The sequence below is a fragment of the Rattus norvegicus genome, chromosome 11 (genome assembly GCF_036323735.1).
Source record: "Rattus norvegicus strain BN/NHsdMcwi chromosome 11, GRCr8, whole genome shotgun sequence".
Taxonomy (NCBI): domain Eukaryota; kingdom Metazoa; phylum Chordata; class Mammalia; order Rodentia; family Muridae; genus Rattus; species Rattus norvegicus.
The window spans coordinates 1,968,049-2,040,137 of record NC_086029.1 but is presented as its reverse complement, the minus strand read 5'-3'; the positions used below and the strand labels follow the sequence as shown (position 1 = coordinate 2,040,137).

Genomic DNA, 72,089 nt, shown 5'->3' with positions numbered 1-72,089 from the left:
AGGCCTGTTTATCAAGGACCACTGGTCCGTGTAATTCATCAGCTAAGGAAAATGCTCAAATGGCTTTCTTTCAGACTAGCAGGATTTTAAAAGGCAGTTACTTAATTACTGGCTACTCGTGAGAGGGACAGATAAGCCTAATAGAGCATTTTATTTAGTGGGGTAATGACACCTGAGCACAGCAGACACGTGTGTGTGTGTGTGTGTGTGTGTGTGCGTGTGTGTCTGTGTGTGTGTGCATGTGTGTGTGTGTCTGTGTGTGTGTGTGTGTGTGTGTGTGTGTGTGTGTGTGTGTGTGTGTGTGTGTGGTGACAGCAGTAACACTGTCAATTTCTCCCTGTCTACTCTTCAGGTTTGATCCTAACTTGGAACTTTTAATGTGACTTCAACCTCTCCCCTACACCTTTGCCTCCTTCTCTTTCCCACATCCTTCTCTCCTTTTCTCCATCCTCCAGGGAGGGACACCAGCTTTCAGTTCACAGGGTAAGAAAGGCCAAGTCTTGAAGATGCAGGCAGTCTTCTCTGTCCCTCACGGGCTGCAATCAGAACATGTCCACCTCTGAATTAGTTCTCCTGATAAAAGAGACACTCTGTTCTGGGTGTAAGCACAGAGTCATGTGGGGTTGGAACCGTTTCTGTGAGAGAATATCCCTTTGGACACTGAGACACACACACAGCAGAAGGCAGGGCATGAAGGTTGCGATAGACCATATCCTGATGGGGACTGGGAAGAACGCTCAGTGGGCAGGGGCCTTTGCTGTGAAAGCCCAAAGAGTTCAAATTCTCTCTACACCTTTGTAAAACTCCAGGCATGGCTAATCGTGTCTGCAACATGGTAGAGTGGAGGCAGGTGGATTGCCAAGTGTATCCTGGCCAGCCACACTAGTCAAAACGGTGGGCTGTGGTTCACTGAGAGACAGAGAGTAGTGTGGAAGAGAATGCACATTCTACTCATCTCTCCACGTATGTACACACGTATGTATGTGCCCTCGCACTTGGGAACAGGCACTTAACTCATACACACACATGAATCCCCCAACCACACCCCTGTTGATCCCTGAATTCAGCCGCTCTCTAACCTATGTGACTGAGTATTCTAGCAACACGAAATTTTATATTCTCCTTGTCTTGTAAACCCCATTTTCTGTTCAGTTTACAAACACAAGAAGCTAAACTTACGATTTCCCAGGCTCGGGATGGTGTGTCATAGCTTTTGGTCTTTCTGGAACAGCATTTGTCTGTCAACAGAGGGACTTCAACAGATGGGCTTTGCAACTTACCCTCAGTGACATGGAGGGTAAACCCATTTGAGGGTTTTTACCGGGTGACTGCCGTGCTCATTTTTCCTTTTGAGAAGTAGATTGGACAGAATGTTCAACATCACTCGGTTACGGGATGAACAACACATCAGAGCCTGGGAACGGTGAACTGATTGTCACTGAGGTTTTGTGTATGTGTAGTATGTTAAGACAGTGGATGAGAGAGAGAGAGAGAGAGAGAGAGAGAGAGAGAGAGAATGAGCTTGATCTTAAAATATCTGTTCAATGTATAATGTGATCAGAATACTCCACCTCATACTTCAAATGTATACAGTCTCCATTTGTCATGCATACTCGATAAATCTCAATAAGAAAGGGAAAGGGGAGTTGGGACAGAAAGTTCTGGAAGGGACTAGGGAGAGAGTCTAACAGTTATGCACTCGCTCACCGGAAACTTACATAAATGTCCCGTGGATGTGGAGACCATCCTATAATTCCACATTGGAAAGCAGAGGCAGGATGCCCAGAGCAAGCTGTGTGGAAAGGTGACCCACACCAAAAGGAGCTTTGCCTGTGAGTGAGAGTTGCTGCCACAGTGAACAAGACAGACAAGACATTAAGGATATTTCCTGAATGTACCTTGGTCTTCCACATGTGTGAGCATGCACATGTGTTAACTGGGTGACTAATTATTTCTCTCTCTCTCTCTCTCTCTCTCTCTCTCTCTCTCTGTGTGTGTGTGTGTGTGTGTGTGTCACACACACAGAGTCTCTCTTACACACACACACACACAAACACACACACACACACACACACACACACACGCACACACTGAACAAAAAAGTTAAGTTCTGGAAGAGGGATGCCTAGACTGGATGGATAAAATCAGAAATAACAAATTGTGTTTGAACCCGCTGTGAAGGAAGAGGGACACCAGAGGGAGAGATGTGAGTGTGGCTGTCTGCTTGTGCCAAAGTGTAAGGCCATATAAACCCAGTGCCACCTCCTCCAGGATCTCAAAGCCACAGCTCTAGCTGAGGTATAGATAGTCAGTGATGTCCGCTCTGTGTGTGTGTGTGTGTGTGTGTGTGTGTGTGTGTGTGTGGTCACTTTTGGGGGTGAATATGACCACAAACCCCTGCTCACCAGTTCGCGATCCCAAAAGTGCTTTGGGCCCCATCTTAGGTCATCACAATTCTCAGTGCCTGAGGTTAACTGACTTCCAGAAAGCATCGTAGTAGGGCTGACTAATGTTTCATTACATCACAAAGACATTTTCTATTGTAGATAAAATAAACACATATATTTTAGAATAGACAGAGACTTGAAAAATGGAAGTAGAAAAAATATCACTACCGACTTTGCTTTAAAAAACACATTTATTTTAGAATTCTCCAGGATAGTTGCAATTTCCCATATAACCTACACATGATTTCCATATATTAGCATCTTACATAATCATATGAAAATAATTAGGAGAAATTAACCTTTGGGAAAAAAAAGTACTTTTTTCCTTCCCAGCTCCCGCTCCCACAATGACAACTCTGAAACTAAGTATTTATTAACAAATTCCTAAGCCACAAACTTTGGCTCATTCCAGGACTAACTTATTTAACCATTTCAAACTATTCTGTGTCTTCTACATGGTTATTTACTGCGCTTCCATCCCCTTTCTTAGCATCTTCCTCAACATATCCTTTAGCATCTGCCGCAGCGTCCCTCCCTGGGTCTGCTTTTATACACTATTTCCCAGAATCCTCTCTTCCTGCCAGTGTCCCACCTTCTATTTCCTGCCTCAGCTCATAGGTCATAGACTTTTTTTTTTATTGACAGGTGACGCTTAGAAGAGATTCTCTCTACAAACCTCGATGCATTAACCTCAATTAAATGACTCATTTTAAGTTCTCGTTTTTACTTTTGTTTGTGGGTCTTTTTTGTGTGATGTCATGTGGCTGCAGAACCTGCAAAGGCCAGAAGAGGGAGACAGATCTCAAGAGCCGGAGTCAGTTGTGAGGATGCTAAGGGTTCTGAGTAGCTGAGCCATCTCTCCAGCCCCTAAAGGACACAATTTTGTCACAGCAAGGAGAAAACTGGACACTACTACTCCTATGCCTTTTCACACTGTAGATTCCAATCCACACTGTATTTAGAAGCTAAGTGTCCTGTAAATGTATTAAAGTTTTTTTTATTCCCACTTTTGGGGGTACCTATCCCTGTGTTTCCCCTAGACTTTGAAGGTTGTCCAGGTATGAATGGCCCGTTTTCCAGGCTCTTTTCTTATGATCCACCTGTCTGGTCTACTGAGCATCCCTACCCGATCCTGTAGGTCCTCGATCTCTGATGATCCCCTCACCCTTGTGGAATCATGCTTTTGAACACTTTTTTACAATTTTTCTTGAAGAGCCATAGGGAGGTTTGGCACCAACTGGTTTCGTTCAGCCCGTGCTATTTCACAGATAAAGGTCCGCTGAACTTTAAAATATTCATTTGAATAATTTAATTTTATATAGATAGTATTATGATCTGGTGTGGAATTCAAATATTTCACCACCAAGGAACTGAATTTAGGACGTTGTGTAACCTTTTAAAAACCATTCTCTCGTTTTAAAATTTGGTATATGTGTGTGTGCGTTTGTGTGTATGTGTGTGTGTTCATGTTTTTCACAGTCTCCAGGATCACATCTACAAAATCTGCAAAGATAAATCCCAGAATAGACGGGTGGAGACTCTGGAAGCTCCCCTCACCCAACTGAGGAACTACTGGCAACTGATGACTGCAGGGCAGAGGGCCCGTTTTCTTCATGGATTTGGCCCTGACGGCTGTCCATGCTCCCCTGGATGTTTGTACTCACTCCACACATCTAGTCAGAATGAAATGGACTCAGCAGTTTCTATTAAAATGCAGATGGAATTAGAAGGGAGGGAAGGGGAGAGATTTGAAGGGAGGAGATGGGGATGGATTTGCTCAAACACATTATGTGTATGTACCAAGTTCTTAAGGAAAAAAATTAAAACAAAGTAAATAAATAAGTAAATAAATCTGCTCACGTGTGCACATGTGCATGGGTTTATGAGTGTGTGTGTGGGGGGTGTTGCAGCACCCTGCTACAAGAGGATACCATGTAGTATCTTTCTCTATGTCTCTCTGCCATTTTCTTTTGATGCACTGTGGTGATTTGAACATGCTTGGCCCATGGGAAGTGCCACTAGTAGGAGGTGTGGCCTTGTTGGAGAAAGTGTGTCACTGTGTAGGCCGGCTCTGAGGGCTCCTAGAGTTCAAGCTCTGCCCAATGAGGAAGATGGATGCTCTTCCTGGCTGCCTGTGGCTGCAAGTCTCTTTCTGGGCTGCCTTCGGATTTAGATATACAACACTCTCCAGTACCATGTCTACCTGGACACTGCCATGCTTCCCACCATGATAATAACGGACTAAACCTCTGAAACTGTAAGCCAGCCCCAATTAAATGTTTCCTTTATTAAGAGTGGCCTTGGTCCTGGTGTCTCCTCACAGCAATGGAGCACTAACTAAGACAGGTGGTGACTTTGCCTGATCCCAAACTCTCATATTTTCATCCGGGCTAGAAGCCAGCAGACCTTAGTGATTCTGTTCCCACTTCTTGTCTCCGGGGTTACAGGGTTCCCCTGCCTTTTCATAATGACTTGGATCTGAGTTCAGGTCTGCTTAGGCAGCAAGCGGTTTCACCCACCGATCCTCCTAAGACCCACCGTGTGGTTTTTAAGGCTTACCAGACGATTATGGTCAACATGCAAACACAAATTAGAGATGGCAAGTGCATCTTGACTTTTCCTTGTTTCGGTATATTTGAGTTGTTTCAGTGTCTTGATTTCACCTTGTTTTGGTATATTTGAGTTGTTTCAGTGTCTTGATTTCACCTTGTTTCAGTATATATATACCTTCATGACCAGGATTGGTGAACTGAAGATCAGCCACGTGGGTGTCAGCCTGCAAAGTGCACTTTGTATGGAGACTGACGTGGGCTCCCCAGGCTGCCTTGGTGCCCACTCACGTCTAGGATTCCTAGGAGAGTAGGAAATGTTTCACCAGGTTCAGTGGTATTATACAACCTGCAGTCATGGGTCACTTTCTATGTTGTTAACTGTCTGTGTAGTTTGGCTCCAAAATTCTTCAATAGCCTTGAAAGGGTTTCTGTTTACCTCATTCTAGGCTGATCTGTCTTTGTTTTCCATAAAGGTTCCGTGAGATAGACAGCGATCTGCTCCCAGGAGTGAACCAATGTCTTGACCTTCTGAATCTTCCGAATGGAGTCCTTGGCTGAGGTTTGTTAGAACGTCAACCTCCTCCCAACATATCTGTGCCTGGAAATGTATCCTTTATGTAGGTCTATTTTTCTGGTGTGTGTGTGTGTGTGTGTGTGTGTGTGTGTGTACATGCTGTTTTCGCAGAGAAGCCTGTCGAATCTGCCATTTATTTTTTTACTGTGTGTGGGCTTTCCTATTTAAAATTGTTCTTAAGTTTCATAAGAGTTTCTGTACAAGCTTCATTTTTAGGAAGAGGATCTTCCAAATGCGTCTTCCTCTGGTCTCAAGAGATGAGAATGAGTCATTAGCATGGAGGGCTGAATGAGGGCTGCTGGTTGGGTCCCAGGGATGCTGTGGGCCCTAACTTTGTAAGCTTGGGTCTGTGCGCCAGTCAGAGCCTCTGTGTTCTTTGAGCCCCTCCTTTGGAGGTGAAGTATGCATTGTTTGTACCGTTTGCCTAGCACTGAGACTCTTTTGAAATTGTTTTCCCTGCCGCCCTAGACACAGTGCAGTGTGAGGTCCTTCCACACGGAAAACCGCTGGCCACATTGAACGGGGAGAAGGGAGATCCACAGTAAAATACAAATGAAGAAAGCAGGAGTGACAGCCATGTATGCGATACCCCTACAGCTAAGGGGGTGCGGAAACATGCAGGTGGCTGCAGAACTTGTAAAGTTTGGTTGGCACTCATTCCTCCACAAAGCTCACCTAATTTAGCACCAAATATTCGGGTCCTTTGATGGGTGTCTTTCTGTAAGTCCTCAATTGGGCTGTGTGTGTCTTCGTGTATATCTCTGCATGTGTGTGTCTCTGTGTATGTCTCTGTGTCTGACTCTCTTTCTGTATCTGTCTCTGTCTCCCTCTCTCCCCCTTCCCCTCCCCTTACCCCTCCGCTTCTCTCTCTCTCTCTCTCTCTCTCTCTCTCTCTCTGTGTGTGTGTGTGTGTGTGAGTGTGTGAATGTGTGTGTGTGTGTGTACATTCAGAGATTGTCCTCAGGGAAAAGTGGCACATTTGCTCCCAGTCTTTGGCAATTTTGCTGTGATAAACTCTGAAAACGAGGACGGTCCTCCGAGCCATTCCCTGTTGCTGGCCTTTCCCGTACAAGTCTTCTGAATTATCCTTTCTTGGGTTTACAGATTCCCTCTAGTTCGTTTTACCACACCCCACCTCCATGCTTTTCCTAGTTTGCTGTCCTATAGTGGGAACCTCCGAAGTTTCAAACTCACTTCTTGTGCCGCGTTGTTCCGCCTGAGAAACCACATAATCTGGAAGCTTGTTCTAAAACTGGACACTTAAAAGTTACTAGTTATTAGAAATTGTGTTTAAATTTAAAAACCATTTCCTCATTTGTGTGGGCTCACCCGACACGTGTAGGCAGTGCTTACTGATCGATCATGGCGCCGTACACTTCTGACCACACAGACCCTGACGAGGATTACTTCCGGTGCTGTGTGACTTATTTTTTCTCTTTCCAATGAAGGTGCAGACTTGAGCCATTTCCGGTGTCAGCACTGAAATGACGTAGTTCCGGTTTCTCACGGGCTTCCGGCATCTAGGTTGAGTCCTTGACATGGGACATCCGGGACACCGCACAGCGTTCTGTTTGGTTGAGCAAGATTGATCACTGCTTTGGATTGTTTTCTCTGCCCAAAGCACATGGATTAAATTCGCAGACCCCATGAGTCTATAGTGGCTTGTGTGAACTCTGTGTGGTTATTCTCATTTCAAATCCTCTTAGTTCTTGGCCGAGTTGCTGACAGCTGCCTCGCTCTGTGAACTGGCTGCCGTCGTTCTATTACAGCGATTTGATCGATGTGTCGCCTTCATTTGTTAGCTCTCCCAGCTCCATTTAATGAGAAAGTCTACGTCCCTCTGTGCGCATGGCCTCAGGTGTTGGACGCTACCTCTTAGGAGGTCTCGGGCCCTTCCTCTGAGGCTCTGCATCCCTGCAGACAAGGAGCTAAAGTCTTTGAAACAAAATCCAGTAACTCCACGGCGGCTTTTTCATGCCTTTTGAGAAATCCGAGGACAAGTCTTTCCACTGGCAGCTATTTACACACGTTACACTTTTTTTTTTTTGGTTCTTTTTTTCGGAGCTGGGGACCGAACCCAGGGCCTTGCGCTTCCTAGACAAGCGCTCTAACCACTGAGCTAAATCCCCAGCCCCCCACGTTACACTCTTAAGTCGAGAAATCCAACCTGCGTTTTAATCCAAATATCAACAAACACATGAGTTACCGGTAGATTTATTGAAAGAATCAATTTTGAGTTTGGATACTCCTTTGTCTCTCTCTCTCTGGAACACAAGTTTTCCCTTTGAAAGCTAAAATTTCTAATTTTATTCAAGTCCATTAAAAATCCACATTGTTCTTAATTTTTTGATGGGAATGACTTTAGTTATCTACAGACTGACCTGCTCCACCCCCCTCTTTCCATGACTGAAAGGAAGGTTATTTAAAAACAGTTCTGACTAATGAAATCCTAGTTTTTTTTTTTCTTTTGTCAAATATTATTTCTTGACTTCTGGATTTTTTTTAATACCAATAAGGCACCAACTGTTCTCTAGATATCTCCCCGCCCACATATTACTTTATTCTTTGGTAAACATGTGGTGAGCCCCCTCTATGCTCATTATCAAATGCTTCTGATTTGATTGGTTGACAAAAGCAACCTACAATTTGTCTTTTTCTAGTGGTGTTCCTTTTCAGTGAAAGAGAAATACCAAAGCCTGCCTGAGAATTAGGATTTTGCAAAAGTCTCATCCCAGTGTGGATTCCAATTTCCAAAGTTGACATTCATTAAGGGGAACGGATATGAACTTCCCATCACGGTTTGGAAGTGTATTTTTATTTCTTGTTATATTTATTTTCCCTTTGTGACTTGAGGTGTAAGCTACCCACAGACAAAAAGAGGTACCTAACCAAGTTCCCATCTTCCCCTCTCTGTAAGCTGAGATTTCTAAGGCTGAAGAGGAGAATAAAGCAAAATGAAGCGAGTCTGCAGATGTTGTCCACGTACTTCCTAGAACAAGAAACAGATAGAGAGAGACATGATCCATGAACACGTGTATCAGATGGACCAATGAAACTGCAGGGGCCCTGGCTAGATCTAAAATCCCTTTAAATGGTGTGTGTGTGTGTGTGTGTGTGTGTGTGTGTGTGTGTAAACCTAGGTGTATATGTATATGTATATATGTATGTATGTCTTAGGGTTTTACTGCTATGAAAAGAAACCATGACCAATGCAAGTCTTACAAGGACATTTAGTTGGGGCTGGCTTATAGGTTCATAGGTTCAGTTATTATCATCAAGGCAGGATCATGGCAGCATCTAGGCAGGCATGTGCAGGAGGAGCTGAGCGTTCTACATCTTCCTCTGCTCTTGTAGCAGGTTTACTCAACATTGACAAAATTATAGAATATATGTAAATCTTCTGTTTATGAAGTTTGATTACATAATGCATTATTCTGTCATTTGTTTTTCATTTAACAATATATCTTGCATACATGTGCACGGGGAATTTCTTCATGGAACATCATTCATTTAATAAATGGTAGTATTCTCATTTGTTTAAATAATAACCTAATTGTGCCTTTCAGATTATTTTAATTTTCATTAGCTAAAGTTCGCTACAGAAAATCAACATGGACACTGACTCAGGCACAGTACTCAATGGTGATTATTTACATTATATTTTGTATAAATTACAAAACACGTTGTTGGAATGATTTCAAGGCTGTTAAGTAATGTAATACTTGTATAAATACTGACAAATTTCCATCTCAGAGACTATAATAAATATATATTGCCATCAATCTATAGGAGAACCCATATTATACAATTCAAAATTAAATGGTACACATATTTTAAAAAGGTATCAGTCTCTGACTTCTGTCAGTTCTTTAATTAGGGGAAGGATTGAAGAAGTTGAAGGGGACGGCACTCTCTATAGGAAGACCAGCAGTCGCAATTAATCCAGATCGCTGAGATCTCCCAGACACTGAGCCACCAACCAGGCAGGACACACAAGCTGGTGTGAGGCCCTGACACATGGATAGCAGAGGACGGCCTGTTCTGGACTAATCCTTGAGAGACTTGAGGTTCCAGGAGTTATGGTGACTGGCAGGGTCTGTGGAACATCCTCCTCGCATCAGGGGAGGAAGAGGTGGAATGAGATGAGGAACTGTGGAGGGGACATGGCACAATGGCAGGAATGAAAATAAATAAAATAAATTTTAAATAGATTCACTCATAAATTCAAATGCTAGATTCTTTTTAACATCTACATTGCAATTCAATCGTGAAGTTTAGCGTTTTATGCTTACTGAACTGTGTAAGCATTAATCCTTAATTTACTCTTCATACTATTTGCGAATTTTCCCCTTTCTTATTACATTGCATCAATTGTGTTTGCATACGTAGAAGGCTTGCTTTTTATAATTTGTGCAGAAAATACATTCATGAATCTTTTTATTTTAATGATCTGTTATGTGTGAACGTCTATGTATAGATTTGTGCACATGAACACAGGCACCTGGGGAGACCAGGAGATGTCAGATCCCCTGGAGCTGCTTTTACAGCTGGTTGCAAGTGGCTTCATGGATGTTGGAACATGAACGTGTTTGCTCTAAAGAGCAGTAAGTGCACTTACCACTAAGCTAATACTACAATACTTACTCCATAATAAAATCAACCTATGTATAATTTTCTGATGTATTTCAGGGTATCTTTGAACTTGAGACATCTTGCCACATTTTAAGTGCAGAGACTACATTCAGGCATTTTTTTTCCAGTTTTCTTTCCTTTATCATCGTAAGATGTGTTGGATTAAATATGTTAATGTTATGCACTAAATCCTCCAAATGTTTACTTATATAACCTTGGGTTAGTGTCTGTTTCTTTACTCTGCAATGACTATATTAATTTTACAGTTTGCAGTTCTCTCTTTACACAATCCATCTCATGTGTTTTTGCTTTCATATAGAATGAAGTAAAAGCCTTTTAGTTTTTCTTTGAACAGTTAATCAACTAAGAAATGTTGAATTTCCTATTTTAAGGCCAATACAATACATTATTTCTTTAAAATGTTCCTAGAGTTTTGTTTTTACTTTTTCTTATTATTATTGTTCTCATTAATCTCATTATTAATATTCTGTGTAAGCTTTTATGTGTTCTGGTCATGTAGTGAATATGGAAGTCTTCCAAACATATATGTGTAGGTATCAAATTTAGGTTCTTGGTTTTTCATGGCATGAAATTTTATCTGCTAAACCACCTCACTGGAACACACTATAACACTTTAAGGTGATATATAGCTGCATTTATATATACAATGTTTTCATCATTTGGCTTTTAATAAATATTTAATATATTTTATTTTCCATGTCCACTTGGTAACTCTACTATGCTTATTTTAATATTTAGTTAATAATTTAATCATGATTATTATGCATTTGACACCTAGCTAATATGAAATTATCCTAGATACAATTGAATACATGCAGTTAGTTACCTAAAGCATGAAGCTTGGTACATAATTTTGTTCATTATTCCTATGCATTTGCATAAAACAGAGAATATTTCATCGTCACAATCCTGATGCCTATTTTAGACAGTATGACAGCTACCAACTACATGTGACTTTTAATCACATAAAAGGAGTTAGGTTTATATTGTTAAATGATATTTCTCCACCATCAAGTAAATAGATTTTTTTGCTTCAATTAATTAAACATGCTATAGCAGGAAAATTTTAATTTTCTCTTTTTGGTTAAGACTAAATTTAACTTTTAAATCCTCCTGCCTATCAGAAAGTCAATATTCTTATACAGGAAGATGTACCAGGTACAGGTCGTATTTCTAGTATAACATGTGATTATAATCATCAGTCTTGTCAGTTTCAAGTGATTGTTCACCTCATGCCTGTGAAACACAATTATCAACATGGCAGGATAACCATAAGGGCAGTGCAGTGGCATAAATAGCTTGGTGATAGCCAACAGCTCTGTAATTTTGCTTAAGTCCTGTTCAATGAACATGGATGGTCCTGGTAATTTACCCACGTATATAAGGCTATTGAAGCTGTGGTTATGGGGGAGAATGTACAGCCCCTTACTTACTTCAGCCAGTATCATACCTAATAACAATCAAAGCCATGTGTCCTTATATACAGAATTAATTACAGTCTCTGCTACAAACATCACAGTGAAAATCCCAGCCATTCAAAATGCAGGATAGAAACATCAAGTCCAGTCTCGATGGCTCTATCTACAAAATGTCACTTGATTCAAGGCTGAGGAACATTACAGAAGAGGGGCAAGAAGATTGTAAGAGACTAAAGTTTACCATGAGATGGTGTCTCAAAGTAACACCAGAAATTACACTTATAAGTCTCACTTACACGACTGCCTCAACAACAGCTGAGGACGACAGGGAATGGGGAGAATGAAAGTTTAGTTTTCTCTCTGTTTCAATTCCCTCTTCTTCTTCTTCTTCTTCTTCTTCTTCTTCTTCTTCTTCTTCTTCTTCTTCTTCTTCTTCTTCTTCTTCTGCTTCTGCTTCTGCTTCTGCTTCTGCTTCTGCTTCTGCTTCTGCTTCTGCTTCTGCTTCTGCTTCTGCTTCTGCTTCTGCTTCTGCTTCTTCTTCTGCTTCTTCTTCTTCTTCTTCTTCTTCTTCTTCTTCTTCTTCTTCTTCTTCTTCTTCTTCTTCTTCTTCTTCTTCTTCTTCTTCCCTCTCTCTCTCTCTCTCTCTCTCTCTCTCTCTCTCTCTCTCTCTCTCTCCTTGTTAGCTATTTCCTATTTACATTTCAAATGTTATTCCCTTCCCAGGTTTCCAGTCCATAAGCCCCTTAACCCTTCCCCCTCCCCTTCTATGAGGGAGTTCAAATCCCCACACGGCCTCCCCACCCCTCCCCACATTCCCCTACACTGGGGGACAAACCATGTCAGAAAAAATTGTTTCTCATTGTATTGTTTCCAGCAAGGCCATCCTTTGCTCCATGCAGTAGGAACCATGAGTCAGTCCATGTACAGTCTTTCTGTTGTGGTTTGGTCCCTGCACGCTCTGGGTGGTTGACATTGTTATTATTATGGGGTTGAAAATCCCTTCAACTCCTTCAATCCTTTCTCTAATTCCTCCAACTGGGGTCTGGTTCTTGGTTCAGTGGTTTGCTGATGGCGTTTGCCTCTGTATTTGACATACTCTGGCTGTGTCTCTCAGGAGTGATCAATATCCAGTCATTGTCAGCCTGCACGTCTTAGCTTCATCCATCTTATCTAGTTTTGGTGTCTGTATATGTCTGGGCTACATGTGGTCCAGGCTCTGGATGGCAGGTCCTTCAGTCTCTGCTATAAAGTTTGCCTCCTTATCCCCTCCTGTGGGTATTTTGTTCCCCTTTAAAGAAGGGGTGAAGCATCTGCATTTTGGTCATCCTTCCTGAGTTTCATGTGGTCTGTGCATTGCATGATGGGTAACTCAAGTTTTTTTGGATAATATCTATTTATCAATGAATGCATATCAAGTGTGTTTTTCTGTGATTGAGTAACCTCACTCAGGATGATATTTTCTAGTTCATTCCATTTGCCTACGAATTTCATGAAGTCATTGTTTTTACAGCTGAGTAATATTCCATTGTGCAGATGTACCACATTTCTGTATCCATTCCTCTGTTGAAGGGCATCTGGGTTCTTTCCAGCTTCTGGCTATTACAAATAAGGCTGATATGAGCACAGTCGAATATATTTCTCTGCTGTATGTTGGACCATATTTTGGGTATATGCTCGGGTCATGGAATGTCCAATTTTCTGAGGAACCTCCAGGCTGATTTCCAGAATGGTTGTACAGTCTGCAATCCCACCAACAATGGAGGAGTGTTCCTCTTTCTCCACATCCTCGCCAGCATCTGCCATCACCTGAGATTTATATCTTAGCCATTATCACTGGTGTGATGCACAATTTCAGATTTATTTTGATTTTAATTTCCCTGATGACTAAGGATGTTGAACATTTATTTAGGTGTTTTTTGGCCATTTGATAACCTTCAGCTGAGAATGTTTTGTAATTCACTGTACCCAATTTTATTAGTATATTGTTTGCTTTCTAGAGTGTAACTTCTTAAGTTCTTTGTATATTTTGGATATTATCCTCTATCAGATATAAGACTGGTAAAAATGTTTTCCCAATCTGTTGGTTGTAGTTTTGCCCTAATGACAGTGTCTTTTGCCTTACAGAACCTTGGTGTTTTATGAGGTCCTATTTGTCAATTCTTGATCTTAGAGCATAAGTCATTGGTGTTTTGTTCAGGAAATTTTCTCCAGTGCCCATGTGTTCAAGACTCTTCCCCACCTTTTCTTCTATTCGTTTGAGTTCATGAGGTTTGATGTGTAGGTCTTTGATTCATTTGTACTTAAGCTTTGTACATGGTCACAAAAATGGTATAATTTGCATTCATCTACATGCTGACTTCCTGTTGAACCAGGACTATTTTTGGAAAATGCTGTTTCTTCGTTTGGATGGTATTATTTCCCTTGCAAAATATCAAATGATAGGTGTGTGGGTTCATTTCGGGGTCTTCAATTCTATTCCACTGGTATATCCATCTGTCTCTGTATGAATACCATGCAGTTTTTATCACTATTGCTCTGTAATTCTGCTTGAGTTCAGGGGTGATGATTCCCCCAGAAGTTCTTTTATTGTTGAGGATAGTTTTAGCTATCCTGGCTTTTTCTTATTCCAAATGAATTTGCAAATTGCTCTTTCTATCTCTATTAAAGAAGTGAGTAGGAATTTTGATGGATATTGCATTGAATGTGTACATTGCTTTTGGCAAAATGGTCATCTTTAGTATATTAATCCTGTCAATCCATGAACATGGAAGCTCTTTCTATCTTCTGAGATCGTCCTCAATTTCTTTCTTCAGATACTTGATCTTCTTGTCATACAGATCATTCACCTGCTTGGTTAATCTCACACCAAGATATTTTATATTTTTTGGGACTATTGTGAAGTGTGCGGTTTCATTATTTTCTTTCTCAGCCTGTTTATCCATTGAGGAGAGGAAGGCTACTGGTATGTTTGAGTTAATTTCATACCCTGACACTTTGCTGAAGTTGTTTATCAGGTTAAGAAGTTCTCTGGTGCAACTTTTGGGGTCACTTAAGTATATACTATCATATCATCTGCAAATGGTGATATTTTGATATCTTCCCTTCCAATTTGTATCCCTTTAACCCCCTTTTGCTCTCTGGTTTCTCTGGCTATCACATGGAGTCCTGTTTTGAATAAGTAGGGAGAGAGTTGGGCAGCCTTGTCTAGTGCCTGATTTTAGTGGGATTGCTTCAAGTTACTCTCCATTTAGTTTGATGTTAGCTACATGTTTGCTGCATATTTCTTACACTATATTTTGATATGAGCCTTCAATTCCTGATTTTTCCAGGACTTTTATCCACAAGGGTTGTTGAATTTTGTCAAATGCTTTCTCACCATCTAATGAAATGACCTTGTGTTCCTTATCTTTGAGATTGTTTACAGGATGGATTACATTTATGAATTTTCCTATATTAAACCATCCTTCCATCCCTGGGTTCAAGTCTACTTGATCATGATGGATGATTTTTTTGATGTCTTCTTAGATTCCGTTTGCAAGAATTTTATTGAGTATTTTTCACCAATATTCATAAGGGAAATTGGTCTGAAGTTCTCTTTCTGTGCTGAGTCTTTGTGTGGGTTAGGTATAAGAGTAATTGTGGATTCATATAAGGAATGCGCTAGTGCTCCATCTGTCCAATTGTGTGGAAGAGTTATGACAATATTAGGATGAGGTCTTCTGAGACGGTCTGATAGAATTCTGCACTGAACCTATCTCAACCTGGACTCTGTTTGGTTGGGAGACTTAATATCTGCTTCTATTTCCTTAGGAGTTATGGGGTTGTTTAAATAGTTTATTTGTTCCTGATTTAACTTTGCTACCTGTTATCTGTCTACGAAATTGTCCATTTCCTCCAGATTTTGGAGTTTTGTTGAATATAGGCTTTTATAGTACAAGCTGATGTTTTTTTTTAATTTCTTCAGATTCTGTTGTTATGTCTCCCTTTTCATTTATGATTTTGTTAATTTGGATACAGTCTCTTTGAACTCTGGTTAGTTTGGCTAAGGGTTTATCTATCTTATTGTTTTTCTCGAAGAAACAGCTCCTGGTTTTGTTGATTCTTTGTATCGTCCTTTTCATTTCTTCTTTGTTGATTTCAGCTTTGAGTTTGATAATTTCCTGCGTTCTACCCCCCTTGGGTTTACTTAGTTCATTTTGTTCTAGAGCTTTTACTTGTGCTATCAAGCTCCTGACATATGCTCTCTCCTGTTTCTTTTCCCAAGCACTCAGAGCTATAAGTTTTCCTCTTCGCTCTGTTTCCTTGTGTCACATATGTTTGGGAATGTTTATCTTCATTTTCATTACGTTCTAAGAAGTCGTTAATTTCTTTCTTTATTTCTTCCTTCACCAAGTTGTCATGGATTAAAGCATTTTTCAACTTCCATGTATATGAGGGCTTTCTGTCATTATTGTTTTTGTTGAAGACCAGACTTAGTGTGTGGTGATCTGAGAGAATGCATGGGATTATTTCTATCTTCCTGTATTTGTTAAGGTCTGTTGAGGGATCGATTATGTGGTCAATTTCGAAGAAGGTTCCCGAGATCATGAGAAGAATGTATATCCTTATTTTTTAGGATGGAATGTTCTATAAATATCCGCTAAATCCATTTGGTTCATAACTTCTATTGCTTTCTCTACATCTCTGTTTAATTTCTATTTCCACGATCTCTCCAGTGATGAGGGTGGGTTTTTGAAATCTCCTACTATTATCATGTCTGGTGCAATGTGTGCTTTAACTTTAGTAAGGTTTCTTTTATAAAACCTCAGGATTTCTCGTGAATCATTTTTATTGCACAATTCAAATGTAAGTATAACATTCTGGTTCTTGAGTTGATTTTCTGGAAATTTAACTGGGAGAGGCAAGGCCTCACTCTCTAACTAGAGAGCTACATATACAAATACAGAAACTACTAATGAAAACAAAGTTGCTTTAAAAATATTTCAAATTTAGAAAAGTATTCATTTTCTGTTTTGTCTGTGTGAAGTTTGTTTACTTGGTTTTTGTTTGTTTGTTTTAATATGGAGAAATATTTACAGTACATCAAAATAAGTGTGAAATGAATCACAATAGAATCCTCTTCATTCCAGCAATTTTTCTACAAGAGCAAAGTCTACTGAGTGGTCAAGTATGTACCTACTGCTTCATAATTGTCAGAGCTTTAAGACTGTCCTATGTTCTCTACACTTAGATTTTTATAACTTTTTCCTGAATGGGTGCAGATCTAATCTAATAGATATAATAAGCTAGTATACCTGACTATGTCGTCTGCTCCCATGAGAAAATTTTGTATTATTTTGCTATTTGTTGTTATTGTTTGGGGAGCTGTGTTTTTCATTATCCCCAATAGAAAATTAATCTAGTGATCAATTAGTGAATAGAAACAAAAATTATGTGTTGTGATGAGAAATTCCCCAAAATAGAGTTTACACAAAGGTAAATCTAAAATGTTTGTGTGCAGACATGCACTCATGCTCATGACCCATGTAGCTGACAAGCATTCAACACCAGATCAACTTAAGTGATTTGGGAAATTAACTTAATTCACACAGAAGCAAACTCATAGGGAATACATTTTTTCTTTGCTGCATTTAAAAGTGACCAAATGGTGAAAAAGGTTGTAAAGGAATAGTGTTACCCTGCATTGTTGTTTACACTAACATTTTAATTCATGTACAATCTCCATGTACTCTTTCTCTATTGTGTTTCTCTGTGTCTGTGTTTCTGCATGAAAACATAGGTACACATGTGTATGTGGCATACATGTGAGAGTGTGTGAAAGTGTGTGTTATGTGTGTGTGTGTGTGTCTTATATGGTATTTTTAAACATAGGTAACATGTTTATTTATAATTTGGAAATACTGAAACTCACATTTGATATGTGGATCAATCTACTCACATACGTCTGACATTTCATTATATCAGGCGAATAGAGAGAGAGACTAAGAGGCTGGTGATATCTCCTTCTCTACTCTTGTCAGGAAAAAGTGGTGTATCTTTTGGCAAGAAAACCCAAACTTCAGCAAAGACATATACACTGCACAAAACAGGAGACGACATCTCATTTGAAGGGAAAAGTCATCAGACTGGGAGAAAAATGAGTTTGCCTCATTCCAGTATTTGAGGGACATGAGACTGAACTTCAGAAGATATAATGGGAAGGGACAGGCAGAATCCCCAAGGAGCCAAAGTAAGCTAAAACCTGGAGCTTCTCATTACACGAGAGCTCAGAGATTGGTGAGGATGGTGAACATAATGATAAGAACTTTGCAGTCCATACTCAGTCTTCATATAAGGCTACAATGTGAACAAGATGAGGAGTCACCACCATAGAGCTAACAGCTACTTTAGCAGTCACAGTGTGAAAAACAGAGTGTAACTGTAGACAGAAGAGAAGGACGATATCTGAAAACAGACAAGGCTGTGCTGGAACTGAACAGTTTTCCATGTAAGTAACCAAGCAAGCACACAGCAGGTGCCATATGCAAAAGTGAGCAAAGAGGGATGAACTGTGTAGATACTATGTGTACATAAATACAGGTTGTTTGGTGGAATTCTAAGATGTTGAGATGAAAGAATAGGAAGGACTTTCTATCAAGCCAGGCACCAAGTCTTGCTCTTAGAAAACTCACATTCAAGAGACTGAGGGAGAGAAATTAGGAATTTCAGGTTAGCCTGGACTACATATCCAGACAATACATCTTTTACTCTTGTTTTCTTTATTTAAATCAATAGTCTGATTGATAGAATATCATGAACAATATGAAGAAAACAGACATTTAATGCCTACACAGTAATACTCATGCTAAGAAAACATATTCTATAAAGAGACAGTAATTATTAAGTTACAAATGCCAGCTGTCATATTGATGGTTGTGGAATGAAGGGGTCTGGTGTTTTTGGTTGATCCTTCTTCACTTTCATGGTTCACTTTACACATCTTAAAAATCTTCTCTGACGACCTCGTTACTGTGCAGACATGGAGATGTGCCTTGCCTTTAAGTCTATGTATTAAAACAAGTAATCATTTATTTATCAAACGATTATTTGATTTTACTTTATCTTCAAAAATGATGAGTCTTGAGGAAATGATACGTTTATTGTGTGGGTTTGAATATTCATAATAACAATCAGAGGATAGTCGGGGCCCAACACACACACAGGGTGGTTGGAGAGACTATACCTGTGTCATCAGGAAAGCATAAAGATGAGTGGATTGATCAGTTTTTCTGTATAACATTGATAACTAGTTAATGATAAGAATGGGTAAAAATCGAGATACACTCAAGGTTTTCTTTTCCTTCGTTTGAATGATTGCTTAAACAGCATGTGAAACTGAACCTAAACCCAAGGTAAACCTTCTGCCTGAGCTTCATTAGTGCCAGGATTACATGTTTCCACCTTCTATTGTAAGTATTTGTACACTTGGCTCAATGCTTAGCACACTGTGAAAAATCCCCCGGTGTTAAGAGAGAAAGTATTAGCTATGAAATTATGTGAGAAAAAAATCTTTTCTAAGCTTTGATTTTTGTGACTGCAGACAAAGACTTTGACTCTGATGTAACTGAGCCTCTAAAATACTAAAAAAATTAATATCTCTCATCTGCAAGAATCCTACTAATTGCTTCCTGCTCTGTGTTTCTGGAGATGAGTGTCAATTGTGTCAATTGCTCTTTGTGGCAGGAAAAGGGCTTGTCTGTCAAATGCTTTGCAATTGCCAAGAACTGTGAGGTCCCTGGAGAATGCTCCCTCTGTTCACCCTCATCCTGCTCTCATAGCCTTTGCTATCTGCACCCGTCCATCTCTACACACCCCCATGTACTTCTTTCTGGGGAACTTATGTATCCTGGAAATTGGTCACACAGGCTCTGTCATACCCAAGATATGGAGAGCCGTGTAAGTGAGATCTGAGGAGTCTCTCAGGAGGGATGTGCCCCACAGATGTTGTTCTTCACACTTTTTGGTATAACTGAGTGTTTCCTATTGGCAGTCATGGCCTTTGGCCACCGTATGGCCCTGCTTCACTATGCAACCCAAATGAGTCGTGAGGTATGTGCCCATTTGGCAATTGTTTCATGGGGAATAGGTTGACTTGTAGGGATGGGACAAAACTACTTGAGGCCCAAATCTAACCACCCACAACGAGTTGATAAATTCTTGGTCATCATACCACAGTGACATCCATGCTGAACCCCATCATCTATAGCTTAAGGAACCAAGAATTCAGGGCAGCACTGAGAATGACTCTGGGTCAGAAGAAAGTTCTGATAATAAATAGGTAATTAAGGATCCCAAAGTGCTCTTTCAAAAAGGTGCAAAGTCTGTGAAAGTAAGAAAACAAAACCACTGTGCTCTTTCTTGATGTCTTGAAACAAACTTTAAGAAACATAACTTTGTTTTAGAGTGTTCTCTTTATTGTCCACCATGCTTAATTGCAAACAATTGTAAAGTTTGCTTGATACTAATTTCCTTTAGTAGATCAGTCCAGTACTTAAGCGGTTTCCTCTGGACAGAGTTTAAACCACATGCAAATGACTCAGGGTCTTGATAATTATCTGTGTCCATTCTTAGCTATTTGGAAATCTTCCAGAAATTCTTTGTAAATGATCTCAGCTCGTTATGCTATAATTCCATATTCCTCAGTACATGTACATTCATTGCATTGGATTGGAACTGCCAAGTAGTTCTCAGGACAGTGAATTGTTAACCTCTGCTTTGTGTACCATTTGATCAGTCCATACGTCAGTTCTGGGCACCCAGGGCCAATGATTTTGGAACAGGAGTAGTCTTTCCTCCACTGTTTGATTTCTATAGGGTGGAGGAAAAGAATTTCAGCCAGGTGATTCTCAACCTCAATATCATAGTTTCAGATGAACACACACACACACACACACACACACACACACACACACACACACACACGTACAAACACACGTACAAACACACACACACACAAACACACACACCTGCTTCTTACCTTCAAGTAGACTTAGTAATATTCATAGTTATTTGTTTATTTATGCACTTTCCATGCTGCACACTGCCCCCCTCCAGTTCACCCCTCTCACAATCCTTCCCCCAGCCCTTTCTCCTCTGAGCAGGAGGGGACCCCACGGGTATCTCCTCACATTGCATATCCAGTCTCTGTGATCACATCCTCTGATACTGAGGCCAGACACAGCAGCCTGGATGGATGGGGTGGGGAGGTAGAGGTCACATCCTGAAAGAGGCAGAGAGCGGGGGTAAGAGATGCCCATGAATCATGGGTGTTTCCTTAGCTGAGACTCACAGCCTCAGTGTTATGGACCTGAAGAAGCCGTCTCCTGTAGCCAGAGAGCAACCCAAATGGAGTGATAGAGAAACCAACTTTAGACCCAAAATTTATTCTGACCACAGGACATGCAGGGGCCGTGCATAGAGCAGAGAGTGAGGAATGATTAACCAAAGGTTAGTGCAGATTGAGGCCCACCCCATGGATGAGCACCGATCCCTGACACTATTAATGACGCTCTGTTATGCTTGCAGACAGGAGTCCATCATGGCTTCCCTCTGAGAGACTCCACTAAGCTGCTCACTCAGACAGAAGCAGAAACCCACTATCCAAACCACGGGTGGAGCTTGGAACTCTGATGGAAGAACAGAATGAAAAGGATTATGGCCTCTAAGGGCATAGGCACTCCACAGGTTTTGTCTTCATGTGGGTACCGAACAACTAGAATTGGGCTTTCCCAAAACATGTTGTCTATAGATGAGGCATCTGTGTCTTTAAAATTCATTTATTTTTTTACTCACTTTTCTTCCCAATATCGGTCTCCATCTTCAAGGTACGCCAACACCCTTTGTCGTAAACCCGTAAAAAAGACAAAATGTACACATTTCCTACCTATGTCCTGGGGGCTCAGGTTCAGTCCACGTTCACTCTCTGGTTGGTGGTTCAGTCTTTGACAAACCCCGAGAGTCCCAGTGAGTTGACACTATTGGTCTTCCTGTGGAGTCCCTCATATCATCTGGGCCTCAGTACTTCACCTGTTTTTTTTTAAAGACACCGCAAGCTCCAGCTAATGTTTGGTGGTGAATCTTTACACTCATTTCTCTCAGATGTTGGGTGGAATCACTCAGAGGACAGTTATGCTACGATTCTGTGTGCAAGCACGATAGAGAATCTTTAATGTGTCAGGGATCACTGCTTGCCCTCGGGGTAGGTCTCAATCTGCGCTAACCATTGGTTGAACGATCCTTCCATGTCTGCTCTGTCTATCTCTGTCTCTGAAGGTCTTGTAGTCTGTGTTTACTTTGGATTGAAGGTTTTGTGGGTGGGTTTTGTCCTTGTCACATCACTGGGAGTCATGAGTGGCTACAGAAGTGGCCAATTAGGGATCTGTATCCCCACTGCAAGAGTCACCCCAATAGACACCCTGGGGATTCGCCTTTCCCAGGTCTCTGGCACTTCCTAGAGATGCGCACCCCACACTTGTGATTTCCATTCCCTTTTCCCTGCATTCACTGTACCTAATTCCTCCAAACCCACTCTACCTAATTCCTCCTACCCACTCCCTTCTCTACCTTCCCTCCCATTCCGTTTCCTCCCTCCCTCCATCCTCCTCAATATCTATTCTGCTAAATGCATTTTAAAGTCAATATTTAGGAAAAAACACTGAGTAAGTATAGGAAGTGTCCCATAAGTAATTGTGGTGGAGGGTTAGGCAAGATATGAACATATTAAATTTTATAGAGGCCAAAAGTACTACATATATTGTTAGAAGAGACACTGTCTTCATTACATTCAACATGAAGAAAAACCATTTATATATTCTTTAAGTTATACAAAAGAATCTGTTAAATGAGTTACACACATCACACAAATGCATTACTTTGAAAGCTCTCTTTATTGCAAATATTTACACAATGAAAAGTACAAAGGTTTAAACTCATGTGAGTGTACTTTGTTGTAAAGTTAAAGTTTAGATATACAGGTTGATGAGAACAGTCACCTCAGACTCACAGGGATAAATACATCAGGGAGTCATCTATTACCTTATCTGTCTTCTTTCCTTTATTCCTGATGAAGACTCATCTCATTTGCAGCCCTTACTGTGAGGGATGGATCAGAAAATGCCTGAGTGTCTACAACCCAGAATCCATCGACAGAAAAGATAAAAGACAACATCTCCAAATAGTACACGCAGTCAAAACGTTCTTGTATATCCTAACACTTGAAACAACATGCAAAGAGAAAACCCATTTCCTAGGATTTTACAATATACATGAAATGGTAGCTGTAGGAAGCATTCTCAGGGGATTTTAAAATTCTGCACCTAAGAACGAAACTTCCTCCATGAAGGTGAAGTTTTATTTCTTTGGCAAGAAAGTCAGACTGCCTCTTGACAGTCATGTCGTCTGTCCATCACTAGAGCGATGGCCTTGCTTTATGAATGTGAACACATAAACACATACCGGTTTTCACTTCTTCAAAGAATTTCAAGAAGAACCTGAAAGAGAATATATAATGTTTTAGAGATGAAATACAGGAATTTAAATTAGCCAGCATACACATGTTGTTAAATATTCTGCCTACTATTATTTAATAATTTTGACTTTTCCTGCTGTGAATGAAAAGATGGTTATGTAATGTCTATCAATCCCCAAAGCCTGAAACATTGTGAAAAACTGTCTTATTTCTCCCTAACTTGGGTCTTTGTTCACCAACCTTTTCATTGCTCGTGTAAATTCTGATTCTCAAATAGATCAGAGGACTACGTGAGGGTGTCCCTCTCATGTAGAAGACCAAGGAACTTTCTGTACTTGCATGTGTTTGCTCTTGAGAACATGTAAATAAAAATTTCCGTTTCAAGAACCATAACATGGCCGTCCAATGGGACCCATGTGAAACAAAATCTTCCTGCCATCAGTGAACATTAGCACACTGGTAACAGCACAAACAATAATATAATGGAATAATCCTGGAATAATAATAATAATATATAATGATGATGATGATGATAGTAATAATAATAATAATAATAATAATAATAATAATAATAATGGAATAATCCCCTCAAGGGATCACAGACTAAGGAAAGTAAATATTGAGATGTGTTTTTCAAGGTTTATTGTATCCATGAAAGCAATTTTCACAAGGACAGACTCCTCACACATGAAAATCACTCAACCTGTCATGACTTCACAGAGAGAGTTGAGAACCAGGGTGGTCTTTTCTTAGGACAAGAGAAAGATTTGCCAACCTTCCAAAAGAAAAGCAATCCAGACACTCTGTGTGTGAGGATGGTTAGCTTGTGCATGATTAACACACACACACACACACACACACACACATGCACGCACACATGCACACACCCCCACACACACACATGCACACAAACACATACAAAAAGACAGACACAGAGAGACACAGACAGACAAACAGACACACACGCAGAGAAACACACACAGAGACACACACATACACACATACACACACACATACACGGAGAGAGACACACACAGACACACACACATACAAACATTCACACACTTAAAAATACACACACAGAGACACACACAGACACAAACACACACACACATACACACAGAGAGACACACAAAAACACACACACAAAAACACTCACACACATAATAATACACACACACTCACACACACACAAACACACACACACACACACACACACATACACACACACACATCTGTGATGTCTGCTTCCTAGAGTGTCCAAGTGCAAAAGGAGGAAGTGGCCTCAGGAACTAGTCCGTCAACAGAATCTTGTTCTGCCTGCAAGTGTGTTGGGGTTTGCTCCACGGATTTCCGTGTCACAGCTCTGTTAGGTGTTCCGGGACGCGCAGTGTGCATATATTTTACTCAGGGTAAACGAGGGCTACACAAACCTTGGAGAGCGGGAAGGGGTTTTCGGGTGCATTTACATCGATGGAGGCTTAAGGTACCAGGAAGGCCTCATTTGCTATATCTTTATAATCTCTGTCCCAGCCTCGGTCTGCTCTTCAGGGATCTCCATGTGACCTCCTCAGAATCCGACTCCACTGAATGTGCCCCATCCCCACCCTGAGGTCCCACTTGCTAGATTTCAAAGGATTGCAGGTTCGGACTCTGCGTTCTCTGTCAGATTAAATCCTCCGGAGTTTGCCCTCTAGACACCATGAATTAACCAGCGCATCCATCGAGTTTCTGCATTAACCCGTGTGTCCCCTAATTCTGGCCAGTTCTCTCTGCACCACGCTCTCCCTCCATCGTCCCCACCGACCCTCCGCTCCTGTCCTCAGTCGTCCTCACTCACCCACAGAATCTGTTCCAGTTTTCCTTTCATAGAGGTCGATGCTTTCCCCCTCGCGGGCCTTCTCCTTTCCTGTGTTCTCTCTGCATGTGTGGATCGTAGATAGAATAAGATTTATCTCACAGCCGATACCATCCATAGGTAAACGCCGCCATGTTTGCGTGTCTAGGTCTCAGCTCCCTCTCGGGCTGATTTTTTTTTTCTAGTTCTAACTATTTTCCATGAAGCTTCATGATACCATGCCCTCATCCCTATGATATCATTCCTCAACCCCATGATGTCATGCCACACCTCCATGATGTCATGCCCCACTCCCATGATGTCATGCCCCACCACCACGATGCCATGCCCTACACCAATGATGTCATGCCCCACACCCACGATGTCATGCCCCACCCGCACAATGTCATGCCCCACACCCATGATGTCACGCCACAGTCCCCGTGATGTCATTCCTGCGCCCCTTGCTAGAATGGTTGTATCTATTCATCAGGTAACACTCTGAATGCGGCCCTGTCACCACACCCCTCCAGGCCCCCACCATTTACAGGCCCTCCTCCTATCCTCCCCCCTTCTTCTCTGAGAGAGTGGAGGACCCCTCTGTGTGCACCCTCTCCCCTGGCACATCAAGTCTCTGCAGGACGAGATTCATCATCTCCCACCATGTCCTGAAAACGCAGCCGGGTAGGAGAACAGGATCCACAGACAGGCGACGGGTTAATGACCCCACGTGAAGACCATTGTGCTCCTCTGCCTCTCTCAGTCCTTCCCTCAGCTCCTCAGTGAGACTCACTGAGCTCCATCCAATATTTGTCCGTGTATCTGTGCTTCTGTGTCAGTCGGCTCTTGGTGGGGCCTGCAGAGGACAATAATGCTACCCTCCCGTCTGCAAACACAAGAAGGACCATCAACAATGTCAGGGTTTGCCGTCTGCCCATAGGATAAGTCTCACATAGGAATGTCGACATTCCCTCATTTCCTCTTCCATCTCTGTCCTTGTGTCTCTTATAGAGAAGGCAATATCTGGGTCAAAATTTGGGGGGTGGGTTTGGGTCCTTATCCTTCCACCTGGGGTCCTCCGTGGATATAGAAAGTGACCATTTCAGTCTCCGTATCCTCACTGCACCGAGTCTCAGCTAAAGTCACCGTCATGGACGCCGGGGAAGCCTCACCCATCGCAGACTGCAGGATAATCATAGAGATAGCGCCCGCCCTGGACAGTCACTGATTCAGTCTATTCTCTTGGCCTTCTGTCCCTCTTGCCCGTCTCTCCCAAGAAATGATTCTCACACCCCATTTCCCGTCCCATCCCCTCAGCCACCCAATCCTTTCCTTCCATCTGCCTCCTCTCATTAATTTATTCCTCCTTCTGAGTGAAATTCAAGCATTTTTTTGGCCCTTCCTATTTATTTATCCTCTTTGGTTCCGTAAATCTTAGTGTGTGAATTCTGTACTTTATGGCTAATACCCTCTTTTAAGTGAGTATGTACATGTTATTTTGGGTCTCAGTTACCTCATTCAGGACAATACTTTCTCATTCAATCTACTTGACGGCATCTTCACAATGTCCTTATTTTTCATAGCTGCGTAGTATTCCATAGTGTAAATGAACCACATTTTCTGTAGCCATTCTTTGGTTGAGGGTTTTCTGGATTATTTCTATTTTCGGCTCATTATGAAGAAACAGCTAGGAACCCTATGGAGCACATGTCCTTGCGGTATGGCAGAGGTCTTTTCAGATATAAGGTCAGGAGTAGTATATCTGGGTCTTTAGGAAGAATATTCCCCATTTTCTCAGTATCCTCTGGATAGATATGCAAAGTCATTATTCGGATTTGATCTTCCCCCAGCAAATGTTATTTGTATCCTGATATTTATCTGCTTCCTCAAAGGAGGTTGCCCCCGACTAGCCCTCTATCATGGATTAAGGAAATCGCATATGAACCTTATGTCCATTTTAACTGTTCAGTAAATGCTAGAGCCTATGACAGGGAGCCAGAGGGGAAAGTTGCTACTGGAGGGTTGAGGGTGGGGTTAGGTAGAGAAGCAGAAGAGGGTAAGAGATTTATAGTATTATTACTATATAATAATTTGATATACTAACATAATATATTAATTTTAATTATATTATATCATGATATTAATATATAATAATTTGATATATTAATACACTATATCTGTATTTATTATAATAATATAATGTAATATATTAATAGCATATATTAATATTCATTATATATTATCATAATATTAATATATAACAATTTAATATGTTAATATAGTATACTAATATTAATTATATTAACACAATGTTAGTATATAACAATTTAATAAACTAATTTATTATAACATTTTTATATGTATATATATATATGTCATGATATATGCATGACATGCAATTTCCAGAAAGTTAAATCCAAGTGTAGTTCGCACGTTAATGGGGAATACTGAGGGCAGATTTTTTTTTTCACTTCAGTTTGCTTATATGGTGGATCACTTTGATGGGTTTTCATAGACTGATCCACTCCTGCAGCCTCAGGAGGAAGCCTACACGATAGCACTGAATGGCGGTTTTGATGCCCTTGGATATTATTTTCGAGCATTTTACCTAGTATTTTTTCCACCAATGTTCGTAAGGGAAATTTGTTTGAAATTCTTTCTTTGTTGAGTCGTTTGTGATTTAGGTGTCAGGGCGACAGTGGTGTCCTGGAATCAGTTTGGCAATTTTCCTCCTGTTTCTGTTTTTTGGAGAAGGTTGAGAATTCTTTGAAAATCTGGTAGGAGTCTGTGCTCAAACAATCTGGCCTTGAAACTCTATCCGTGGGTTTGTGTCTCTTTAGGTGTTGTAGAGCTATTTACATAGTTTATCTTCCCTGAATTTACCTGTGGTCAGTGAAATCTGTCTACACAATCATCCACTTTGTTCAGAGCTTCTAATTTTGGAGACAGCAGGTTTTTGAAGTGAGACCTAACGATTCTGTGACTTTCATCAGTGTCCATTGATATGGCTCCCTGTTCATTTCTGATTTTGTTATTTGGATGCTGTCTCTCCTCCTATTACATTATCTGTCTGAGGGTTTGTCTCTCGGGTTGAAGTTCCCAAGGAACCAGCTCTTTTTTTTTTTGGATATTTGTATTCTCTTTGTTTCTGATGGATCACTCTCACCCCAAGTCTGATCATTTCTTGCTGTCTCCTCCTTTAATATGTATTGGCTTCTTTTTATTTTAGAGATCTAGGGTGGGCTAGGAAGTTGCTAGTGTGGGATCCCTCCGGTTTCTTTATGAAAGTGCTCTGTGCTGCATATGCATGTTCCTCTAATTACTGCTTTCCTTAAGTCCCTTAAGTTTGGAGAAGCTGTGCCTTCATTTTCATTAAATTCTAGGAACCCTTTTTGTTTTTCATGTCTTGTCTGAACTGGTGGTTCTTCATTTGCGAGCTATTGAGTGTCAATGAGTTTATACACTTTTTTCTTATTGTAGCAGAATGCTTGCCTGTCTCAAATGGACTCCTGAGTTCAGTCCCCAGTACTGAAAACCAGGAGAAGTCAATCCTTAAGAGTTTAAGTAAGTCAGGGAAGAAGTAAGTCAGGGAAAGATTTCTTTCTTTTCATGTGAATTAAAGGGAAAGGGGGTTTTGTTTTTTATTTTTTAACATAGTTGACAAGCTGAGTTTTTAGTAAACATAGACTGTATTACTCTGAGATTACTATTAATGCATGCAATTTATACATCTAATATTGTACATTACACTCTAACCTGAGAACCATTTTTTGTTTGTTTTTGTGTGTATTGGAGGGGGGGATAAACAGATAAGGCCAGCTGTCTGTCTTTATTTATCTCCCCTCAGGTACTGAGAAGATAGCTGTGTTGAGAGTCAGAGGGAAACGCAGCAGCTGTAATGCACGTACAAGCACGATTTTTTTCTTTGACCATTAACATTAAATATTATGTGAAAAATTGCTATTGTCTCTCAAGGGGACATGACCTACTGTTCAATAATTTGCCATAAAAAATCTCATATCACAGAATTTTAATTGCACAAAATATTTTTTTTCTGTACAGATTTTTGGTTTTCAGTTTTTCTTCTATTAACCTTTGCTCAATTTGAAATAATCAAATTATGTCAGATTTCACTAACAACATAACATTTACAGTAGACATAAGGGTAGAAAATAAGCACTTGTAAATTAATGGTAGGACTATTGATTGTTGAAATCCTTTTTGAGAATAAATGGTAGTATATCTAAACTGTTACAATCACTTTAATTAATTTATTTTTTATAAATGTACAACCTAAGAGACTAAAATACAAAGAAATAATTTTGTGCCAATGAGCCTACAACAGTAGCAGCTTAGAAGCCTCTCACATAGCCATATATTGTGAAGTGTGTACAGGAGTTGTGTTTCCCTGTATATTGGCACATCTCGGCAGTAATGCTGGAAGTGAAAGGTAGGCATAGCACTTCAGAGTGCTGCTAGGCACTATTTACCAAAACGGAGGTAACCTATGTTTGTGGGCAATAACCTATGATCCGTCTCTAGGAACAGAGATGAGCGCATAGACATACGAATAAGCACTCGAGAACATTAGTAACTGTACTATGTTAATGTCACCAAAGTGGAACAATCCAAAGTTCTATCAACAACATGATACATGTTTTTTCCCCATGGGATGATGTGGGGAAGAGAGAGGAATGAAGTGTAGCCACATACAGGGACACAGATGAAAGTTTATAAGTGAGGTTTATAGAACATGAAATTAACCATTTAAAAATAAACAAAAGAAGCCAAACATCAAAAAATACACATTATTTGATTTAGCTTGCAAAAAGATTGACAATTCGTGTTAGAAGACAGGGCTTACTTACCATGGCCGGAAAGGGTTGTAAAGCGCAGGCACCGTTTTGTTATGAGGTTCAATAGTGATTCAGGACCCAGAACAACAAAAGAAAACATTTTCAGCAACTGGACTCAATGCAGCAAAGACTATCATGAAAAGATTTTGAATAGACTTCTGTTTGGGGCATTCCTTTTTGTTTTGAGTTAACAGACATGTTGTGATTTGTATATAATTTACATACAAGTCCAGAAGGCTCTGGAACCAGATTACTGAAATTAAATTTTTCTGTTTTAGATGGAGCACTTGATTTATCTCTGTTTCATCATTTATCTCTTGTAAAATAATGTATGTTTTTACTGTGAAAATTAATAAAATTATACACAGCAAGCAACACATAACATCCCTTAGCCCAGGAGATGATAATGAAACTTAGTATCTTCTCATTAAGAATTTAAACGACGTGAGAGTTTAGAAAGGAACAGTATGCAGCTTTTATTATATGGATCCATTATTCACAGACGTGGCATTCTTATTCTTAAATAGAAACTCTATGAAATCAGCTTATTCCATAATTACTTGAGTTTTTTGGGGCCCTCTCACATCAGCCATCAGTCAAGACCGTCTCCCTGAGACGAAGTCACAAGCACATTCTCAATAGGGGTACCTCTTCCCAGGTCACTCTAGGTTATGTCAAGATGGCTAGAGAGAATTAGAAATTTTCGAAAGGTAGAGCAAATCCGTGAGTGGTAAACAGTTAAAACAATTAAACTTAAGATGGACTTGCAATGTCAACTTCAATATTTTATTGCTTTCCCCCTCTGTAATTATTTCTTTTAGTGAAATGAAGTGTATAAAAGATGAACACTCTTTCTCTCTCTCTCTCCTTCTCTCTCTCTCTCTCTCTCTCTCTCTCTCTCTCTATCTCTATCTCTATCTCTCTTTGTGTGTGTGTGTTTGTGTGTGTGTGTGTGTGTGTGTGTGTGTGTGTGTGTGAGTCAGATTCCTGTATACAGGTATACCCAGCATGTGTACATGAAAAAGGCCAAAAGAGGATAACAGGTGTCTTTCTTATCCCTGCTTTATTCCCTTAGGCCAGGTTGCTCACTGAACGTGAGACTGGTCATTTTGCTCGGCTGCTGGTTAGTGAACTTTCCAGGCCTGCCTGGCTTCATGATACAGCACTAAGTTACAGGTATCTATGACAAAGCCTGCTTTTATATGGTGCAAAGTCACTTTGTCATGCTTGCTTAAGCTGTTTCTTTGACCTCAGAATTAACTATTGTACAATAAGAAGTCAGTATTGTTGTACAATCTACCTAATCCTTTTATCATATTAGAAGGAAGCCAAGTCACACATTTCTATTGCTCCAGCTGGCAAGAACTACTGTCCTTTTCTGTCTTTATGGATATACCTCCTGTAGATAGTCCATGTGACTGAAATCTTGTGGCCTTTTCCCTTAGTGTGTACAAAACATGTATTAACATTGTGGCATCATTCTGTACTACATTCCACATATCACAGTTTGTTTATCCATTAGTCCATTCATAGACTCTTTGGGTCTTCTAAACTTAATATTTTTCTTTGTTTGTATTATTATATTAGGAGCTATGGGCATGTGCTTGATATGGCTCACATGTAGATATCAGAAAACACTGTACAGGTGACATAATAAGCGGGTTGTTTCCCTCCTATTGGGGCGAAAAATGGAACCCAGGTAGGTGTGCAGGCTTTGGGCATGTTTAACTTTATAGGAGAGCATCTTATTTTCTTCTATAGAGGTTATACCACTTTCCATTACTACCAGTAATGTATGAAGGTGCTGTTATGTCCATCCAAGTGGATGTGAGGTATTGTCTTAGTTTTTAATTTGCATTTCCCTAATAACTAATCATTTTAAGCATTTTTCTTTTGGACCAGTATCTGAACAGATGATATTTCCATTGACCAAGAGGAAAGTGAGAACTAGAAATTCAAAATTAAATAATTTGTCCTACTATGATTTGATATCTGATTTATATATTTGATTTCAAAGCAACGCTTTTTATTACCTGTTATTTTTAAGTTACTAAATATTTTTATAAACAAAAAATGATTATTTAAATTAAGTAAGTATAATTTGGTTGAGATAAAATGAAAGAGCACAGTAGGTGCTGGGGAAAAACTCACTTTTTAAAAGGTAAGATGCATTAGGACTGTCACTGGGAGTAGTGTAGCATAGGTTTGGAAAAAGTAACTTGGAGAGTAGATGTCTTAAAGAGCTTGAATTTGCAGAGCTAAGGTGTTTGTATATCAGAATTGTAGGAAGCTGTAGATCAATAGTGGTCCCGAGTGGTTTGAATGGGCATATAAGCAACATAGTAGTGGAGAGCACCAGCTTTGTGCATAGTTATAAAAGTTGCAGCCAGGTGTGGAGGCAGAAGAAGATAGGTACCTTCAACTACAAGGCCAGGCCATCAAAATGCTACATTTAGCTCAATAATCCAGAGCAAATTACTCAGTCTATCTGTGCTCTTGTTTTCTCCATCAACATAGGTATAGTAATTTAAATTCATGAAACTATTATAATGATTTAAACTATTTTACATGTAAATGTACCAAGAACAAAGTAAACTCTTAGCGTATTAAACATTCCATAGATGTCAACTATTATTATGTGACATTTAGATCCCCACATTGCCTTGTGTTTTGTATCTTTTCATTTTACAACAAATCTATGCAGTAGAAAATTAGTGTAATGACAGAGAAAGCAATGTAGAAGAGACTGTATCATATAGAAAGCTCCCATTGACAAAACTAGTCTTATACTAGGCATCATATTTAATGCCAGCATACAGGAGGCAGAAGAAAGAGGATCCCTGTGTTTTAAGCCAGCCTGGTCTACATAGCATGGTCCTGGATAGCCAAGACTGCATGTCTCAAAAAAAAAAAAAAAAAAAAAAAAAAAAAAAAAAAAAACCTCTGGTCTTACTGTTCAATGTCATTTAACTCTGCTGTCTTATAATTTAGAAAATAAATGAAAATTACAAAAAACCTATAGAACAATGAAATAACATGATTAAAAATGTTTGATGGAAATTATTCTAACGGCACTCTGCAGCATAAAGAGGCAAAAGGAATATGCCTAGAGGCATATTTATTGACTCTTAAGATTATCTAGATACAGATTGTCTTTGTAGAAACATTCTGTCCTAGGCTGTGTCTTAAAGAATTAGGAAAAAAGATAATTAAGGGGAACATGGTAGATAATTAACCAATATAGTTCTTTCAGCTGTATATAAACTTGAAATAGATAGAACTGTATGGACCTTGATAAGAATTTATCGGGGTAGCTATCTTCTGATTGAATTCCTTTTTCTACTGGGCATCAACACATGTGGTTGGAGACAAGCTGGAGTAAATCATGTCCTCATCTTTGAACTTAATTCAAGAAACAATTTGTCTCATCATCATCTCTTTGAGGTATACAGCACAGAGTCTTGTGGACATGTCCTCGCTAAATGAATGGCCAATTCACTGGGAGACTCCTGAGTCTACTCCACTCTCACAGAGCAGCTGACTCACTGGGACTCTCATGGATGTTGTCCACTCTGAGTAGCTGACTGCAGGGGTGTTTATGAATAACCTGATCAGTGCTCAAGTCCCTTTCCCACTAGAGGATTACTGAACTGTTCATCATTTTTCATATCCCTGTTTATTAAAGGCTATTCTCTGTAATGATAAGAAGGAACTTTCTCTCTTTTGTCTTCCATCTCCTTTACAGATTGCTGGATTCCTGGGTATATTAAGGTGCCTGACCCTTATGCCATGCTTCTTTGCTCCAGTTAGTATCATCCCTACATATGTGTATTCGTTTGTCCTTTATGGGTTTATGGTCTTCTTTCTTATTAACCCCCAAAAAACTTTCTAATATAAATCCAGATTTCAGCTGTTAAACTTCTGATAAGTCAAGAAGGCATGCACAACATTTTGAGAATAGTGCATTAGCATTGACTTCCTCAAATGCCTCACTGCACTGTTGGATTGCACAGCCTTAGAGGCAGGATTCACATTGGGACAAGGGAATAGTGCCCAGATTCAGGAGTAAGTGCTTTTGTTGGATACCAGATAACCTTGAACATTTATAACATGGTAGTCAGATAGTGAATTGATTGTACATAATACAATTAATTAATCACTGTGGTAATATATAGCACTTTTTTTCCTTCTAAAGAAAAGAGAGTCTGGCCGAATGTCATTGTGTAATCCCTTACTTAGGATTTGAAGGTAGAAGGATTAGAAGTCCAGGGCTACTTTATACTGCATTTACCTCAGTATTCTCTTAGATTCCCTATAACTATAAATCCCTATTAAGTGTTTATTTTTGTCTAAAACATATATGTGAGTGCCTACATATACGTATATATATGGGTACCACGTGTGTGGTTGGTATTCATGAAAGCCAAATGAGTGTATCTGATCCCTGAAGCTTGAATTGTAGACAGTGGTGAACCAAGCATGGGTGATGGGAACCCAGCCCCTTCCTCGACAAGAGCAGCAGTGTCTACTGAGACACCGCTCTAGCTTTTCTATAAACTTATATCTAAATGAGGTTTTTGGAAGATTCAGAAAGCTTCCTGTGATGATGTTGCAATAGCAGGATGGTATAGATGGGTCCTTTGTGTGCAGTGCCTCGGTGATTCCTTTTTTTAAGTAGGAAGCCATCATTTCATGCATGGTTACTTTCTCTGATGAGTAGAATGATCCCTGTTGAGTGGATATGTATCTGGGTCTGAACTGTGTGGTGATAAATTTAGACTGATTGGTTGAAAAGGCTTGAGTGAAGTATAAAAAGGATGAACACACTAGTAAAAGTCTTCCTTGAAGCAGTGATTTGTTGCTTTTGTAATATCGTTACTAAAACAGAAGTGTTATTGAGTATATGCCATTTAAAATCAGTTGGGCTATTTATTCAAACTTCATTGATAAAATTATTCTCTAAAATGTATGTCAGAGAATTAACAGAATGTTTTCACCATAGTTTTATTTATTGAAAATGTTTTGTAAACACTTGTCCTAAAATAAAAATCTTATTTCCCTTGTTTTTTTATCTTTACTTTTACTGAAAAACACTTGGTCTTAAAAATAAAGATTGCTCACCATTTATATTCAAAGTTATATGGGAATCTTTGTAATTGAATTAGGCTACATTCCCTCCCTAAAAAAAATATTAAGAACTTTATGTAATAACTTTCTGAAATGTTAGTGTGTCAAATATAGTGCATTCTATTTATGCTAAGTAAGTCTTTTGTCCTCTATCCTATCATTGTATTTGCCACAACTAGGAATCCAATTAGGTAGCACAAAGTCCCAGACCTTCCAATAGTAACATTACCTCATTCTTCTAGTAAGCTAACTAAAGTTTTAAAATAGTGTCCTTAGTTAAATCATTAGTGATAAATTGTTTTGTTTTGTTTTGTTGTTGTTGTTGTTGTTGTTGTTGTTGTTGTTGTTGTTCCTGTTTTTATTTTTCAAGGCAGGGTATTTCAGTGTGGCCCTGGTTGTCCTAGAGCTGGATCTCAAAAACAGGCTAATCTTGAACTCACCCAGATCTGCTGCTCCTGCCTCTAAATTCCTGTGCAATGACTGCCTGGGCACAGATCAGTTTTTACCAATTTTTTTATTTTTTTGAGTGTCGCGCACCCAACGTCTCCCCAGCAAGAACGATACGTGGACACCAGGATCCTTCTGCAGCAAAGCGTTTACTGCATCTTGAAGAGGAGAGACCGAGCCCCAGAATGGCGCTGCTTATATACACCCTAATGTGGCACGTCCACGCTGGATTGGTTGCTTACCCATGATCTCATTAGGCACGCCCTGGAGTGGGCAAAGACCTGGCTCAAAGGCACTCTTGCACATGCTCACACAGTTAGGTTCCTGAAAGGAAGTTGGCTGGCACAGCGGACGCCAGTGCCATCTTGTAATGGTGAAAGCTATCCTGGCCTTCCACGTGGGGCGCAGTGGAAGCCAGCGCCATCTTGTGGTGGTGGATGTTATTGTGGCACTCTACATCTCCCCCTTATTATTTTATTAATTAATAACAATAAATTATTGTCTAGGCTGGTCTAGGTCCCTGCAATTACGTCCATCTGCTGTGGCTCCTGTCTTAGGTCGTTCCTCTATGTCACAGCCTTATCGAAGGGTAACCCTATTGCCACCGGGCCCCGTGTACTGTTCATGAGGATAGTTACCCGTCTCTGGATACCACAGTGCTGTGTGACAGTAACTGTTAATGACCTAGGGCGAACTCTAAAAAGAGGCCAGCCAGAAGATGAGTTAGTGGGGGAATCATGATCACCCTATCACGTGCAATGAGGAAACCTCAGCGATGTAGAAGGGCTGATCAAAGGAACATTGAGTCTCTCTCATCCCAGTGCAATGGATCCACAGATCCATGGGGTGCAAGAGCAGAGAATTCAGATATCGACTAATTCTTGAAGATAGATAACCAAATTTTAGGGGAGGCCCCTTGTTCAATGGCCACAAGTGCTTGAGTGATAACGGCCTTTCACATTACTGTTGAGATCTGAGTTTGCAAACCAACCATAGCATGAACACTAATCCACAGCATAGGGCTGCACCAACAGAACTACTCCTGATAAGTAGCGGCACCTCATCTCGTTCTCCTCAGCTGTTACCACCAAGGGCCATAGTCAAGCCGCTCCTATGATAAAATTTAGATTTCCCAATTGTTAGCAACTACTCCAGAAAGTTCACCCACTGTACTTCTCTAACAATAGATTGGGGGAGGATAACTCCAGACACTGCAGACACAATGTCTGCAACAGTAATGGCTGCTACAATAGCAGCGAAAGTGTCAAGGTCTTTTCCAGGACAGTTCAGGATCAGTCATTCTTCTCTGGAACAATGAGCAGGCAATGGAACCATGTCTGAGATCTGTATAACCCGGACAGAGTTCCCCAGTCCACAGCAGCTTCACGCAGGTGGCATTCCTGTGAAGCTACAGTCTGTAAAATGACAACACCAGTTAAGGCAGCAAGAGTCACCAGGGGAATGAGGGGGGCATCAAACGACTGGAGTCCAGTCTTCTCTAGCAAGCAGCTGTCCACAGGGGGTCAGAGAGCAGGCCTCAGTGGGACGGGACACACGCAGCGGTAACACTGACTGCAGCAATGCCAAAATCTCTGTGATGACAAAAGATGAGGGGGAATCTTCTATCTTCCTCTCAGGGCAGAGGAATGACTCAAGAGACCGGAACCAGGAGAGCTGAATCTTCATGTAACCAGGATCAGCAAGTTTCAGCAACCACTCAGGCAGTTAGCATACTCTTGTAACATCCTGTAGAAAAAACACAAACAATCCCTCTTCCCCATATAAAATATATGGACAGGATCATGTCAATATGTGGATTTTTTTATTTCACCTAGGCAGAAGTATGCCTAGTTGTAGGGTGCTATAACTTTGGCATCCAAATTTTAAAATTGAAATAAAAGGACCATTATTTAGCATACAGGGATAACTCCCCCTATTTATTTATTAAGATATAGTAAAGGTATCATTTATTAAGGTAAGTTCTCGAGGATTAAATTGAGGACACTGAGCACTTGTATTTATAAATTGACTTGTATACCAAATTATTGTCTCCAGCATTATTGTTTTGGATATATAAAGAATGAGATTTTTTGACTAACTGTTCCTATGTAAGGCCTACATTCTGTCTGGTATCATTGTCCTCCCTTGTTAAAGAGCCCAGGCAATCCAGTTTGAGTTCTTAAATGGTCTATTAAGGAACAGTACTTAGTGCTCTTAACCACTAAGCCATTTCTCTAGCACCTCACAAACTTTATTTACCTAAACATAAGCATTAATTAGAAATGTCGAATCTTGTAAATATTGTCCAATTTCAGTCTTACTAGAAATCCCTGAGCTGGCAGGGAAAGGCTGAGAATTTAAAGTAAGCAAATGGAGTCTTCCTGTTTTTATATCAACTCCATTATCATTTTCAAAGAGCTGGGTCTATGGTTTTGTTTAGTTGTCTGAGCCAGAGCACTGAAAGGACAGTGAGTTGTCAGACAATTTACATTGAAATCATTCACTGATTTTAAGTAGAAAACCTGTCTCTAATAAAGCATTAAGTAATTGAAATCAATTGTAAACCACGAGCCACACATTTGCTATCAGTATGTGAATTGAAAGCTTGATTTAAAAACAGTGGCTAAAGCATGGAATTTAATAATGTACTGAAGCAACAGAAACTCAAGAGAATAAACAAGTGACACAATCATATATGTAGCCTTTTCATTAGATGAACCACCTATAAGTACAGTAAGCACATTTCCTACGGGTTGTATGCACAAATATACAGGAAGTACAAAAGCATGGAGTAAAATTATCAATTTTGCCTGAAAAATTTATATATGTAATAGGCCAAATATCAGTATTTTGTAATAACCAATTAACTGTTGTTTGGAATAAGATGTGTTTTACCAGGTTTCTTTTTAAAATACTTCCACGACTCTAGTCTACAATTCTGTATTAACACAGCTGAAGCTTTATCTCCAATGTGCATAACAAAGACCTAAGTCCTCTGGTAGGGTGAGGTACTTCCAATTAACATATCCTTAGAAGCTTGAAATTAGTTTGAAATATCCTTTTCTGGAGTAGTGCAACAGCAACTCACCAAATATTAAAGCTCACTTTGAGAGCAAAGGTTTGTAGTAAAAATTTCCATATACACTGAACGTTTTAAGTTCTAACATTTACATTGAAGAAGCAACAAAATTACATAATATAAGGCTCTTAGCCATTTCTAATGATATCACTTTATGGGCTCTCTAAAACTATAAGCAGGCTCATGAAATGAAAACTCAAAATCAATCCTCTAAATCTATCTTGAAATGGCAGTTGGAGTAAGTAAACTGGCTGTAATGTTCTCACAAGTTCCAAAAACTCATCAATTTTTCGTAAATCTTGTAACAATATCTACCTGTTTGATTTTTTCTTAATTAAAAATAAGTTTGAGTTAGTCAATGTAACACTGGCAATCCTAAATCGCAATCCTTATATTCTCCTTGTAACAACAGAGCACAACCACAAGGTCACCTGAGTTCTGAGTACATGACTAGGCAGCTGTCCTCGGGACAGTGGAATTAACATTAAAATACAGACAACTTCAGAGCAAACCACAACTTTGGAAAGCATAACTCGACCTCCAACAAACTAGTACAAAGTTTGACTGTCAATTCCTATATATGAACACACGATGGCGTAGTCTCTAGTACCTCAACAAAGAGACATTGTCCTAAATTCTTTTAGAAGCCTGGTTTCTAGAATAAGAATTCCATAAAAATATTACCTCAATTTAGACCTGTTTCCCTAGGTTGGCTCATGCCACATGTTGTCTAGAAATGACTCCATCCAAATTACCAGCTTTATGTCAACTTTCTGTTACCAATATTATACCTTTTTAACCACATCCAATAACTTGAAAGCCAATAGTCCATAACCAAGGCAAGCAGAGCATATTTACACATTTAAAACCAATCAGAAACAAATTGAAGTGGCTACACATATCTATAATATTTAGACCAAACACCATTTTTACCTTTTTACCTATGATTTTAAGAGAAGCACCTTGTCACCTGTTGAGTCAAATAATAAGTCAGGCATTTCTCTAAGAGAAAGAACTCTCAACTCTTGTACCAAAGAAGCTGAGAAGCTGCTGGCGCCTTTAAGATCAGCTCGTGTAGACGCTTAGCCTCTGGGCAGCTTCTCCAGCTGACATAAACTCCTGGCTGCATGTGTAGGGCTCTAAAGGCCTGATTGAAACTGTTTTTTATTCATTTGTTCCTTTTTCAAACGAGTTAAAACCAAGTCAAGGTGTGAACGACCAGCAGATAAAGTTTTTACCATTTTTTCTTTTGAACATGAAACATATAACATTTAAACAACGAGAAACAAGAACCATAGACATAAACTGATAGACATGGGGACATCCTGGTGCACCACGGACAGACAATAGACAGGGATGGAAAAAACCAGATGGTGTTCATGGTGACTATCCAGTTGAGTGGAGTCAATATGGACGATGGATTGTCTCAATTCCTGGACTAGTCTATCAACGTGTTGAAACCCAATTCCTGTAAGATACTGAGATATATTATCTGAGCAGCACGACTGACATATACCAATGGTATGAAAGTGAAACACAGTCCTGAGTATTTTTACTCACAACCCAATTACATTAACTCCATCAAGCTGTGCACGGGCACTAAGATGTCCTTTTGTTTGATTCTCCTGAATAAATTTTCAGGCGGTCTGCCTCTATCAAGCCTAATCAGTATGACTCTGCAAATCTTATAGAGCCTGATCACACCTTTTACCAGCACAAAGACAAAATTTTTCTCCCAAAAGACTGTGTTCCTTTTATCTCCTTTTCTTTTTGCTTTTTCTTTAGAGACCTTTTCTCCCTCCGACATACTTTCTTGTTGCTCTGTAAGGACCCTCTGACCTGTCCTTGTGGCTGTAGCGGCTTCCAACACAAAGAAAAAAATAAACAAAATTATCAGCCTTGCCCACAAAGGATCCATAACTTTCGGTTTCTTCACAGTGGCTCTCCACCTAGGCCCATATCTTTCTTCTTCATAGCGAGCTGCCTCCTCATCTAAATCCTCTTCCTCAGAGGGGCTAAGCTCGTCTGTTTCTGAACTATCAAGTCCCAAAGCCTCTAACTCCTTTACCGGATAAAGCCTTTTCCTTTTGGGGGTTTTCTCCTCCTTTCCCTGTTTCTCTCCCGGGGCATCCTTTCCCCTATCTCTCACTTGCTCGGATCTAAAGTCCTCGGAAGGGCCTTTTTTCTTATGTGCACCTTCCCTTCTTAAAGCTTTCACCTCGCTCTGTTTCTGACACGCTGTATCAAGACCAAACATGCCTCTCAGAGCTTATTTCTCGACCTGCAGTTCTGGACCCTCTCCGCGAGCGGAGGCTCTCCTTGGCGCCGGCGATGGTGTGGCATTTTTTTTCCGGGTTTCGGCACCAAATGTCTCGCGCCCAATGTCTTGCCAGCAAGAAAAACGCGCGGACACCAGGATCCTTCTGCAGCAAAGCATTTATTGCATCTTGAAGAGGAGAGACCGAGCCCCAGAATGGCGCTGCTTATATACACCCTAATGTGGCGTGTCCACGCCTGATTGGTCGCTTACCCATGATCTCATTAGGCACGCCCCGGAGTGGGCAAAGACCTGACACAAAGGCACTCTTGCACATGCGCACACAGTTAGCTTTCTGAAAGGAAGTCGGCTGGCGCAGTGGAGGCCAGCGCCATCTTGTAATGGTGAAAGCTATCCTGGCCTTCCACGTGGGGTGCAGTGGAAGCCTGCGCCATCTTGTGGTGGAGCATGTTATTGCGGCCCTCTACCTTTGAGTATAATTGTGTGTTCATGGACATGAACTTAAGGGATCTAGAGAGGTTTTAGTGGTTATCAGCACACCCAGAGGATCATGGAATCAAAATATATCGGTTCCAGAGACCAGTATCTCAAAACTTGTTATTACTGTTTCCATAGCTAGCTTCAAACAGTATCTGTTATAGATGATATTCAATATTGATTCGTATTATGTAGTCATGTATCCCTCTGAAGAGAAATGCTTACAGAATAAAGAGAAAGAACCAAACACATCTGAGCGGAGGGTTGACATAGATTCCCAGATTGAATGTGTCTACTAAATGAATACAGATATACATCCAGAGAGCTAGGAATTTGAACTCATTTTCAGAATTACTACAGTGTCAGAGGAATGTATTATTATCTATGCATTTTCTTATATATTATATATCTATGCAAGTCAAGGGAGTCTAAGAGGATAAAGTTAAAAGCTATCTTTATCCATACCCCTCCATGCAGGCACAAGTGGGTTCCCTTCACAACTTGAGTTTATTCCTGATGGTTGCACCAGGGTCTGGTTCTGCTCTGCAATGCCAGGATCTTTATTATAATTATAACAGGTTTACAGAGAACAAGTCAAGGTGAGTTTGTGTTAATGGGAATAACAAAGGACTAGCTTAGGAATTGCTATGAGAAAATTTAGGGTGCTGTTACACACTATGATCCTGGCACTTAGGCAGGAGTATTTCAAGTTAGAGGCCAGCCTGGGCTACAAAGTGAGGTCTGTCTCAGTGTACTCTCCTTAAGAGAATTATTGTAAGAATTGAGCTATACCATTCTATAAACTCTAAGGGAATATATTGCATGAGTTAGTTGCTTAAAAGATTTAGCATTATTTTCAGAATAGTGGTCAGAGTTGATTTTTCTGGAAATTTTAAGGCGAACACAGTCATTACCATTATATTAGTGAAATCAATATTATATAGTCTGTGGGTGCAGTCAAGTGGTAGAGTGCATGCCTCATATGATAAGATCCTGAGCTTGAAACCCAATGCTCTAAGAGTGTCATTTAGGTTAGAGAATGCAACAGGCCTCAGATGATCACACTCCCTGCCTATTTTTCTCTCCCTGATTTTCTGAGACAGGGTATTTCGGTGCAGCTGTCCTAGAACTCACATTGTAGACCAGGCTGGCCACAAATTCAGAGATCTGCATGCCTCTTCCTCCTTGTTTTATGATTAAAGGCATGAGGCACCTCTCTCTGGCCCTTCCTGTCTTTTATAGGCAAAGAAGAGTTTTGTAGTCAGCCAAGTGTACCCTATCCAACAAATACTTTGTAGCCTAACACCAGGTTGCCTCTTGTGCTTACATCACTAATTTTTTTGAAAGGGTCTTACTCCATAGCACACGCTAGCCTCAAACTTGTTGCATTGCTGCCTCAGCCTTCTAAGTGAAGGCCTATAGGAACGAACCACTATGGCTAGCTTATTCTCCCTCCCCTTGCTTTCTCCTTTCCCCAACAACAACCACACACTCATCCACTGTATACCTTCCAATTTTGCATTCAACTCCTTCCTACTTTACTACTTTACCCACCCTCATTGTCTGGGCTTTGTGTATGTGTGTGATTAATTGGTTTCTTTTTTACCAGCAGTCACATTGAATGGTCAGCCTTGAACTAGAGAAATGTTTCTATGTCTTCTCATTTTTTTCCTTTCTTTCTTTTTCTCATTTTCCAGTATTAACTGCTCCCTTCCATAAGGTAGACTTTGCTGATTTCTGGCTGGCCGATCAGCTGAACACCCTGTCAGTGATTCACGTGGACCTGGAATATAGGATCTGTTTTTACAATTTGACCTTAAATGGGAAGAGAGTAAGAGCCTGTTGCCAAATGATCCACAAGTTAGGGTATGATTTGTATTCACACTAGTGAATTGCCAGCATAAACAAAGAACTATTGGGAATGATAACTATACAGTTAAGGTGATGATGAAAACTCATCCAATAGTATTGCACACAGAATTAAATGTGCTTGGCACCCTGTTAGCAATCTCCTTATCTGAAATCATTTATTTGGCTTTTAAGTTGCTAGAGTGCCAGGAACTTGTCCTCATAGAAATGCTCAGGATGCCATTGTAGGTGCCAGTGGTCCAAGTACTAATTGCTTAGAATCAGGCCGGATGCCTTGACAAAGAACATCCTGGTCAATTCAGAATTCTTGACCTTCTTCTGGCTCTTTACCCATTCTTAGGTGACACAAAGTTCATTTAGTTAGGAAGTTTGCATTAATATAAAGATCTAATGTAGACAGATCTAGCATGTACTCACAAAAGATAATGGTAAATTGGGTATGCCCTTCCACCATGACCCTGCAATCACAGCACTGAGGAAGCTGAAGCCATAGGATGGTCAGTCATCCTGGGGTGCATAAATGAAATCCTGTCCCCAAAACAAAAACTACTGCAGAGCAGCAATAAAAACAATAATGAGCCATAAGCTTTCTCTGATTATGAGGAGGCCATAGAACGTGTGCTCTGGGTGTATGTTTATAGTAACTTGCCACTTACAAAGCTGACTCAGTATCCGTGATATTTCTACATTTTCCTATGTGTAAAGTCAGAGAAAAAAGCAGGTGTTTTTTGTCCTTTTATTCATAGTCTCTTTTCCTATAATTTTATTACACTTGAAAAAAGTACAAAATTGTTTGAGTATGTTCTAGAATGTTCAGAAATCTCAAAAACCTTTGCCCAATAGTCACCCCAGTTTCTCTGGTTTCTCAGCCACTAAAGCGGTTGAGCAGGTGGTGTCTGCATAGGAGAAAGTGACTGTTAACCCACGAGTTAGGGTTTTATAGATATGCTCATGGGGAGTTGTACTGTGTGACTAAATGGTATGAACAGTTAATTTACTTGAATTGTGATATAGTATTCCTTCTTCTTTGAAATCTTCACAGAACCAGAATTTTGCCACAAATATACTTACGGAGTGAGAGCCACTGTTCTGTGCATCCCTGCTTGGCTTTGCTTCACTCAGTGCCTGTGCTGGTACCGTGACACAGAAGAGCCTTTCCGCATCAAGAAAATGCTGCCTGGCAAATACTCTACGACTTTCTTCACCGTGAAATTTCCAGCCCTTTACAGCACCCACAAAGGTAGGCTGAGGTCTCCCATCTGAGCCCTTACTACTGCAATCTGTTGCCCTGGACTATGCCATCCCTGCTGCTGGTTCTGCTGAGGCTCCAGAACCCATTCATCTTAGTTTAGCCTTGAATACAATTTTTATCTCATTACAATTAACAGTTATTTTTAGTAAGACTTGCAGTCAGTTGGTAAGAATTGCAATGCTGTATCAATCCTGTCTGTTGCTCAGGGGCTTTAACCTGTGGGTGCCTTGGGTTTTTATTTAGTGGTTTAGAGGTTTTTTTTTTTTTGTTTTTGAGTTTTTTTTTCCTTTGGGGAGGTTGGGAAGGTTGAAATTTCCATGTTTATTAATGAGGTTAAGAAATGGCTAGGTGCACAAGAATCCCTCTCTCAACCAAGTATATTTTTAATCATTTTCTTTGAGGAGCATGTAAGGATTGTTTACAGCCCATTTAACTGCAAATTGAGTTCTCTGATCCCTCCAGTTTCTCATCTCCATGGCATCCTGCTACGACTTGCTACTGCTCTTCTGTTGGGAATAGAAAAAAAAAGCTTTTAAGTTCAGAACCAAATGCAGACACTCCTTTTGAATTTTTAACCTTTTCCCAAGAACTGTCAATCAGTGATATCCCATCCTTGCACTAAAATGCATTCCTTCTTTGTCTGCTGAGTAGAGAGCATCAGCCAACACTTTACACAGTGCAAAGAGCTGTGACTAACGCAGATTAGTAAAGTGCTTTTTAAGTACTCACGTAAATTGTTCTCCATATCCATTTCTGCGCAGCTCTACTGGGAGATATATTCAGAAGTACAAAACTACTGTTGCTCTAACATGTATCTGATGCCATGTCAGATGAGGGCACTGTTAGTACCGTGAGATTGGTGTCCCTGAACATTCACAGTATGACATAGGGTCTTTGCTAGAATAGTATTGATAAATGTAGCCATTCTTGTTAAGTGATAGAATTTAATTGAGTACCTCTGTGAAGGAAACACATCCCCGTGACTTCCATAATTTTAGTTCTTCCTAAGGGATGCCAGTAGCCAGTACCAGTATGCATCCATGATTTATAGAATTGACACTTGATTTGGTAAAAGATGCTATATGGCTTCTTTTACTAAATTATCAGAAACACCTGCCTCCCGTCTTAGATATAAATTTGTGCTGGGATAGATTACACTAGTAATATATTCATTAAGAAGTAAAATTGCTGGTAGGTGCTATTGACACAAAATACAGCACTCACCTCAGGAAATAAGAGATAGTTTTTTCTTGAGGCAAAACTAACTGGTAGTAGCCTGGGAGCACAGACTCAGGTTATAACCACTGGAGGTGATCACATAATATGTTATTTGATACAGAACAAGAAAAAAAAACAAAATCAGTGCATTTATCAAATTGGTTGTCACTGCACGTAAGCAGGCTACAGCAAAAGAAGGGGAACTCTGTATACATCTGGGATGTTTGATAACATGTTTAGCTTTCAGATTGGTAAGGGCTAGTGCCCTGCTAAGCATACATTTTAGGGCTGTAGTGAATTTGGTCCATAACACCCACGTAAACTCCAGCTCTGGGGAGACAGACACTGTGACTTGCTTGCCAGTCATACTATGGTGTCATTGAGCTGCAGGTTCATTCAGAGACCTTGTCTCAAATAATAAGTTGGAGAATTCCTGGGAAGAAACTGCTGCCAAGCTCTCCACACACAGAGAACACATTTGACAGATTTGGATAGTCACAAGCATGTTCAGACACAGGCGTGAACAGTGAGTGACTTTCAAAGGGACAGTCTAATGTAGTCTGGTTAAGGTCTTCACACCATCTACAATCACGAAGCTCAGCATTGAGATGCAGCCTTGTGGAATTTATGTTTATATAAAGACCTTTAACAAATCAAAAGAATTACAAGTCCAAGGCCAGTCTTATTTACAGAGTGAGTTCAGGCCAACCTGGAAACATAATAAGATCCTGTCTCAAAATAAGTAATGTATAGCTTACCTGTCATTCATGGAGCTCTGGTGGTCAGTCCTTAGCACGATGTAAGCAGAAGTACAAAGACGGTTGGGATGGGCCAGCAAAATGGCTTCACAAGTAAATTCACCTGAGGCAAAACTTGACAACCTGAGTTCAGTCCCTGAGCACCCATGGTAGAGAAAAAGAACTGCCTGCATCAGGTTGTTTTATGACCTTTGTGTTTGAACAGTTGGCTTATGAGGAAATGGATGCTGGATGCTTTGTCCCCAGTATGACCGGGGGCTTGGGAATGTGAACAGAAGCTTGAGCCAGCATAAGTTATCTAAAAAATGACGCAGTTCTCTACTAGTATATATATATTCTATTTAACTATAGTTTAATGTGGTACAGTTTTACATTGATATATTTGATGCATTGATGACTTATCTGCTACATATATATGTAAGCTGATAGTAAATTATATTCTTTTCTCAAAAACAAAACAATATCAGATTACATTATTATTATTTCCTCATATCTGATTTAAAATTATAGAGCTTTGTTTAACTGTATATACTAAAGAATGGTTAAAGTGGTAAATTTATGGAGGTTTAAAACCACATATTTTGAAAGGCTTCTATTATACTATTTTGTGTTAGCAGTGGTCAGTAAAACCCTTAGCACAAATCTCTCACACAGCCTGCTAGGCCACAGATAAAAGATGTCATTCAGACAACATGCAGCTGAGAATGACCATGAAATTCTGATCCTCCTGCCATAACCACTCAAGTTCTGGGATTACTGAAGTGTGTAACCCTGCCTGGCTCCTTATTTTTATTTTCTGATACCAGGCTGTGCTCAGGACCCTGAGTGCGTTGTGCCATGTGGTCACTGTGCCACGGGGCTCATCCTGCATCACCTTGCATTGTAAGGTAGAAGTAATCTGCTTCCTTCTTCTGTTTCCCTTGACCCCATTTGTCATGGCTGTGTGTGTCTTACACATTGCTTCATCTTTTAGTGGAGATAATAATACCTATATCTATTTACTTCGCAGAATAATTGTAAGAATTGTCCTGAAATCATGGTATAGACTTTATAGGTGTGCTTGCTGCATGAATGCCATGGAGATAAAAATGGAGCGGCCATTTATTAATTTTGTTTATCATATTCCTAAAGTTTTAAAAATATATTAATATTGCTTCATATTGGATACATAAATAATTTTTGTACCAAAAAGTCTAGAACTTGGCATGCCAAAATTTTGACATTGAATTGTGATCAGATTTCATATCCTTCCTTCCTTCCTTCCTTCCTTCCTTCCTTCCTTCCATCCTTCCTTTCTTCCCTTTTTTCTTTCTTTAAGATTGGGTCTCATGTCAGGTGGTATCAGCGCATCCCTTTAATCCCTGAAGAGGCAGGTAGTTCTTTGAGTTTGAGGCCACCCTTGTCTATAGAGTGAATTCCGGGATAGCCAGAGTTATGCAGAAAAACCCTGTCTTGAAGGAGAAAACAAACAAACAAAAAAAAAAACAAAACAAATAAAAACAGAACAGAACAAAACAAAACTAAAAGTACAAGTCTCACATAAAAATTAAAAAAAGACAGGGCTAGGCCACACATAGGTCTTACTAGCTTCAAATTCATTATGTAGCAAGCATGACTTTGAACTTCTGACTTCCTTCCTTCTGTTTCCCTCTTAAGTGCTGGGATTAGGGAATGTGCAACAACAGCAAACAGTTTTATGTGGTGATGGACAACAAACTCAGGGCTTCAGTTTCCTTGGCAGATGTCCTACCAGTTGAGCCATCGCCCCAGCCCTAGTTAGGTTACTTTGTTGGACAGTGTCCTAAAAAAAAGTCTTTAAAAATAATTACTGAGACAAAAGAATCTAGTCAAAATGACTAATTATGTAGATATTGTTCTATTGAGGCTGTTGCAAAAGGAACATTTGTAAGGAAAGAAGAGTAAAAAACCATGACATGACCTTGTTTAGACTCTGGTGTGATTCTTTCAAAGAACTAGTCTGCCTGGGTTACCATAGTAACAGCACTGTACTAAGTGAACTTTGAAAATTGTTACACAGCTTGTTTTTATTTTATGCTGCATGATTTGTTAAGATGGAGGTTTATGCATTTACTCTGCACCTAGAATCATTGTAGGTGAGGATTAAAGCAGACTATTTAGGAAGATTAATCATGATAATATTTATTTGGCCTCTTTTGTTATATTAAAAAAGAAACATATTTTAAATAAGTTATTTGCTGTCATTGATTTTTGGAGACAAAAGAATTCAGCTAGCACCCAATCTCTGTGTTCAAAGATTCAATTTCATTCATGATCACATTTGAAACAACTCCAACAAGTGTTTTCTTGGAAATGTGGATTGAAAAAGGTGGGAATTATTTTATTTGGGTTCTGGTTTCCTTAAGCTTTCTTTGCTTTGCAAAGAAAGGTATTTGGGAAGTATAGGAGCAGAAAGATGTGACGTTATTGCTTCTAGCAAATTGTAAGGAGAGAGTATTTCATTACATTGTATGGCATTTGTAGCTTCTGAATTTTTTTTCGGAGCTGAGGACCGAACCCAGGACCTTGTGCTTGCTGGGCATATGCTATACCACTGAGCTAAATCCCCAACCCCAACTTCTGAAGTGTTGTAATACACATAATATCCTAATGGAATTAGAACCTTAATGTTCATATAAATAATAGGGATTGGTGGTGGGTGAGGGTGGTGGACTTACATGCCATGTTTCCTGAGACTTCTTAGGTTGGGGTAGGATTAGCTTTTACAATTTTGAAGGAGACCATCTGTAGAGCTCACTCACATCCATGTTATTGGTGCCCAGTACTTGTCTGGGTCTCTTTGTGCACTCTGAAGGCTGATCCTCTCAGAGAGGTTTTCTCGGCAAAAGTCTGGACCCCTGCAGAAGTAGCTGCTCCATTATTCTGAGTAAGTACTTGTAGTCCTGAAGTGCTGCTTCTCTAAGGTTCAGCCAGTTGCTCCTCTTTTGCTGCCCTGAATAATAGGCTTCCGGTCCACATTTTAATCTGCTTATACTATAATAACAATGGTAATTGTGGTTTTTAATTCTCTAGGGAAATGTTTGACCTATTAACATTAAAAGATATATGTGCTATTAGCAAAAAAAAAGACTCATTTGGATAAATGTTCTCATTTTTGCCTTACTATTGAAATTAAGTTAATGGAAACATTAACTCTTTTGGAAGTTATTACATTCTGTTGCAATGCCCTCACATTAAAAGATACTCATTTACAATCTGTCTCAAAAAATTGGCTAAAGACCTGTTGATACCAGGAAACCAAAATATAAATATACTGGGTTTCTTCCTAATTAGTAATTACCATTTTCTGCTGATATTATGCTGATTTTGAAACCGATATAATTGTTTTTATATATAAATCATGTATACATAAATTATTTCTCTATATAATATTAATTTTAGCTTTGAAAAAATTAAACCTTTACCTTCTTCACTGAAGACTTGTAAAAAGTAACACCTGTGTTGACACCTAAATTCTGTCTTGATTCTTTTCTCTTGTCACGTTGATTTTCTTAATTGATCTTATAATAAAAACAGCATTTCAACTGGATAGTGGTGACACATATCTTTAATCCCCACACTTGGGAGGCAGAGGCACGCTGATCTCTGTGAGTTCAAGGCCTGGTCAGGATAATCAAGGCTATACAGAGAAACCCTGTCTCAAAAAAGAAAAAAAACAAAACAAAAAAAAAACAAAACAAAAAACAAAAAACAACAAAAAACCAGCATTTTAAATGTAAGTTATATAGCTTTTGTAATACTCATACAAAATAGTTTAAAGATTTTAAGGTATCTATAATATTTTATTGTTTTGAAGTTGTAAGATTTTTGAGGCTTAAAGGAAGCAAAAGAGATTATTATTTGAATTTAATTTATACAACAATGTGTGATTGGAGAGAAAGTTGAGACATGGATGTCATATTGATGCTATCAGTGAAAAACCAATGAATTTATTATATTGACATATTTTAGCTGGAAAAAAAGGGAGAAGAACTGAGCAGGCAAATAGACAATAAGGCCTCATTTCTACTATATGTCATACTTTTGAATCAGTCAAGACTATATATGAGTCTCTTCAAAGTGTTTTATAGTTCACCAGAGTAAGAATACTCATCAGCTATTGTTGCCATATATAATTGCACCCAAAATTGTGTAACTTAAATAATTGTAACTTGTTCTTGCTGCAAATTCTTTGGGTCAGCTGGAAACTCACTGGAGTAAGTTGAACTCATCCAGTAGAACTGCTTCTGCCCTGTTTTACCTGTGCTTAACTCTTAACTATCAATTGGGAGTGGGGCTGTTCCATGGGTATTAATTCTAGAGCCCCACCTCATGAAGCAAGCCTTGCCAATAAAACCCCCTCGTGTGGCACTGAGGAAAGCAAGTCCTATTGCACAAATGCTTTTAAAGCCTCTTTTCTTGCTGTCTAAAAAAATCGCACAGCAGGTCCAAAGGAAGCCTGCCCTGCCGAACACAAAAGCGATCACCAAACCCAGCATCACTGAGACAAAGAACACTCTTACCTTGGGAATGGAGAGCTGAAAGGAATGATGTTTCAGCTGCAGCCTGACCTCTACATGGAAAACAATTCAAATTGACTCCTTAATTGGCAAAGGCCTTAACCATAATTTTGCAGAATTAACACATTAGCAGTGTTTCAGTTCACTAGTAGCAGAATAATGCAAGTTAAGGTAATATCTGCTGGGCGATGATGTCACTGCCAGTAAAGTTACAGGGCGGTGAGCATTTATTCTCAGGCAGTTGTTGTTTTGAAAAATATATCTTCTATGCAGGTGTGGTAGTTCATGCCTTTAATCCCAGCACTTAAAATGCAGAGTCAGACACATCTCTGAGATGGAGGCCAGCAAGGTCTACAGAGCGAGTTTGACACAGAGAAACCCTGTCTCAAAAAACAAAAATATATATCTTTCGATCTAGCAAATCCCTTTCCATAACTAGAATAGGAAGAGAACTTGGGGAAAGTTAAGACATGCTTATGGCATTCTACAGTAATTAATGAAAGCGTGTAACACATTTACAGTAGATTTAGGAGCTGCAGGACATGAAACATCACATGGTAGCCTGACAAAGGATAATGCCATCACCTGGAGGAGTAGGTCAACTAGTCCTACTTGGCAAGTTTAAGGGTAAGAGAGGCCCTATCTCAGGGAGTAAATGAAGATGGTTGTTCCTGAGGAAAGACCTCTAACACTGTCCTTTGGCCTCTATGCCCACAGAAGAAGCACAAAAAAATACTGATCTCAAATGTGACATTTGTGGACTGTGTCCATGGCTAGACACTACTGGAAGTATTTAACATGTACTAGTTAACTTTGCTCATAGCAGCCCTGGATACAAAAAGCAGAGCTAGGCAGGTCTAAAGGTGGCATTTTGTTGAGAAACATTGCAATTTTAGAAAAGTGATCATTATTCTTTCTGTGTTTGCAACTCCACTTACATCAGTAAAAAGAAATGAGGGTTTATAGCCAAGAAGTTAAGGAAAGGGAATTCCTAAAAGGAAACATTGGATAAGAGATCCTGGCTAAGTCAACCTGACAGATTCTTACTGAAGACAGATGTAGGTGCTCCGATGTATGTTGGGTTTGCACAGTCCAGACTTACTTAGCAAGATGCTTGATAGGGCTAGGTGATGTAGACCCCATGTACAAAGTAGAAGAGCTAGGACTGAGGCCTGGAGATGTTAAAGAAACTTAGCTAAGCAAATCAAGGAGAGAGTCTTTGAGAGAGACAAACACTTAATTTTCATTTTATAGTGAAGGGAATTAAAGCAGTGGTTAAGATATTTGCCCAAGCCCCCCATTTAGGAAGTAGAAGAAACAAGGGTATGAATATGCATAAAAGATTGAACTTCAAAATCCACACTACCAAATGGATAACAGTGCTTGAATTCACTTCAAGGCCTTGTGACCATTTCTGTTGCACTAGTCTTCTTTCTAAGCTTGCCGAATGCCCTGAGTACTACCCAATGTCACAGTGTCAAAATCTAGGTAAACAAAACAGAACCAATCAGATAGGGTGTTGTGCTGTCATTCCATGTTACAGAGCAGTGCTTGAGAAAGCACAGAAGTACAGTGAGCAAGAGTAATGCAAGGTGCGTTTATCAGAAAGTACACCCATTTCCTGCTTCCCTGTCCTAATCACCACATCCACCGAGTGTCAAGCCAGGAACTTTCCCATCCCACTAACAGCCACAGCATTGGTCCAGGCAGTGTGGAGTCAGATCCAATAGGAAAGAAAGTCCTTCCTCTGCAAGGGAATAAGTTATCTCTGAATTAGAGGAAAACAGAGACATTAATGCTATTTTAAGTGGGAAATGATTTAGCTGGTATGTTTAATTTGCCTAGCATTATATTCTTTGTACATTTTTATTTCATTATTAATTTATATGTAATGGGGGCTCGGTGCATGCCGTTATGTGCGTGTGATATGAGAAGACAACTTTGTGCAGTCTGTGTTCACCTCCCTTTTATGTGGGGATGGAGATACATACATATGTGGTATGTATCTATATCTACATCTATATCTATATCTATCTATATATCTATATCTATATATCTATATATCTATCTATATCTATCTATATCTATATATCTATATATCTATATATCTATATATCTATATATCTATATATCTATATATCTATATATCTATATATCTATATATCTATATATCTATCTATATATATATATATATACATATATATATATATATATATATATATACATATATTCAGATTCTTCTGGAACTAGAGTTGCAGACATTTGTGAGCTGCCGTGTGAGTCCTAAGAATTTTACCCGGATCCTCTGGAGGAACAGTCAGTGCTCTTAACATCGAGCCATCTGTCCAGGCCCAATAAAAAACAATTTAAAGGAAGTATTGAAAAAAAATTAGAAAGTTGGCTATTATGCTAATAAATAAGTCATATAATCTATATATCTCTTAGAATGTAGTGGACAAAAATGGGCACACATTGCACATACACATTTGGGGATTTACAACAAAGCTTTGAGCATGCTAAGCATATCCTTAGACTCAGCTTGGATTCTTCAGTGATACCCTGAATAGTATGCAGTATATGGTTTTCATTGAAACATTGAAAGAAAATTTGTTTCATACAGTAAAATAGTGCTTCTGTTCTATATAGTGGAAAAGAATAGAAAAATTTGTCATTGAAAAGCTCTCAGGGAGAACTTTCCCTCGGGATGGAGATCCTCTAACTCTAAAGACCAGACCGAGACACCACAGGATGCAATCAGCAAGAGGATTTGGTTTATTGTCGGGATACACAGGCACAGGCACCTGCGGGCGCTTCAGTCACTCGGGGGACTGGCGCGCCCCACGGAACCAAGGATGGGCTTTTATAGGATTTTGGGGAGCAGAAGCAAGCATACAGAAGCAGATGCATGGTTACAGGGATATAATTGGTGGATTCTAATATGGCAAGGGTTTAGCCCGGGGGCAAGTTTCCTAGCTACCTTCCTGAAACATAACGGCTGACTCGGCCCCCCAAGGGTTCAGCCCGGGGGCAAGTTTCTTAGCTACCTTCTTGGAACATAAGGACTGACTCGGCCCCCCACCAGGGTGTGGGACCTCTCCCGGGGCTTTTCTCATTGTCAGGTGCTCAACTGCAGTCGTCCTGTTGCCAGGCCTTCAACCAAACACATCCTGCTTGGCAGCCACTGTGTACTCAGTGTTCTAACCTTTCCCTGAACCAGTCATCTTAAGTATAGCCTTGTAAAATGGCGTTACTGCTGCTAAGCTGGGGTCTTTCATTCCCCCATTTTTTTTTGTTAACTTTGAGTGAAATCTTTCACTCGACTTGGTCAAGAAATTTCTGTCTGGTGGGGGCTTATTCCCCCACTGACTCTAGGCCACAAAAGGACTAGGAGGAGCCACGTAGGAGTTTTAACTTTAAGGGGTTTGGAGTGTGCTGAACTCTCCATGTCTGGGGTGTAGTGTTGTGATTAGTCAATTCCTCAGACCGGACTGTCTTGACGTGTGGTGCGTGGATCTAAGCCGAGACTCCGTCTACCTTTAGGGCGGTCGGGGTAGTCAGGAGGACGGTGTAGGGTCCTTTCCACCGTGGCTCGAGATTCTTGGTCTGGTGTCTGCGCACCCACACGGTGTCTCCAATCTGGAACGGGTGTGGCACCACCGGATGTTCAAGCTTGTCCTGGTAAGCAGCGGCCAAAGGTCTCCAGACGTCTCTCTGCACAATCTGTAGGGCCTGTAAATGGGCCCTCAGAGAAGGGCTGTCAGCAAAATCAGCAATGTTTGAATCAAAGAAATGGACAAATGGGGGTGGTGCTCTATACATTATTTTAAAAGGAGTTAGACCATGGGGGCCCGGAATATTCCGGGCCCGATATAGAACTAGGGGAAGGAGGGCCACCCAATCCTTTGAGCCAGTTGTAAGCATAAGTTTGGATAAAGTCTCCTTAATTGTTCTATTTATGCGTTCTACCTGACCTGAACTCTGGGGTCTATCCAATCAATCCCAGCAATTTGGCCACCAACTGACTTACTTGGGAGACGAAAGCGGGCCCGTTGTCCGACCCCAACGCTTGAGGCATGCCATACCTGGGAAAGATTTTCTCGAGGAGCTTCTTGGTGACCATTTTTGTAGTCTCGTGCTTCGTGGGGAAGGCTTTGACCCATCCTGAGAAGGTGTCTACAAACACTAGGAGATACTTGTATCCATATATATCTGGTTTAATTTTAGTAAAATCAATTTCTCAATGGATGTCGGGACGGTGTCCCCTAGGACGAACTCCTTGTCCAATCATGGTCCTTCCCGGGTTAACCTGAGCGCACGCTTTGTAACTCTCAGTCACCTTTTGTATCGCTTTGTCCCAATTAAAAAAAAAAACACAGATTTATCTCTTTTCGATCTAGTAAGGTTTTTATCTTCTTATGTAAAAAGGAGATCAATTCAAAAGTCCTTTGTAGACCCACTGTTTTAGTTGAGGGTGGTAGATGGCCCCCATTTTTTTAGGAGCTCTATGTCCTCATGGGCATAAACCCAACTAGTTTGTCCCACTGGTGGGGGCGTGGGTTGGTCTGGGCTATTTAAGGGCAAGATTTGTTTGTTCATGGCCGCTTCTCGCGCCGTGGCATCGGCCAGCCGGTTTTTTCGTGCCTCTGGGTTGTGCCCTTTCTGGTGTCCTGGACAATGTATAATACTCAGTCTTTTGGGCAAGAATAGGGCTTCTAAGAGGGCCAGAATTTTAGCCTTATTTTTAATATCTTTACCCTCAGATGTGAGCAGACCCCGCCTCCGGTAGATCTCCCCGTGGATGTGTGCCATGGCAAAGGCATAACGGCTGTCTGTATATATATTTAGCCTCTTACCTTTTGTCATCTTGAGCGCCTGAGTCAAGGCGATGAGTTCAGCCCGTTGTGCAGAGGTATTAGCAGGCAGGGCTTTCGCCCAAATCACTTTGTCCTCCGTAGTGACCGCAGCTCCAGCCTTTTTGTTCTCCCTCTGCCAAGAAGCTGTTGTCATCCGTGTACCATGTGTGGTCAGCATTCTGAAGAGGCTGGTCCGATAGGTCCGGCCTGGTTCTATGTATTTCTGCGAGGATTTGTAGTCAGTCATGCTGTTTTGTCTCCTCTGGTAGAGGAAGCAAGGTGGCAGGATTGAGGGCGACTACGGGCCCAAACTGAACCCGTTCTGCATCCAGTAACAAGGCTTGGTAGTGGGTCATGTGGGAATTAGAGAGCCAGCGGTCTGGGGGCTGTTTTACCAAGGCCTCCACTGCGTGGGGTGTTAGGATGGTGAGTGGCTGTCCCAAAGTCAATTTTCCAGCGTCCTTGATCAGGACAGCAATAGCAGCCACCATCCTTAGGCACGGTGGCCAGCCGGAGGCCACAGGGTCCAATTTCTTAGACAGGTAGGCCACAGGGCGTTTCCAGGGTCCCAACCTTTGTGTTAGGACCCCTTTAGCATACCCGTTTCTCATCAATGAACAGTTATTGAGCAAATTGTAAGGGTTTGGAACAGTCAGATGAATATCTTTTATCCTCTTGTTGACCTTTCTCAAGTCTTGTATTGGCCTATAATCTCCAGTGCCGGGTTTCTTAACAGGCAGAAGAGGCGTATTCTAAGGCGACCGGCAGGAGATTAGGATGCCTTGATCTAGAAGCCTCGTAATGTGAGGCCTTATACCTTGATAAGCTTCATGTGACAGGGGGTATTGTTTTATGGAGACTGGAGTTGTAGTGGCCTTTAACTGTATAATTAAGGGGGGCTGTTGGAGTGCCAACCCCATCCCTCCAGTCTCTGCCCAAGCCAGTGGAAAATTCGTGACCCAAGTGTCTATTTCTAGGGATTGTGGCTTGTCCTGTCCCAGTTCATATAGTCTATATTTATAGAACTTGAAGGGGAGTTCCGTGGGGGCCAGTTATTCGGGCCCCTCTTTCCTGAGAATGAATTTGTGCTTTTAGTTTGGTGAGCAGGTCACGGCCCAGCAGAGGGTACGGGCAGTCCGGAACATGTAAGAAGGAATGGGTCACCTTACCAGTAGCCAGCTGAACCCGGCGGTCCGTAGTCCATCGGTATTGTTTCTCACCAGTAGCTCTTTGTACCCAGGCCGTCCGGTCGCTGAGTTGTCCTGAAGCTTGAGTGAGGACTGAATGCTGGGCTCCTGTGTCTACCAGGAAAGTAACCGGCTGCCCCCCAACTTAAGCGTTACCCTGGGCTCAGGGGGGGGGGCTCCTGGCCCTGACCTCCCTAATCTTTATCTAGAGCCAAGAGGGAGGTTCGTGGTCGAGGCTTTCGGGGTCCGCCAGGCTTCTTGGGGCACTCTCTGGCCCAGTGTCCTTTCTCTTTGTAATAGGCACATTGATCTTTATCCAGCTTCAGCCCCTTTCGAGCTCCCCCCTATCTCCCTTCCTTTCTTGGCCCTGAACTACGGCGGCCAAGATTCGACTCAATTCTCTCTCTTATCAAAAATCTTTTTAGCTTCTTTATGTAAATCCTGTAATGTATAGCCCTGCAAATTTTCTAACCTCTGTAACTTAGCCCTGATATCTGGAGCAGCCTGCCAGATGAAGGACATAGAGACACTCGTCATTTGTCCTGGGTCATCTGGGTCATAGGGAGTGTACATACGGTAGGCCTCCTTAAATCTCTCTAGAAAGGTGGAGGGAGTTTTCCCCTGCTTCCTGTAATACCTGTTTTACCTGAGCCAAATTAGTAGGGCGTCGTATAGCCCCTCGGAGACCCGCTAGAAGCAACTGGCGATAAAGGCGTAGGTGTCCCTTACCTTCAGCTGTATTAAAATCTCAGTTTGGTCCTCAGGCAGCTGGGTGGGACGCCCATCATCTCCCAGAACATGCTTTCTGGCCTCTAGGAACACTCTTTGTTTTTCTTCTGAGGTTAAGAGGGCCTATAAGAGCTGTTGGCAGTCATCCCAAGTAGGCTGGTGGGTAAGTAAAACAGATTCTATTAGGTCGGTGAGTGCCACCGGATCTTTGGAGAAAGAAGGGTTGTTTTGTTTCTGATTGTAAATGTCAGCTGCTGAAAACGGCCAGTATTGGGTCTGGCCACCGGTTCCCTGTCTAAGTGGGAAAGCCTGGGAGGTTGAATCTGGCATCACCTCGCGCTTATTGCGCAATCTCCCTGCGACAGGGGAGAAACCCTTATCAGACTGTGGCCCGGCAACTGATCTGGCCGGCGGCTCTGCCTCCTCCGTTTTAGCCGGGCCTGTCAGAGAGAAGATCTATGAGAGGGGAGTTTGGGTCTGCCGGGAGGACAGGTTTCTTAGAAGGCTCTGAATTTACACAGGTAGAGAGAGGAAGACGTGGCCGGCAGACCGGGCGGGGCCGAGGGGACAGGCTGGGGGTTGAGGGGAGGCCAATTTGGGTCCACGAAGGGTTCCGCCCGGGGGGGGGGGTTTAAGGCGAGACTCTCTCAAGTGATAATATAAGAAACCTGGTCAGGATGTCCGTGGACGACCCGATCTTTAACCTGTAAAATAATGATCTTATTAAATGTGTCATTTACTGGCCATCCCGCTCCGAAAGTGGGCCACTCAGATGTGTAGAGAGTCTGTCATTTTCCTTTTTTAACCTCGATGGACTGGTTGTGTGTCCGGTCGTGGACGTCTTCTCAATGATCAAGAGTGAGACTTAGGGGCATTGTTAGGGACTGTCCCATGTTAGTTCTAAGGAAGATTAGAACACAGAGAAAACAAACAACACCAACAGTCAAACAAACAACAGACAGGCGTGCTGCACGGCTTTGGTACCAAACTGAAAGCAAAAAGTCAGATGGAGGTGGCAAAGGTCCGGGGCCCTCTGAAAGCCAAAAATACAGACAGAGGTGCCGTTAGTCCGGATCTTTCTCCTCTCCCAGATTGGGCCCCGAAAAGTCGGGCCCCTAACACCATTGGAACGTCTTCCAGGGTTGCGGGGCGAGAAGTCCGAGCTCGTCAGCTCCTTCTTCGTCCCGCCCAAATTCCAAACAACCTGGCTGAGCGCTCACAGAACAGACCTGGCTGAGCGCTCACAGAACCTGGCTGAGCACTCACAGAACAGACCTGGCTGAGCACTCACAGAATAGACCTGGCTGAGCGCTCACAGAACAGACCTGGCTGAGCGCTCACAGAACCTGGCTGAGCGCTCACAGAACAGACAGAATAAGGCAGAACGAGACAAAATCAGACAGACAGACAGACGCCGGCCGGCTTACCTCCCAGTGGGTGGTCGGTGGTCCCTGGGTGGAGTATCTCCTTTCCCGGCCAATGCACCAAATGAAAAGCTCTCAGGGAGAACTTTCCCTCGGGATGGAGATCCTCTAACTCTAAAGACCAGACCGAGACACCACAGGATGCAATCAGCAAGAGGATTTGGTTTATTGTCGGGATACACAGGCACAGGCACCTGCGGGCGCTTCAGTCACTCGGGGGACTGGCGCGCCCCACGGAACCAAGGATGGGCTTTTATAGGATTTTGGGGAGCAGAAGCAAGCATACAGAAGCAGATGCATGGTTACAGGGATATAATTGGTGGATTCTAATATGGCAAGGGTTTAGCCCGGGGGCAAGTTTCCTAGCTACCTTCCTGAAACATAACGGCTGACTCGGCCCCCCAAGGGTTCAGCCCGGGGGCAAGTTTCTTAGCTACCTTCTTGGAACATAAGGACTGACTCGGCCCCCCACCAGGGTGTGGGACCTCTCCCGGGGCTTTTCTCATTGTCAGGTGCTCAACTGCAGTCGTCCTGTTGCCAGGCCTTCAACCAAACACATCCTGCTTGGCAGCCACTGTGTACTCAGTGTTCTAACCTTTCCCTGAACCAGTCATCTTAAGTATAGCCTTGTAAAATGGCGTTACTGCTGCTAAGCTGGGGTCTTTCAGTCATCACCTAATATTTCATCGACACGTAGCATTTGCATTTGAGTCAGGCAGCCTTCTCAGTTCTTGGTACATATTTTTTTAATTGTTTTCAAGGAGATCCTAGAGCATATCTTCTTTAAAGGCAAATTTTTTACCTGTTTACACAAGGGGAATCAACACTTACCAAATAAAGTGAAATATTATAACCTACTCAATATATTTCATCTCTGGTACAGAAAGACTAAAGCAAAGAAAACTGATACAAAGTGTAGAAACTGCTGGGTGGTCCTTCTTGTCCCTGACACTTACACACACACACTATTCTGTTTCCTATATCAAGAACTTCACAGCTGGGTTTGGTTGCATAGCTCAGTAATCCCAGCACTTGAGAGCCTGAGTCAGGAGGATTTTGAGTTCGAGGACAGCCAAAGCTGTCTCCAACACCTCCCCACCCAAGTCTTCCTCCTCAAACAAACACTACTTAAAAGATAATAATTGGTTTTTTTCTAATCTCCCACCTAATTTTGCATTGCCTACAGTAAGGTTTCATGACCTCCCTCTTTCAATTTTTTTTGGGGGGTTCTTTTTTTAGGAGCTGGGGACCGAATCCAGGGCCTTGCGCTTCCTAGACAAGCGCTCTAACCACTGACCTAAGTCCCCAACTCCCCCCTCCTTCAATTTAACCAAATCCTCTGCCAGAAGGAATTTTAAAGAACCATTGGAGTGGAAAGCCCTCGTGTGTCAAGAGCTGGAACACGGCCTTGGAATATAGACAGAGTGGGACTGGCTTACTTTGCTCTCTTATGAACAGTGCAACCCTGAAAGAGGCACTCATCTAAACTATAGGTTTATAAATGTGAAATACCCTTCCTTTGCTACCTGTAAGATTTACCTTCTGTGTAAGACTCCTGTGTCTGAGTTTGGTTGGTGGGGCTCCGTGGTGTGACAGAAGCATGTAGAAAGCACAAGTGAAATACTAGAGAATGTCTCTCTCTTCCTTTTAATATTTTTATGAATGTGAATGTTGAGCTTGCATGTATGTCTGCACCATGTGTGAGCCTGATGTCCTTAGAGGTCAAAAGAGGGTATGGAACCTTCTGGAACTGGAGTTCTAGGTAGTTGTGAACAACCATATGGAAGCTGGGAATTAAACCTGAGTCCTCTGGTACAACAGCCAGCCATCTCATAACATGACACATTCCCAGAAAGGAGCTTTGTCTAGTTTTTAGCACACTTCTGGAGTACTTCTGTAGATGAGAGGTTGCTTCAGTTCTCATCTGTCACTCTGCAGAGCAATTTTCAAGCACAGGTGCCATTCTGCTAGATGATTAATTTGGAATTTATTCATTTTCTTTGGAATTTCTTGTTTCTTGATGAATTATCAGTTTATATTTTTAATCCACCCTTGGTTGAATTTCCTCTTAGTTTTTTTTTTTTTTTTTAAATTTGTTGAGTTCTTTACATATTACGTAGAATTCATCTGGTAGTTTTTAAAATCTGGAAGTTTTTATAAATAAATATTACCCCAGACATGCCGTGGTTGCCCATGCCTTTAATCCCAGCACTAGGGAAACAGAGGCAGGTGTATCCCTGAGTTTCAGATCAATCTGGTCTACAGAGAGTTCCAGGTTGGCCAGGGCTACACAAAGAAGCTTCTGCTGCAGCATTTTCTCCTAACGTGGCCTTTAACAGGCAAAGTTTAGTTTATCAATATTTCCTTGTATGAATGACTCTTTACCAAGGCCTTGATCTGAAGATTACTTTTTTTTACTTTACTTTTTTTTTTAATCTCGGTCTTAACGTTTTTATTGGTGTCCTATTTTCTTGTTTTACAGGTAAGTCCATGATCTATTTTGATTGAATTTCTATGTAAGTTTTGAAATAGTCAAAGTTTCTGTTAGATCTCTGACTGTCAGGTTTGAGTAACACTAGTATTGTTGCAAAGAGCTGTCTCTGCTCTATTGAATGTCCACTTTCAAGATGAATTAGGCATTTTGGGGTCTGTGGGGCCCATTCCCAGGCTCTTCCTTTGTGTTTCTTGTTTGCCAATACTGGAACTGCATATTAAATCTCAATTTGGTAAGCAGATTCCCCCTGCCTTACTATTCATTTCCAGGTTGTTTTTCCTCTTTTAATTTCTTTGCATTCTTTTCCTAACTTTAGAATTATGTTGAACCCATTTATCACTTATATACTGTCTGCCTCCTAAATGCTGGGATTAAAGACATGTGACACCACTTCTCAGGTGTTTTTTTCCCCTTTATTATTATTTTTTTAACTTAATTCACTTTACATCCTCCCCACTGCCCCCTCCTGGTCACCCCCTCCCACATTCCTTCACCAAATTCCCCAATCCCTTCTCCTCTGACTAGGTAGGGTTCCTCCTGGATAGCCCCCTACCCTTACACATCAACTCTCTAAAGGACTAGGCATATCCACTGCCTCTGAACCCAGACAAGGCACCCCAGTTAGAACATATCCCACATGCAGGCAACAGCTTTTGGGAACACCCACCCAAGTTGTTCAGGACCCACATGAAGTCCAGGCTGCATTTGTGCAGGGAGGCCAAGGTCTAACCTGTGTATGTCCTTTCATTGGTGGTTCAGTCTGTGAGAGCCTAAAGATCCAAGTTAGTTGCTTCTATTGGTCTTTTTATGGTGTTCCAGTCCCCAGCTGGTCTCCCAATCCTTCCTTCTAATTCTTACATAAGAGTCTTCAAGTTCTGTCTGCTGTTTGGCTGTGGGTAACTACATCTGTCTGAGTCAGCTGCTCGGTGGAGCCTCTCAGGGGACAGCCGTGCTAGATTCCTTTCTGCAACCATAACAGAGCATCATTAATTGTAAGGGATTAGTGTTTGCCCATGGGATGCATCTCTAGTTGGGCCAGTTATTGGTTGGCCATTCTCTAAGTCTTTGATCCATCCCCTGTCCCTGCATTTCTTGAAGTCAGGATAGATTTTGGGTCAAGTTTCATGGATGGGATGGGATGGTGTCTCTCTTGTTTCACCGAGGTTCCTGCCTTGTCTACAGGAGGTGGCCTCTTTGGGTACCATATCCACAGTGCTGTGAGTCACCGATAAGGATGCTCCCATTGATATTGGTCACCTCCCTTATCCCAGGTCTGTCTCATCATGGAGTTGCCCACCATTAACCCTGTCAGTTGCAGTTTTCCACTCATTCTCATGGCCATTTGGCCATCCCTCCTTTTCCTCCCCACACCTGGTCCTGAATTCCCCCCATTCCCCTTCTCATCCCCTCTTCCTCCCACTTCCCTCCCTCCATCTTACTCTAATGACATTTTTATTCCCCTTCTATGTGAGTTTTGAGCATTCTCAATTTTCTTCCTTCTTGTTTAGCTTCTTTGAGTCTATGGAACGTAGCATGAGTATCCTGTGTTTTATGGCTAATATAATTTATTAGTGAATACATACAAGGCATGTCCTTTTGGGATTGGGTTACATCAATCAGGATGATACTCTCCGCCCATTTGCCTGCAAAATTCATGATGTCTTTTTTTTAAAATAATTGAATAGTATTCCATTCTGTAGATGTACCAAGTCTTCTGTATCCATTCCTCAGCTGAGGGTCATCTAGGTTCTTTTAGCTTCTGACTATCATGAATAAAATTGAGCAAGTGTTTGTGGGATGGTGGAGAATCTTTTTGGTATGTGCTCAGGAGTGCTATAGCTATGTCTTCAGTTAGAACTATTCCCATTTTTCTGAGAAACCTCCAAACGGAATTCCCACCAGCAATGGAGGAATGTTCCCATTGCCCACATCCCCACCAGCTGTGTTTCTATTGATGTGAAGGTCAAGTCCAGGTCTCACACAGGCAGAGCGTTGCTCTACCACAGTACTGCTCCCTTAGCCTCTATGTATGGTTTAAAATAATTTTCCTGAATTATGGTAGACATATTTTAATGGTACTCCATACTCCTAGGAATTCCTTTTCACTTTAAATGTCAGAGGGGATCTGGGAAGCATTCTCTGAGGTACAAAAGTGTCTAAATAGAATTGCTATTTCCCTTTTCCTCTTTTATTCTTAGGACTGGTTAGCCCCATTGTATTTCCAATTATGTAGGAGTACAAGTCTCCTGTAACCATAAGTTTGGGAAGTGACAGAGTCTGGATACCATCTCAGATCAAAACCATTTATTTTTGTACCTCCTGTCTCTAGGATTGTAGTATCTTTAACTGTGAATGAAAATGAGAATGGCTGCTTTTCATACTCCAAGATCAAAATTGTCATAACCTAAGGAGTAGCATGTGCAATCACATGTGCACTAAAACTCACTGATGACCAGTGACAGAGCACCCATACTTCTAACAGATGAGAAAGTTGTGTCCTGTAACTCATGAGCTTTGAGAATATGATCAGTCCAAGTGGATTTCATTCACTTAGCAGACCACACATCATAGCTTTTGCACTGGGGAGAACCAGCTGCTGGAAGTCATGAACTCATGACTTCTGGAGCTGTGCCCACTGCTGCTGACTGTCATTGTGAGAATGCCATGCAGCATATAACTAGTCAGAATACAGGCTATTATTTCTTCTGAGGTCATACAGCTTTTACATTATTATATGTTGCAGATTTTCTGTCTATTCATTTCTCAAAGAACAGTAGTAATCTCAAAAATCAGTAGTTTGAATTGGGGGACTATAGGAATAAATGCAATTTTTTTTATGTGCAAACCTCAGGCATTATTCAGCTTACTCCAAAGTTTGGACTTTGAAAACAATGTCTGCCCCATTTTACTTTTCATCTAAATTTGTGTTGAAATGTGTTAATTATCAGAGTATGTGACTTTTGAGAGAATAGACACCCTTCACTTGTGGCCCGTTTAAGCACCCTTCAAAACGAGATGGATTGCTGATTGGTGCTCTGGTTTCCTGCCTTTCACTCCTCTCCATTCTTATTTCAGTTTAATTCCTATCATGTCTGTGGCTCCGCAGCTCTTATCAAATTTATTTTTATTTTAAATTCAATATATGTCAGTTCTATAAATTTGTTCCATATATTATGCTTCAAATGTGGCAGATGTATAACAGAGAGACTCCTCTGGTAGAATAGCAATGACTTGATTTTCTATGATTCTTACCATTACTAAAGTGGCCTAGCAGGGTAAGCCAAGAGAGAATAAGGTGTAATTGCTTAACTAAAGTGGTGGTCGCATCTTTCCAGGACGTCCTCTCAATACCAAAGAAGGAGGAGGACTTAAAGGAGGAACATTCTTTATTACGGAAATAGGGAAGATAAAAAAATGAGACCCAAATGTACCATGGGTGCATCATTGAAATCTGAGGTAAAATATTACCTACTCTGGGACAGTCTGTGAAGATATTTAAAAGCCAGTACATCTACATGTGTTTCTCCTACAAGTTTCATAGAATAAATGGGCTTAGAAAGAGGAAGCTGCTAACACCATCTTAACAATTGTATTATAAAGACAAGGCAAAAATCTAGAAATACAGGGAGATTAGTATACTGTGTTTTGTTTCAGTATTAATTTACTTTCCTCTGACAACAATTTATATTTATTTCTTCAGTAGCTAATAAAGAGCATCAGCTTTCAGTAATAAGACTTGATACTACTTATGCTCACTTGACAAACACCAGCGTGTGACTTACTGAATATATGCCTGTTATTTCGTGCAAGTCCTCACTTACTAGTAAGCTAGTTAATTTATTGTTATTATTATTATTATTATTATTATTATTATTATTATTATCATTATTATGATATTTCTATTATGAGAAATGAAATAAAATGTGTGGATTACATGACTTATCATAAACATTTCATTTTAAAAGTTTCTAATTTATCATTAAATATCTTGTCTTTTAATCTCTATGTTCATCTTATTTTTTAAATATTGAATGTCGGCGCCAGCACCGACCTGGTACCGAGAATCGGGCGAAAGCCTACGGGATGAAAGAAACACACACACACACAGAGGTTATCGTGTCAAGCCAGGAGAGGAAGAGAGAGAGAGAGAGAGAGAGAGAGAGAGAGAGAGAGAGAGAGAATGGAGAGCGGAAGGAAGAGTGAGAGTGAGAGGAATAGTGAGAGTGAGAGGAATAGTGAGAGTCTCCTGTAGCTTTATTCACCACTTATATACCCAAGTCTCCAGGTAGAAAATAACTGGGAAGCACAGTGGGAAACCCTGGCTCGTGACTACCTGGCTCGTGACTTCGGTAACAAAAGACCAACTAGGAGACCTGAATTAATTAGGGAGAAATCCCAGAAGACCAGCCTAAATCTCAAGGATAAAGGCTGAGGAAGTAAAAGGCAGAAGTAAATTGACCACCACCCAGGTGTGGTCCAGGTGTGTCAGTTCCACATGCATCAGCTGGGCTCAGCAGAGGTCATGCAGTGGAGATATCGGGTGTTTACTACTTGGTCTTTTCTTCATGTGCCGTAAATACATGGGAGAGGCCTCTGTCCAACAATCCCATGACTTCTTAACTGTGGCCATGCAGTTACAAAGCAGCCAGGCCCAAATCCAATATGGCACTACAATTGAAGACTGGATTTCATTCCATTCCTGAATTTGCTTTCTTTTTTGCAAACCTTGGTAAATAAATTGTGAGCGTGTTTTAATGACCCATGAAACTGATAATTCCTACTACTTAGCTGACCTCTGAACAAATACATATATACCTAGATAACAAATTATGTGTTAGACACTTAAAATTAAAATTCAGTGTTCTAATTTAATATTTAGACCAATATGATTCTGAAGAAAATTCTTATGACTTTCTCAGTACTTTATTGCTGTGAAGAGACAATATCATCACAGCTATTCTTATAAGGAAAACATTTAATTGGGGTTGGCTTACACTTTCAGAAGTTTAATCCATTTTCATGGTGTGAAGCATGACAGAGTAAAGGCAGACTGATGCTGAGAAGGAGCTGAGAGTTCTACATCTTGATCCAGAGGGAACATAAGGAAACTGTACATTACACTGGGCCTGGCATGAACATATTAGACCTAAAAGCCTGTCTCTTCCACCAAGAACACACATCTTAATAGTGCAACTCTCTTTGGACCCAGGTTTCAGTCTGTTGGGCCAAACATATTCAAATAACCACAGTGATTATAATGTAAATCTGAAGATTGTTTCCCATCCAAACAGAGCCTCTCTGTTATGTTCTTTCTTTTCTTCCTCCTCCTCTCCCTCCTTTTTTCTTCTTCTTCCTCTTCCTCTATTTTCTTCTTTTTTTGATAGATCCAATTAGGATCACTTGCCTTTACCTCCTACTAACTGTCTAAAAGACGATAAGTAAGTGATATTCTGGTGTATATTTATTTAATAAACCAGCTTTGGGGTGGGAGTATAGATTGGGAACACTGGGTTGTAGTGTTTCTTGATTTCCATGATATAATTTTTTCCATCAGACCCAGTTTTTGACACTGACTGTTGCATGTGGACTTGAAAGAAGATGTGCAGTGGAGCAGCAATGCACAGTGATTCTGTCATGCAGATAGAATATATGCAACCTGGGAAGGGTAGAGAACAACACAGTTTAACACCAGGAAGAAGTGATAAATTCTGAGTGTCTATTGTTTTTACATATACCTAGCTGTAAGTTTATATGCCTTACCATTTAATAATGATTGTGTCAGCAGTTATGTATCTTATGAGATAAGACATACTGACTCCAGTTGTTCTAGACCTGCAAGGTATCAGTTCTTTCTGACTGTGCAATTCTGGTGTCAGTAAATGTCTGAGCATTTATTTGACTAAAATAATGATCCTAAGGCCCAAGAAGGCATTCAGAAATCAAGGCCTATGTCTCTTCCAATGTTATTTCAAGTGGTTACAAACTATCTTGTGTGTTGTCTTATGTCTTATAAACCCTAGATATAAACAACAATTTTTTAAACATAACACTTTTTCATACCTAAAACCTTTTCAAAAATGTCTTCAACCTTAAATGATCTCACTTTATCCTCCTAGCATTTGCAATATTGTATATTTCTTTTTCTGGATATATCCAAATGCTGCGGGCGTGCATTTCCTTCTGTGTTAAACTCTCATTCTCCTTGATGTTTTTGCAGCTCTTTGTACTTCATTTGAACACAGCTTCACTTATGTAGCAAACCTCTGTTACTCAGCAAATTATCAGTTACCTTTGCATCATTCCATACTCAACTCATTAATAACTTTAAAATGATCAGTAAATACTTGTTTAATAGGATAAATTGTGGAGAATGCATGAGACAGTATGAGAAACTGACAAAAATTTAAAACTTTTTGAGGTTAGATCATGTGCACCATTATTTTTCCTGGTAATTCAGAACCAACTTATTGGTTATCAATCCATATCTTGAAACTGGAGAACATCATGGGGACTCAGGAAGTTACCAGAGGAGGATTTCAGAGAGCAAACGGTACTCAAAACCAAAAAGTTTAAATTGTATAACTATGTTTACAAATTATTTTTATTCTGATTTGATGTGCTTTATTTTGTGTTCTCAGAAGAAAGCCAAAAGTTTCCAGCATGAAGACAGATTAGCCTTTGTATGGGTGATGCCTCAGTTGGGGGATGCGGAAGGGAAAGACATGGATCTCTGTAGCTTGAGGGAAGCTCGGCTTCATAAACATAAAGGGCAAGTAAGTGCCTCATTACAGCCTCTGTTGTGTTCTCAGCGCTTTCTCTGGAGTCCTCTTTGCTCCTGAAGGGTAAGCATTGATGATCCAGTGTGTGAAGGAGGATCTAAAGTAAAACAACACCCCAGGTGCTCTTGGAGAGAAAGTGGTACAGGCTCTCCCTCTGGTTTCTGCATTGTTTTTTCCCCAAATCTTTTACCCTAAGCTGTTACCTAGTTGTAGAAGTTGAAATTTCATGTTTAGACATCCAAAGAGTACATTGAAATGTTACAGACCCCTAGTAAACGTTTGTATAATTTTGTATACGGTTAGCTCAATGATTGTTGTGGCACATCAGAGAAGTCATATTTGTTACTAACCATTGTTCGATAATGATTATTTTAAGGATGTATATTTTAACAGTTTGATTTCTTTATGGAATTATGAAGAATCTACCTTTACTAAGGAACTGCAATCTTTTCTTTCCTTTTGCTCTTCTCTCCTCTTTCTACAGAACGAGGTCACTCTGACACCATGGTGTTATTTTACCTGTGCTCATATTTTGTATCATCAGTTCCTGCTATACCCTCATCTGGGATCTCATGATGGACTGGGGTCTCATTGATGGGAATGCAGGAGAAAACTCTTTCCTCTGGGAGGAAATTTTATACCCTCAAAAAACATGTATGGAATGTTCACACTTATCTTAGATATATCTGTAGTTAGGTCATACAACAATACTGACACAGGTCTAGTTAAATAATATGATTACAAAACAATTATCCCAGGTACCAATCTAGTCCACAAAACACCTTATCTTGTGTGTTTGCTGTGTAGTAGATGCAGTGGGACATTTGATAGAAGTGTCAACCCAATCAGAGTGGGTGAAAAATATATATGTTATGTATTGTATATAATATATTGTATATATAATATATTGTTTTATGATTTTACTGGCATATTAGAGTTACAGGGATATGAGATGCTGAATTTTAAATTAAAAGAACAAGAATCCTTACACAGATGATTTAGTAAAGGTAAATGTGGTTATTAGATCTTCAAAACATTAAGCCATGAAATGGGAATCTAACTGTCTGGATTCAATCCCAGCTGTACACCAACTAGGCCATTTAGACAGCGAAGACCGCAGAAGATTATCAAAGTAAGAGTGTTAGACTTCATTAGCTCTTGATTATTTTATTGGCCTAAAGTTCTGCTGTGGATAGCATAGAGATTGAGTTAATAATTTTTAAGGATTTATATATTTATTTCATGTATATGACTACACTGTATCTGTCTTCAGACACACCAGAAGAGGGCATCAGATACCATCACAGATGTTTGTGAGCCACCATGTGGTTGCTGGGATTTGAACTCAGGACCTTTTGAAGAGCAGTCAGTGTTTTTAACTGCTGAGCCATCTCTCTAAGCCTGAGTTAATGTTTTGAGCTATATCAAAATGTCACCATTATGTCAGATTAGTGTTTTGAAAAGTATGTGACTGTGGGGTGCTGGGTAGAGAAAGCTGCCTGCGAGGACTGGAGCAACATGCGTGAGCAGAATGCTGTGTGCATAGAGTGCCTCGGGTGAGCCCTTTCAGGGAAGCAGTGATTCTCACATGAGAATTTAGGAAACATCACTGAGCATTGAATATATTTTTTATATTTCTCAACTAAAGGGAAACAAGGGGCAGGGCCAGTTGACAGCATGCAGGCACAAGCAGGCACAGGATGGAGATGTCAGTCCCTAGTACCGTTTTAAAGAAAGAAAGCAGGGTAAAGTAAAGCTCCTTCATGATCACATGTGGGCTTTTTATGACTGTTGTGGTGTTTGGTAAACACTTGGACACATTTGGTTCCTGTGCTCACTGGGTAAGTTCAGTGTCCCTATATCAATGTTAGTTTGTTTTCTGTCATACACTTCTCATTTGTAGACTTCAATACAGTGATATTGGCAAATAGATTCTGTCAATTTATTATTATATATTTTGTTTTTTTTTCTTTTTTCTTATTTTTTGGAGCTGGGGACCGAACCCAGTGCCTTGCACTTGCTAGGCAAGCGCTCTACCGCTGAGCTAAATCCCTAACCCCTTATTGTTATATATTTTAACGCTCTAGAAAATAAAGTTATACTTTCTTGAAATCGAATTGTAAATTTATAAGAAAAAAGTGAAGAAGCCATTGTGCAGTCCAGTTTACCTTCATTCTGAAATCCTGTTACAGTGTCATACAAATCCTGCCTGCCTCCTCTCAAAGGGAGCCTAGGTTGGGTGTGTGTGTAATGAAACTGGGGAGGGGACCATGAATGTCCCCGCCAGCGGGGACCCAGTTATTCAGGGTCCCGAAGAGGCTTTCTACCTGTGGGCCAAAATGGGGGTGAAGAGAAGAAGGAGACCAAGCAAAAGTTCTGTTGTCAAGGTCTCGTTTATTGGGATGAACATTGCAGCTTTTAAGGCTTTCAGGTAGGGGGAGTGACCTTTGTGAAATATGAAGGAGGGGGAGATGAGGGTATAGGCAGTGATAGCTGGAGGCAAAGAAGTCAGGCGATGAGGTCAGGTGGTGGAGACACTGGGTGTTGACTGAGGAGATAACTGGTATCTGCTCGAGCTGAGGCATCCCTTGAATGTTATACTCCTGTGCCGTAAATTCATGGGAGAGGCTTTATCCAACAATCTTAAGATTTATGGCAGTCATCTTCGGGGTGAGTCTCTGTGGCCAAACAGCCCAGAGTCACTTTGAACCATGCAGTCAAAAAGCGACAAGGCCCAAATCCAATATGGCTCCGTGCATCTCCCCCATTTTTCTTTAAAAAAAAAAAACCGTTAGGTGGAAGTAGTGGTCTGAGAGAGATCAGACATGCCTCACAGAGTGCCCAGCTCGGCCATGGCAAGCCACTCTTGCAGTTAGGACTGCAACCCAATGGCTAGGAATGAACTTATGCTGTAACACACCGTTCTGGGCTATACGTGTGTGTTATTGGGGGAGAAACTGGGCAGAGGAGCATTTGACCGGCCCGCACGTTTAAACGGGGTGTAGCCACCTCTGTCTTAGGATCGACCTCTCAAACCCCAGCCTCTCTGTCATAGGACCACCTTGTCGCCCTCAAGGCTCCATGTCTAGATTGGTCAAGGGTCAGAGGAAGTTGCCCATCACTGAGGAAAGCTACATTGGATCATCTTCTCATTCCTCTTACTTGAGCCCAGGGGCGAAGGAGCAGGGGCCAGATGGCATTAATATAAGAAATTGAGCCTCTCCCGATAAGTAGTGGGCACCTCATCTGGTTCTCCTCAGCTGCTATGGCCATACCACCAAGGACCTAGTCAAGCCTCTCCTATAATAAAATTTAGAATTCCCAATTGTTAGCAACTACTCCAGAAAGTTCACCCACTGTGCTTGCCTAACAATAGATTGGGGGAGGGTAGCTCCAGACACTGCAGACACAATGGCTGCAGCAGTAATGGCTGCTACAATAGCAGCGAAAATGCCAAGGTCTTTCCCAGGACAGTTCAGGATCGGTCATTCTTCTCTGGAACAACCAGCAGGCAATGGAACCATGTCTGAGATCTGCAAAACCAGGGCAGAGTTCCCCAGTCCACAGCAGCTTCCACCAAGCAACAGTGCACAGAGGGTCGGAGCGCAGGCCGTGGTGGGACGGGACACAATGACTGCAGCAACGCCAGAATTTCTGTGATGACAAAAGATGAGTGGGAATCTTCCATATTCCTCCAAGGACACAGGAATGACTCCAGGGACCCGAACCAGGAGAGC

At 40.8% G+C, this 72,089-nt stretch overlaps 1 long non-coding RNA gene across 1 annotated transcript; it reads right to left on the bottom strand.

Moving 5' to 3' along the window:
* Window positions 1–53,635: 53,635 nt before the first annotated feature.
* Window positions 53,636–59,177, bottom strand: LOC134480939 (uncharacterized). The gene is made up of 2 exons (XR_010055979.1): window positions 54,969–59,177; window positions 53,636–54,640 (listed from the first exon to the last, which is right to left on the bottom strand). It is a non-coding gene; the product is annotated as an uncharacterized LOC134480939 (long non-coding RNA).
* Window positions 59,178–72,089: the final 12,912 nt, after the last annotated feature.